The sequence below is a fragment of the Pleurodeles waltl genome, chromosome 2_2 (assembly GCF_031143425.1).
Source record: "Pleurodeles waltl isolate 20211129_DDA chromosome 2_2, aPleWal1.hap1.20221129, whole genome shotgun sequence".
In the NCBI taxonomy this organism is placed as follows: Eukaryota; Metazoa; Chordata; class Amphibia; order Caudata; family Salamandridae; genus Pleurodeles; species Pleurodeles waltl.
Window position 1 is genome coordinate 39,393,438 of NC_090439.1, and position 72,089 is coordinate 39,465,526.

Consider the following 72,089-nt stretch of genomic DNA (forward strand, 5'->3'; position numbering starts at 1 on the left):
CGTAAATACCAGTCGGATCGGGCCTCTGGAGCATGGTAGGCTTCACCACAGGGTGGCCCAACGTTGCCCACTACAGCCACCACCACCACAACCACCCGTTCTCCCCAAGTGGCCCCAGCCACAGCGGGGACAGTTGTCCCTGCCTTTGCAGCACAACCAGGACCCAGCATTATGACAGCTGCAGGACAGTCCAGTGGGCTAGGCTCAACACCCACACAGAGCACCTCTGCCGGGACCCAAACAGCAGCAGCACCTCCAATTGACCCTGCGGCATTCCAGGCTTTGGGACGCAAAATGGACAAATTTATGAGGAAGGTGGACAAGCTGAGCCAGGATGTGGCCTACATCAAGAAGCGGGTCAGGTCTATCAGGCGGACCCTCCGGAGGGCCAACCTCTAGGACTGATATGGTCAATGTACATAATTCCCTCCCCTCCCTCCTCTTTCCTTGTTATCATGATTAGTGGGCTTGGGGGATTAGTGTTAGGTTAGTATAGGCTGTTAGCTTGGTTAGTGTTAGGGAGGAGGGTAGGGGGTCCTGATTCTTTCTACTTTTGATTATTAAGTGTGTGCGTGGGTGGGTGGGGGTCAATGTTGGGGTTCCTGTGTGTTTAAAAAATAAATAAAAATTAAAAAAACAAAATAAAATTCAAAAAAATAACAAAACAATATATGATTGTTTAGGATAGTATAGTATGTGTGTAGGTTAGTATGTGTTGTCCTGCATGTGTCCTGTCTCATAATGGTGGGTGGGGGGTTGATGTTTAGATCGATTCGTTATATGTGTAGAGTAAGTTTAGCTTAGGTTAGTTAGGGACAGTTGTGGGTAATGAGTAGTCAGGTTAGATTAGTGTAGGTATGCCTTTTCCCTTAGTTGCCTCTGGTGTGATTAGTTATCAATAAATATATAGATAACCCTTTGCATTATGAGTTAACTGCTACTTGATCATGGCCTTGCCATCAGTGTAGGTGATTGTTGTTCTATGACATTTGTGTCCTATGCTACAAACCAAAAAAAACTGAGGTTTAAAATGGCAGCTACCCCTGTGCTACCTTGGTAAGTATCCACCATTTGTTAGACCCATCAATTGGAGTTTACATGGATCACAAAGGATTTGTGTCGATGAGTATGTTTTCTACGTCACAAAGTGTGCTTCCAGACTTGGTATTTTGGGAAAATTTTTAGGTCGGACTGCAGTGTGATGTTCAGGGACATCTTTGAAGATGAGGTCTTGTTAACACTCTTGTCTTCTTGTCTTCATAACTGACATTGATTATTTGTGCTAAAATTCAGCATGATTACCTATTTGGATGTTTACTCAGAAAGGTTGATTGATGCTGTGTTTTGTAGTGTTTGCTTAGATTAGACTGCATAATTCATTGTGTTAGTATTGCATGGTGACAACATTTATCAGCCACTATTAGTTGACTTTGATTTCTCTTGATGAAGCATTATTCTGTCCAACACAGCATGATTGTGTGTGGTTTCTCACTTCATCAGTTATTCTCCTCAGGATGGGCAGGCTATGATGCAATCCTGGCCACTGCACAGATGTATCTGACTACATGATGTCAGGACAGTTGTATTGACAAGCTACATGGTTGTCACACAGGCACATTTGTGTTATCTACTGCACAGTTGAAGTGTCAAATTACACAAAGACATATTTGGTGTGCAAGTGCAATTTATTGATAGGTGCTGTAGTGCAATATGTACATTGTCCATGTTTGCTGAGTCCGTTCTAGTTCAATCTTACATGGTGATCCTACATAAGGGGTGTGGATAATGCTCCTGACATGCTGGGGTGATGTTACAGACAGTGCAGAGGGACAGGATTTGCCGATTAGTGGGAGAGAGACATTCACTGGCAATGCTGACAAGTTATACAGTGGTTAGCAGAACAGTCATTGAGTATAGTTGTAGTGAGACTGGCATTTGACAAAACGTAGGACCTTGGTCAAAGTAGGCCATGGTGCAGGGACTAGTGCTTCCGGGTACTCTTCCTTGTGAATGTGATCTGTTCCTTGTCTTCTTCTTCTGATGTGTGTGTTGCCTGCTTTGTCCTTGTTGTTGTTGGTTGTGAAGGGGCAACACACACCTCAGTGTTAGAAGACGTGGAGTCAGACATCCCGGTCGCTGCTCCCTGTGAAGGTCTTAAGGGCAGTACTGCAGCAAGGAGGGTCTGCTGGTTTTTGAGAATAGCAGCCACATCATGATGGTAGGCAGCCAGGTCGGCCCTGAGGGAGTCATGATTGCATTCGTACATGCAGTGGAAAGTTTGGGGTGCGAGGTGTTGTGGCAACTCCCTTACTGCAGAGGTGAATTCCTTGACAGTTTCTTGTAGTCCTTGCAGTATGGATGTTAGGGCTTGCATAGCTGCTGCCTGATCTGCAGATGACATCATGCACGAGCGCACCCCCTCAAGGCTGGCTGCCATATTTTGCATCCCCACCCGCACCTCCTTGGCCAGCTCCCGCTGTACTCCAACTACAGATCTTTCAAAGCTGGTGCCAGTGTCGTCAGAGTCCTCAGCTGTATAGGAGCTGGCAGGTCTTGCAATTGGGGTGGTGGGTGGTTCTTCTGTGATGGCTGCTTGTTCTGTGCTGCTCCTTGTGACTGAAGGTGGGGTCTGGAGGGTTTCTAGGACCTTTTGGATGGTCTCCTGGGGAATGTTTATGGGCTCGTCATCCATGTCATCAGGGAAATCTGGGACAGGCATATCGGCAGGTGATCCATCTTCCCCTGCAATGAAACAGGGTACAATTAGTGTGTCTGTGTTGTGACAATTTTGACGTGACGTGCCTGCCTTTTGATGAATTCACTTTGTGATCTTGTTTGGTATTGGTATCTGCTGTCCTTCAGATGGGCATTGTTATAGGCCTATGGTCCACCTGTGTGTCACATGTATGATATTGAGTTATCAGACTTGTCTGCCTAATCGCCTCTAGGTGTTGCTTTATACCAAATAGAGAATAGCCACCTTTTTGTCCTACTCGATCCTGAGTGTATATCCATTCTCATGGTGAGACCTTTCACTGGCTGTGGGTGTTCTGATGGTCCTGGCAGCACAATTGACTCTCAGGACCTTGCCCAATCCCTGATTGTTCACATTGACTTAAATGAAATTGACATGTAGCATATCCTACGCATGGCAATGTTATGATGTGATATGGATGTTGATATTGTTAATGTGTCCTGCTGATGTTGGGTAATGTGTGTTACATTGGATTGCCCTGATTATCTTATCAGTGTCCTATTTCCCCCTCTGACTGTGCAGGTGTATTTCAGTGACCAGTTCCATGTGTCCTCTCCTCAATGCTGTTGTCTGAGCAGTATGACTTGTGGGATGTTGCCTTGTTTGCCAGACATGGGAAGGACCCTGACATATGCAGCATGGGTGTGTCCTTAGTGCTGTGTCACTCCTATTGTTGTTTACATTGGCTGATGTTTGTGACACCTATGGGCATTGACATTTGCGTGTACTGGGGCCTTTGTCTTGTTTCAGGAGATTGTTGCAGATGTCATCCTCACCCCCTAATTTAGGTATGTATGTTCCATGGGGAGGTTACTGTCATTGGCTACTTGAGCTGCACACATATCAGAGGTGGTAGTGTCAATTGTTGGTTTGGCTAGAGGATTGCTAATAGGGCCCTAGTTAATGTAGGAGATATGTTGGCTGACGAGTGCCAGGATGTAAGTTTGACGTAGTGGCCTTCCCTCCTATCGAGGCTTTCCCTTTGCTCCATTGTTGGCATGACAGCATGCCCCCAAAGGACTGTTGTTGGTGTAGTGTAATGTTGTGCCCCAGCTTCTGTATGTGCAGGCCATGCCCCCCTGCCGTGCCCCTTTACCCATGCCACTCCATGTATATGATGACTTACATGCAATGTGTAGTAGGTATTTCCCCCCCTGCTTACAGCCAACATTATTGTATTATAATTCCCCATGCAACTTACCCTGCATGTGCGTTGTCTCCTGGTAGTCTGCGCTGTCCTGTCCTTGAATCCCTGTGACGATCTCCTCAGGGATGACGGCTGCGACCATCTCCTCCATGTGGTCCAGGGCCTCCTGGTGTGCTGGACTCCCACCTCCAGTCTGCAGTGCTGCCTTCCTGTTCCTGGCCATTTTTTCCTTTGTCCTACGTTTGCAGTCATGTGACTGTCCTGCGTACTTCAGCCACACTGTTGATCTTGTCAACAATTTGTTGCCATATGGCCTCTCTCCTACTGATTGGCAACTTAGAGGTGATAAACAGTTGGTGCTGGTGTTCCGTCACCTCTTTAACCAGGATTTCCTGCTCCTCTGCACTGAAGCGACACTTTCTTTTCTTTCTATAAATGTCCTGGTTCTTGTTTGGATCGTCCTGGCTGGTTCCTGGTCTGCTGTCATCTTCCTGGGGTCTGTAGTGGCATCTGGGATCCATTTTGTCTCTCCTCTGCTGAAATGGCAGTGTTCGTGGGTATTTTTGACGCTATTGCGTCAAAAAACGGCGCATATCCGGGTTGTGGTGTCGTAAATCGACCCACAGTCATTTCCGCCACGTTAACGTCGTTTTCCTTTACGACTTGACGCCGCGATGTGCGGCAAAAATAATGACTCCCACCTGTTGATTGCGCCGCCGTGCGTCAAAGTATAAATTTGATGCCCGCACGGCGCTACGAAATGGCGTTAGCCGGCAGTAAATTTTTTGACGCAAAACTGCGGCGGCGCAGTTTAGCGTCAAAAAGTATAAATATGGCCCAAAGTTTTCATTTGGATACAATATTTGGGTACCATGATATTCTAACATTGATATTGTGGTGAAATACCTATGGGAATCTACTACCAGGCACTTTGGATGTATCTGTCCCTTTGATATCAACTCTATACAAATGTATTGTTCTATACTGGTAGCCTCAGAAATAACTAATAGTTACTATCCTTTCTTTGAGTAGGCTTCATCTAGACTTAATTTAACTCAAGTAGCTGTTTGAGCTATCTTTGGTTTGCAGGAATGCCCATTCAGCATGGAAAAACTGAAGTCCCAGAGTTTTAACAAGTATGATTAGTGAACTGTTGCAACCACTAAGCTGTGAGGAATGCAGTAATTTGCCCTATATATTGAGACTGAGGTGAATTTAAAGATGGTGAATGGAAGATTTAAGAAAATCTAAATTTTAGTGAGGAATGAAAGAAAGAACGCACCAGCCTGGGCACAATTTTCATGACCATTGGCAGGGTATGTGGTAAGAACTGTTTAAAGCAACAGTACTGCTGCAACAACGGTGTATGTTGTTGCATGCAATTTCAAATGTAATTAACCCGTCAATGGTTAAGGGTGATAATGATAGTTTACACAAGGCTTAAAGTCAACAATGCAGAATATGTGTTGAAGCTTTAAAGTCTAATGTAAGATGACACACTGAGAAGTAATTGATTAACTAGCCAGCCATCAAGTAGCCAGGATTTATCAAAAGTATTCCAGTACATATGTTTGTAGATTTTCCCTACTAATTAGTTAATGAAAGCAAGAGGATTATAAGCCATGGTCAGCCAACTCCATACCCATCTTTAATAGTTCACTTCTCTTTCTTTTGTGGGGACTCGAGTGACTGTCAATGATGTTAGACATGGTATCCTTGGCGTGGTTCCCCCCTAACATTTTGCCTTCATATCTCCTGCTTTTGCTGACCGCTTTTACTGGACTTAGGATTTCACACACTTTACTACTGAACTAGTGCTGAAGTGCTTGTGATCTTTTCATAAAACATGGTAACCTTGGCATGTACCCATTTGGCATATTTAATTTACTTATAAATCACTAGTAAAGTGCACTGCCTGTGCCTAGGGCCCATACAATAAATGACACCATCAAGCTTCATGTTCCCTGATTCACAACTTAAACCTCTAAATGATTGTGAAGTCAAATTTCTCATTGCAATTCTGAAATGGCACTTTTAGAAAGTAGATCAGGCTGGAATGTTCCCATGGTGAGCAGGGTCAAGATTGATTTGCACATGGCTGGGTCCCAACTGGGCTGTCATGGTGAGAAAAAGAAAGATGGATTTAGCCCAGATCTGTGATTGAGGGTGAGTGTTTGCATTGTTCAGCATTCCTCCCATCATCTGTTCTTTTTACATTTAGAAAGATGCCATTTTCTTGCCTTAGCCATTTGGTGCCTGCAGCCTGTTTCTGGTCACATGACTGGGTGTAGTTGGCAGTTGGGCTTTGTTTATTCCTCCCTCCTAGATGGCCATAGACAATTGGAGCTTAGATGTGACTTGATGGGACATTATGGGCAGGATGGGGCAGAGGAGCCGGACATGACCTCACCTACACTTGAATAGGCGGTGTTCTATACCCACACAAAAGGCTGGGCAGGACAACAATGCACTTCAAAGGCATATCTATGAAGTCTCCCCCACATCGAATGCACCACTGGGTATAAGAACTGGATTTGAGACACCTCCACTTCAGTTCACTTCTGGATCTGTGGATACTCTGACAAGAATGACTGCTGTATGACTGCCACCCTGCTGGATCCCTGCTTTTCAGTGCTGGTCTCTTGCATTGGAGTGAGTAGGACTGTACTTGCATCTCTGCAGCCCAGAACCCTGAGTGACTTCAAGGGCTAGATGGCTGGCCTCCTGATTTGTTTCAGGAACGCAAAAGACTTCCAACCTCCCTGCTTCTGCACCTGGACTCTGCCATCTGTGAGTCTACCATGCTATGCAGTGTCACACCAGTCTTGGACCCTTGGAAGTGGGCCTAAGGTGCTTCCCAGTGGAACTGATGCATCCTCTCCCCTGAGTGGTGCATCCCAAGCAGAAGTGACAAATCTCCTTGACTGAGGGCTGCATCCTCGAGCAGAACTGATGCATTTCTGCTTTTGCATGAATTGGACCCAGTTTAGAAGACTCCCATTGATGCCCCATCTTGGGTTCAACGCATCGCCTTTAGAAATACAACTGCGCAACACTTCCCCAGGAGGAGGTCCTTGCATCCCTCATTGAAGGTAGCCTTGACAATAACACTAAAGCTCTGTATCGCAGACTCACCACTAATCGAAACTAATTAATTACCTCAGCTGCAAAATGCATCCCTGACACGAGCCTTCATATCCCAGGTCCTGTCAATGGGATTCTTGATATTGATACAACAAGGCCTCGTACCACAGCCTCACCTCATCTCAGTACCCACACATCTCATTGGCTGCTCAGCACATATCTGCTTCAGATCCACGTAACACTCCGCAACTAGAGTTTAAGATACCTTGTTCAGCAGGCCTAACTGGGTCCCTGCAGCCGGCGCATGCTCCATCACGGCCAACCTGAACTTTTGACTTTGTTTTGATCCGGTGCCACCAGATATCCCTAGTTGGCTCTTTTTGCTTCTAAGCACTATTCTACAGTGCATTCTTTAAAAATTCATAACTCAAGTCCTACTGAATTTTGTGATTTTTGTCATTAAACAAAGCACTGATGTGTCTCCAAAACTAGCCTGGATAATTATTGAGCCCATTCACAGACTGCCCAAATCCCTCCACAACACACACTCAACCATGTCACTGATGTAGCCACCCAAAGTCTCAAGAGCACGGTATAGGTCAAATTAACTTCAACCAAGTCTCTGTAGTTTCAACATCACACTACCTTCAAGACACCTTGTAATAAACACAACCCAGCAATGTTGCCACCTGTCAACTGGCATGCACAGTTTCTATCCACTAAAGCAACTTTATTGAGGCAACAGAATATTCTTAGCCAATTCCCAGTGTTCTGCAATAATCCACCCTCAATGGGAGCCAAACTGTTACATGAAATTTAACAGCACCCACTCATCACAGAAGCATGCTCATGATACTGACAACCAAATATCATAACACAGCTTTCACACATCAGGTTTAAAACAAGAGATATTTGTATTCTGTATTTTCCTGTTGAATGTGAAGAACTTCATTGGCAATGGAACTGGGTAAACAATATACAAATATAAATAAATAAACATTATCAAATTTCTATTACATCCTTGACTATCGTCTCCATTCAGGGCACAAAGTCATCTACAGAAGAGGCTTAGAAATCCTGGTTACTAGTGCTAATACATCCCAAAAATGTATCATTCAAACATGTACTTAGACGCTACACTCAACATTCAAGTGCAGTCTTAAATGCTACTTTACCAACCATAGTATCAATTCTATTACCCTTATGATATGCTGCTTCTTATATGTAATAACACATTCCTAAACCAAATTCCTCAAGCTGACCATCCTCAGGCAGACTTCAGGTAATAACGTCTTAGTCATGAGAGCCTATGGGTGACAGATTAGCCCCAAACCTGTAGTATACTTCCTTGAAAACCCGCAGGCTGTGGGACTCAAAGAGTGTGACCCTCAGCATGGCCTTAAAAAACTGTGACAAAGTATTTGCAATCCTGATTACAAGTAGTGGCCTGTAAGAATGGCATTAACAGGTCACAATGCTGTACCCCTTTGGAGAGTGCCTGGCTCAGCCTCTGAATGAAAATGATAAAATGTGGAGCACCTTTAGTATTCTTGCAGATTGTCTTGTTCAAGGAAGAAGAAACCCAGGTCATGTTAGTAAGATGTCATTTTTCTTTGGGTGGTGGGTTTCTAGGCATAAGTATGTGTATATTGTTGTCACCTATGGCTGCAGCTTACTAATTTGTCTCGTGTTTTATCCAGAGTTAATGTTAATTTTGTGAAGTATGTGAATGCCCAAGTGTGTCTTGGCGCAGAGGAGTCATGAAGCTTACAGTGCAGTGTTATGCCAGGAAGAAAAAGGAGGAGTGAACTAGGATTGGCGAGTAAAGAGCCAGGTCTTTAGGTCCTTCCTGGATCTAAGCAGGCTAGTCTGTGATTTTAGGTAAAGAGGGTGGCTGGACCAGGGTTTAGTGGTGCTGCCAATGACACTCCTGCCACCCCATTTTGCCAGTTAGCACCAGGGAACCATGATGTTTTTAGCTGAGATGGAGGGCAGTGGTCTTTCAGGGATGTACCACTGAAGGTTATTTTAAAATTATTCAGGTCCAACGGCATGGTGGGCTTTGTGGGCCATACAGAGGGCCTTGAAAGTAATTTTTTTTGTGGGGAGCCAGTGAAGTTTGTGTAGGGCCTGGGAGCCAAACTGGAACTTTAGAATCCCAAGCAGCATTGAGGCAGCTGTATTCTGCCATGTCTGCAGTTTTCTTAGCAGTCTTTGTTACATGTTGATAGAGGACATTGCAGTAATTGATTTTTGATAACACTAAGGCAATGACTACAGTTTTATGGAGTTTATGGAGAATGAAGGGAAGAATTGTTTTAATTGTTCTTAAGATATTGAAGGTGGAGGAAGTTAGCTCATTCACCTGTGCTCTGAAAGTCAGTTTATCATCTAATAAGACCCTTAGATTTCTGACCTTCTTGACTGGAGTCAGGAGGGTCCCCAGATTCTGTGGCCACCAGATAAGGGACCAAAAGGTTGGATTGTTGCCAAAAAGGAGAACCTTCATCTTACCTGAATGTAGCAATTTTGTTTCATCAATCTTCCAACCTCTGTAATGCATTTGTGAAATCTCTCTGCTGTTTCAAGCCTATCACTGGAGATTGAAACAATGATTTGTGTATCATCGGCATATGACACTAGGGACAAACCAAATGATCGGTTCAAACTTGCAAGAGGTGTGGCACGAATGTTAAAGAGCTGTGGGCTCAAGGATGCCCCTGTGGTACACCGGAAGGTAAAGAGAAAGGGGTGGAGATGAAACTATTTAAGGGTAAGGACTGTTCTTTGTTCTGAGAAGAATGATCTGAGTATGGCCAGAGCCATATCTTTTATGACCATATTGTTTAGCCATTTCGGTAAGACCTTGTGGTTGTAGTCTAGGACATGGGTGTTTTCCAAGAAGGAGATAATTTCCCTATTTATTGCCTCCACCACTTTGCCTGGAAATGGGAGGCAGGATATTGGATGGTAGATGATAGTTTTGAGAGAGTTGACTGTAGGTTTTTTTCTAAAAGGGGTAACATGGATGTTGTTTTCTAGATTTTGGGAAGAATCCCACCTTGTTGAAACTCTTGTCGAACATCTTTGTAAGGTAGGGCACTACAGTCTTTAAAGCCATCTGTAGTGTCACTGGGGGCATGGATCAGAGGGTAATTCAGAATTGCCTGAGTCAAGTAGTCTGCTGAGACAGGGTAGAAATAATTTAGAGTGTTGCTAATAGGAGGTGCCAGGGAGATTTTTTAGAAGTTTTGGCTGGTATCATCTTTAGATGCAGACTTCTTCTACTGTGTTCTGATTTCTTTTTACAGAATGATTGGCTGCCAATTGCCAGGTGGGTATTGCTGAGATTAGCTATGCAGTTAATTGCTTGAAAAAGAGTTCTTGATTACTTTTTTGCAGATCTTATTTTTTCTGAACTTCCTGCACAAAAAGAATACCTGAAGGCATACTCCTCTATCTGGGTGCTGCAGAATGCAGCACACATAGAAAGAGGAAGTAACAAGGAAAAATAAAAATATTTCTCCTTGTTACGAATCCCCTGGGAGTTCCAGGAAATCTGGGAAATCTGTCAAAACTCATGGTAGTTGCGAAGGGACATCCATGCAATGCCCGTGGAATGCTTTCCCAGGGCAGAGCAAGGCAATGCAGTGATCTGCGCTGTGTTGGTTTACTCCAGACTTATGAAGTCACTCAGGACCATGCAAAGTGGCCTTGCGTGACTTCATAAATTGCATTTGGGGTTTGCATCAGGCATGTGCCACTTTACATGGTGCAAACATGACGCAAACCCCTTCATCAATTTGACCCCAAGTATATGGCACATATGCGGTATTAAACATTTGGTGTTTTGCTTTTGATGGAGATTATACATTTAGTTAGTTTTACTTACCTGTAAATTAAAGTTTCATTCTTGCTTGAAGGTACAGCACTTACATGATACTGAGGCCCATATTTAATGGCTTTTGATGCAGGGCAGCGCAGCAAGTCACCTTGCTGCAGTGCCCTGTGTGAAAGGAAAAGGGCAGGAATGTACTGTATCTATAGCATATGGTACATTCCTATCCTTTACTACTGTGCTGGTGAAATTCTGGCAGCCTAATGCCAATGCAGGCACCCTTGCACCATGGTGCAAGGGTGTCAGCATTGTAGCCAGGATTATTTTTGTGAAGGACGGGGCACCTTACTGCAAAAAGGTTATTCAGGGAGGCTCTATTCTCGTTCTATGCAACATATGTAGAAAGAGGAACAAATGAGAAATAAAGATTTCTCCTCGATGAGCTTCCCCTGGGAGGCGTTAGGTTTTAGCACTACCCCAGGTTTACAAAGTCTTGTAAATCTGGGGATGCGCCAAAATCTATGGATGTTACTTGGGAACACCCACGGCAACACCCATGGAATGCCTCCCTTGTGCAGAGTAAGGCAATGCAGTGATTTCTGCTTATTGCTTTACTACATATCTATGAGGCCATTCAAAGCCACGCAAAGTGGCTCTGCATGGACTCATAGATAAGGGTTCAAGGTTTGTGCCACCGTTGGGCCACAAAAGGTGACACAATGGCAGCTCAAGGGGCTAAAATATATGCCCTTAAGTTTATTGATTTTCTTCCATGATGCTTTTGCTGAAATAAACATTTCTCCTTATCATATACCAGAAAAATACTTTGAGAGCGGCTCTCAAAATAAATATGTAGTCGCCAGCAGGGCTGAAGAGGTTTGTTCAGCTGAAACCAGTGAACAATATTTAGCTTTCAAAAAAATGAATTCACTTCAATCAACGGAAACACGTCTTTGTTTAATTCCTTTAAAAAATGGCAGACCTGAAGATCCCAGCTAGCGACTGTCTTGTTGAAGAACCATTTTATCCAATTAAAACCATGGGAAAGGAGGAAATGACAATGTAGACATTAACCATCTCAATCATGGTCACCTATCATGGCTCAGACATCTGACTGGCTGCTGAATTCGTCAACATCACTGTCCGGGATGTACTCGTTCTCTTACTGGACATAGATGAAAAAACAAAATAGTGGTGGGAAGGCTGAAAGAGTGGTCGCCCATGCCACAAGTCACCTTGGCGTGGACAACACGGTCTCTTGCAGTATGACATGGGGTCAGCTATACCTTGCTTACTGGTTAATATCAATACATAGCTCAGCACAAGGGCACTGTGGTATTCTCATTATATCATTATTAGAGCTCAGTAGAATTGTATATAGGTCATAGGGAATGTTATGGTCAAGGCTCTAGAAGTGAGTTGAAAGAAGGGGTTGGAGAGACCTGGCAGGCTGATATTAATAAACCTATTCAAACTTACCTGGATAAGAATCTTTATTGAAGTTCAAATTTGACGAGGAGCAGGAGTTGACATATCCAGACCTTAATAGCTGTTTTTCAGTCCCACGACTTTTCTTCAACATCTCCTGACAGCTGAACTAATATATGAATAATTGCGGGCAAGCACAGGAAAGATAACACAAAACTACTGGCATAAACTTAAGGTCAGTGTTCTGTTTTGGATTTTGTTTAAAAAAAAAATCTTTTGGGACAAGGAATATATGGGAACATAGAGCTATCGAGCTCCTTGTACCGTGACATTTGAAAGGGAACATGAACCTTGCTGTCTACCTTAAGAGAAGTGTGCTGATGTTCTGCCACGTGCTGTAATCTTGAAGGTTTGTTGTGCGCTCCATTGCGCCTTATCTTTGTCGTTGGACGGCTGATAAAAAGCCCAAGCGATTGCTGTACAGCTGAAGTTCATTGTGCGCCTCATTAGTGAGTTCCAGCACTTGCACAACCTTCTGTCAATGTATTGGCTCTATGCACACACCGGAGTGAAGGGGCAGAGGCCATTTTTTGTTGGGATGCCTTGTCAGTTTTGTTTGTGCGGTGATGCGTACACCAGTGGAAAGTTGATTATCGTTTTTCTATGTGCAGTGATACACACACCAGACAATGTTATGCTCATAATTTTTCCTTGACTCATTGAATTTGTGACAAGCACACCATAAGATTAAGGTGTGTTGCAGGGTATTGTACGGTGGAATGCACACCATTAACTTTAAACATCTGTAGAAGACTACGGCGCGGTGACGCACACCAGTAATTTCAGATGCATGTACAGGGCCTTCCCCTGCGTCTTAAAGAAACACTCGCAGACAGTGCTTGCTGCTAACACACGCATGGAACTGCGTCACCCGCAGTTCGCTCTTTATTTATACCTTCGTGCTCCGTGCCCCTCCCGGACACGCAGAGCACGTCAGGCGCACATGGAGAGCCCGCAGGGTTCTCCATTAACTCTTTACATCCCCCCCATGTTTTACTCCACATGGGGACTGGAACTAACAAAACTGACACCAAAATTAACACGTAACGGTATAAAGTCACTTAGGAATAGTTCGTACTAAAACACACGTAAACAGTCCACCTCAACGAAAACACTGTCCTTACGAACCAGCAGACCTTCCGTCTTCATCCTGGTATAACCACCTGGGAACGGAACTCCACCTACGAGCAGCCTACATGACAGACAAAGTCCTTCAACTGACTACTCGGTGCAGGATTAGGACGTAGATCATATCTTCGGCTTCTTGTGCGCAAGCTTTCATTCTCAGGGGCATAAACAGGTAGGGTTTGTTCAGTCAGCACCGGCCTCCTGACACTCTCCACCTCATTGGTCACCACGGGTGACCCGCCTGTAATGTCCTCAAACTCTCCTTCATCATCAATTGGTTCCCTCCGTCCAGCTTTCTTAAAATGTGACACATTCCGTGTCACTCTTTGTCTTCCTCTGGCCGCAGTGATCATGGACCCCTTCACACCAATAACCTCCCATATCTCTGGTTCAAACGGAGTTATAAACTTTCCTCCCCCTCTCCGACATTTCACCACCACTTGGTCTCCTTCTTGGAACCCTCGGTACCTTGCTCGTCGTTGGGCACTCGCCCTCTGATTAGTAGCTCGCCGTCGTTTTTGAGTGGCTTTAACATCCAACACAGGAGGTCTCCATTTAGGACCTGATGGAATACAGTCACGTGGAGATACTTTGAACATCAAAGAGGAGGGAGCACAACCAGTGGTACTATGGGGCGTTTGACGATAAGCACTCAGGAATTGGTGTAGACACTGTTCGCTGTCTTCCCTTTTCTCTACACCAATTCGAAGAGCCCTGTTCAAAGTTCGCATGAACCTTTCCACGTCTCCATTTGCCTGAGGCCAGTAAGGCGTTATCTTCCGATGACGAATTGCCAGACCCTCAAGGTATAACCGGAACTCTTGTCCTTGGAATGGGGGACCATTATCCGTTCGAATTTCATCAGGCAAACCAAACAAAGCAAATGTCTTTTGTAGAACTGGCCGCACATTCTCAAACGCCGTCGACGGCACTACCTCTACCACCGGGAATTTAGTATAAGAGTCAATCAGAACAGCCGTTAACCTCCCATCTGGAAAACTTCCAAAGTCCATGCTTATTTTAGCCCATGGTTTCAGAGTAGCCGGCTCCGTTATCACCGGACAATTCGGAGGTTCCACTGACGTGATGATACAGGAGTGACACTGTCCTACCATCTCGTCAACTTGACTGTCCATACCTGGGAACCATACCTTGGCACGTAATCTCGCTTTGGTTTTAGCAGCCCCTTGATGTCCTTGATGTGCCAGCTCAATCACTCTAGACCAGAGACTTTGTGGAAGTACAATCCTTCTTCCCCGTAGAACCAACCCTTCATTATCAGTAGACAGTTCCTCTCGCACTTTCCAGATGCTTTGCATGGCCACTCTCTGTTCAGGGCGAGACGCATGTGTTTTTTCTAGAAAATATTTCCACCTTTTATGGCTCAACGCATCTTTGACGTGGCTCAATATGATATCTTCCTGCGTGGCACTTACAATCTCTGGTACGAGAAGGGCGTTAGGACACGCCGACTGCACGACCATGCTTACAAAGACTTCCGTACTCTCCTCATCTTGTTCTTGTTGCGCATCCGACACCTGCGAACAAGGGTGACGAGACAGATAATCTGCCGGATTATTTGCCCCTGGCCGGTAAACGACAGTGAACCTATAAGGTTGAAGGAGAACGGTCCATCGCTCAATCCTCGGAGGTGCAAGACGCGGGCAACCAGCGAACAACGGAACTAAAGGTTTGTGGTCAGTCACTACTTGAAATTCGTGCCCATACAAATACAAGTGAAAATGGCGGCACGCCCACCGGATGGCTAGAGCCTCACGCTCAATCTGCGCATACCTGGTTTCAACGGCCGACAGCGCCCGGCTGGCATATGCGACCGGGACCCATTCCTGATACCTCTGTTCTTGCAAGAGGACGGCTCCGAGCCCGACGGGGCTCGCATCTACCACTACTTCGGTCTTTCTGCTGGGGTTGAAATAGGCCATAGTTGCCTTGTCTAGCAACGCCTCCTTAATATCCATGAAGGCCTGTTGTGCCTCTGGAGTCCAGTCCCATCGGTGTTGCCCTTTTGTTAGCTGCCGGAGAGGTTCAGACATGGTGGCTAGATGTGGTATAAACCTCCCGCAGTACGTGGCCATCCCTAGGAAGCTACGAACCTCCGTGGCACTTTGCGGAACCGCGGCCTGACGGATAGCCTCAGCCTTCCGTGGGTCCACTTGCAGGCCTTCTTTCGAAAATACATATCCAAAGAACTCTACCGAATTTTGGTAAAAGGCACACTTCTTTTTATGAAGCGTTAGTCCTGCTTCAGATAGCCGTTTTAACGTCGCACGTAGATGACAATGATGATCCTCTCTCGTCTTGGAGTGTATCAGAATGTCATCACTCAGGTTGATTACTCCTGGTAACCCCGACAGGGTTTCCCTAATCGCATTTTGAAACACCTCCGCCGCGGAGGACACTCCAAAGCTCAGTCTCTTGTACCTTCTCAACCCCACATGCGTCGAGAATGTGGTAATATTCCTGCTTTCCGGGTCTAGCTCTAGCTGATGATACCCCGCATTGAGATCCAACTTGGAGAACCACTGTGCCCCATTCAGATCTGCAATGATGTCGTCCATGGTGGGCGTTATGTGTCTTTCCCTTCGAATAGCCTTATTTGGCAGTCGCATATCAACACAGAGACGAATCGCTCCTGGCTGCTTGGGTTTTGGCGCAATCACCAGCGGCGACACCCACGGCGTAGGCCCATCCACCTTCTCTATGACCCCTTGGTCCTCCAACAACTGCAGCTCTTTCTCAACGACAGGTCTCAAATGAAAGGGTACACGACGATGCCTTAGTGCCACCGGAGCCACGTTGGGATCTATGTGCAATTTGATGCGTTTTCCTCTTAACCGACCCAACCCCTCAAATAGCTGCGGAAACTCGTTGAGAAGGCGTTCCACTTGAGTATCATACACCTGTCGTGCAAAAAACACTAGTCCCAACTCTTCTGCCGTGCGACATCCTAGCAGAGTGCCACGATCTCCTGCCACCACATAGAACTTGGTTTTTGTTGAATTCTCTCCGCTGCTTACAGCCACCTCCACTGTTCCTTTGAGGGGAAGAGGGTCTCGCCCTCCATAATTGTATATCTTAGTAGTTGTCTGGGTCAGTGGCGGGGCAGGTATTAGTTGGTGGAAAAGCGTTTCATCCATGACATTGACCGACGCTCCTGTGTCAATGAGTACGGAGACAAGCATGCCGTTGACATGAACGTCACTCATGGGCGGCGGTGTCCTTTTCCGTGCCTTGCCCCCCGTGAACGATATTACGAATATATCCTCATCTTCATCTTCCTCGAAGACCGGGCCACTCGCCATCGCCTGGTCTCTCACCTCCTCTGTGTCCTTGGATACAGCTCTAACACTCGTATCTCTTCCCTTCTGCTCTCCTGGCTTATTCCTCCTGGACCTACACACTTTGGCAAAATGATTTGGCTTGCCACACCGGTTGCAGGACTGTCCTTTAGCCGGGCATCCCATGTTTGGCCGGTGGTCATACCCACAGCTTCCACAGGCCCTGTCGCCGGGTCTGGCAGCGCTTGTTTTACGCTGCGCTGCTGGGCGTGCTTGAATCGCATCCACTTGTTCCTCCTTCACCTGGACTACACGAGACGACGACGCAGCCGCTAGTGACTGACCTCTTACAGCCGCCATTGCATCCGCTCGTACTGCCGACAGTTCATGTGATCTTGCAAGAATTAGAATGTCATCGAGGGACATGCCCTGCTGTCTCAAAATCAACTTCCTCAAAGCATTCGACCGGCACCCTTGAATGATTTGCGCGCGGATCTCCTCTTGCTGGTTGAGACCTGTGCACGAGCTCGCTAGCTTTCTCAACCTGGCATAAAACATATCCATTGACTCGATTTCAGTCTGCTGGGCCTGTCGTAGTTTAAAACGTTCGTAATCCGAGTTGAGTTGAGGGTCGAAGTGCCTGTTCAGAGCAGTTACCGCTGTATCAAAATCAGCCTTGTCCCCTGTGTCAGGAAGCGAGTCAAAAAGCTCCTGTAGTTCATCTCCACCCATCAACAGCATTACCGACCTCCGCACTTCCCCGTCCGTTTCCCTGGTTGCACGAAAGTAGTTTTCTAACCTGTTTATCCACAAGCGCCACCTGGGTGCAGCGGTAGCCGGGTCAATTAGTTGGCTAAACGGTGGTAACGAAACGATCGAGGAGTGAACCCTATTGGTCAACTGTGCTGGGAGCTGGGGGTTCCCTGGTGGCGGTGGAGGATTGGCATCATCCTGTGGTGGGGCACTCATCTTTGCCCCTTCTCACCCTTGTGCAGTACACAAGGTGAAGCTGTCCTTTCTTTTTTTTTTTTTTTTTTTGACTCCGCCTTCCTTACTTCTTCCTTTTCTCCTTTTATTTTCTTCTTCTGCCCCCCTTTTCTTGCCCTTTATTTTTCTGTGACAGTAATCATGTTCCTCTTTATATTCCTTATTCTGTTATCGAAAACCATGTTTCTTTTCCTTTTTAAAAAAATTTATTTAGCCCCTCCCGGGGGCGGCACACATCTAACTGGCTTTGCCTCTGGTCCACTGTTCTTGTGTGCAAGCACACACGCGCGTGCACCGCGCGTCTCTTCTTTTGTTTCGGGCTTCCCTCCCGGCCTCGCAGGAGACGCGCGGCTGGCCAGGGAAGCACGCGTTTACCTCGGCTGCTCCCGGGCGGCGAGGGACGCCCTGGGCGGGGCTTAGGAGCCTCGCGTGGCGCTGCTCTCGGGCAGCGAGGGACGCCCTGGGCGGGGTGTCGGAGCCCCACGTGGTGTGTTCCGTGCAGGGCAGGGCGCGGGGCGCGGCTCACCGTCTTTGGGTTTCCCCGGTGGGGAGACCGGTTCTTTTCTTCGTCGTCCGCTCCGCCAGTCGCGCTCCTGAGGTTCCCTTTGTGAACCCTGCTTTTTTTTCCTTCTTCGGCGACCGGCCCGGCACCACGATCGCGGCCGCCGACACTGCTCCGCTCTCCTCCCGGTACGTTTTTTTTTTTTTTTTTTTTTTTTTTTTTTTATTAGCGTGGCCTCGATATTTGATTGCACTTTCTTTTACTGCACAGCATTTCGATCCCGCTCGTCGCCAATGTACAGGGCCTTCCCCTGCGTCTTAAAGAAACACTCGCAGACAGTGCTTGCTGCTAACACACGCATGGAACTGCGTCACCCGCAGTTCGCTCTTTATTTATACCTTCGTGCTCCGTGCCCCTCCCGGACACGCAGAGCACGTCAGGCGCACATGGAGAGCCCGCAGGGTTCTCCATTAACTCTTTACATCGCACATCGTAGGAATAAAGCCAGTCACAGGTTACTACTGTAAATTGACACACACCAGTAACTTCAAACATCTGCAGAAAATTACAAAGCGGGTGACATGCACGCCATTAATTTCAAACATTTTGCTTAGGAATGCTCATTACTTACCTTATTGTTACATTTCCTTTTATTTGAAAGTGCAATTGTGATACTCCTAAAAACTCAGGGATATATATTATTCATATGTATTAACTTAATGCTGCAATTGTCAATATGCAAAACGTTTGAGCTCCACCATTTTTTTCTCCTCACCTGGTGAACCCCTTTCACAGGGGGTGAAATGCAAAAATGTTTTTAGTCATTATGAAATAGTTTCTGGTACCTCATTGAGCGCAGAAAGGAAACCTTGTCTCTCAATGCATTGTTTAGGGCCAGAAGGACAAGAGATATTTGAACAATTACCGCAATTGTCTAACATAGATGCCACGGGATTAAAATAATTTGAAAATTCTATTAAAAAGCTTAACATGCATTATCTTCCCAATTGAGTACTGTATCAGAAAGCTATCATTCCCGAAAGAGGTTTTAAAGAGCGGAGAGTCAGTCGAAGTGTAGATAACATCCTTGCGTTAACTGGCATCTACATGTAATTTTGGAGTTTCTATTGAGGAACAGCTTCATGACCAATTTATGCCTGGGTATTCCATTGAAAAGGTGAAAGAATCAATTTGAATCAATGGTAATCCCTCTTTGAGGAAGTCTTAACTATTGCTAAGACAGGTGAGCACACAGTGGCGGGTGTGGAAATGATTAGAAAGGATAAAATAGTTACTGAGAAAGGAGATAGAGACAAAAGTAATGGAGAAAAAATAGTCTGATTAGATCTTGGGGTATGAAGAAACATGATTTTTAAAACTTCAATGAAACAAGATTATAAAACTTCAAAGAAAGTGACCATAAACTGTTTTCATTGTGGTAGCACAGACCATGTGGCACATTTTAATTTTAAGGAATGTCAAGGGTGGAAATTTGAATGTAAAAATATGGGAAGAAAGGTCACTGCACAAATTGTTGTAAATTGATAAGGTCCAAACAAAACTTAAAAGAGATGGATGTAATATCTGAAGATGAAAATGAGAAAGAATTATTACAAATTTATATAACTTCTAGTGAAGGTTTATATGAGGAGGTGTTAGTTCAAGGCAAACCTGTGAAGTTGCTATTTGACACTGGAGCTAAACCCTACAAGTTTTTTGATTTATATCTAAAGTAAAATTACTCAAACCTGATGTTAGACCCAAAGGTTATGTTGGGGAACCTATAAAATAGTATAGTCATTTTAATGGCTATATAGAATTTGCAGGCAGGTTTGCTGCAGGAAAAATGTATGTCTGTTTTAAAGGTAATTAGTCAGTTACGCCAAAGAGATTTAATGGTTTACACCTGCTGTGAGATTGAGAGAAAATGTAAATGTGATTAATGACTCTGTGTGTGAAAAACGTTGTCAGTCATCTACAGGAAAGTATGTGAAAGAGTTCCTGAAGGTGTTTTGCAAAGACTTAGGGTGTTTAAAAAAATGCGTATACTAAATAAAATTAAAACCAAATTCAATACCGAGAGATTGCAAAGTTGGAATGTTCCATTAGCAATAAAAGGTAAAATGGCAAGAGAAATCGAAAAGTTAAAGCAGAATGGCATAATTGAAGAGTTTGAGGAATCTGAGCCAATTTGTAATGTCACGCAAAGCAAATGGTGGGGTCAGATTATGAGCCTCATTATGACTGTGGCGGTCTTTTTAAAAAAACCACCGCAGTGGCGGCCACCAAAGGACCGCCATGTTGTCTGTAATCCGACCACTGTATTAACAGTCACATTGTGAAGACTGCAAAAAAACAGCAACATTTCCGACACCACCAGGACACTGGAGGGTTGGAAAAAGGTGGTCCCACCACCAGCCCGACAAACTTTCACCCACCAGATTACGAGCCACAAATCACCACAGCGGTGCGTTCAAGATGAAAAACCATTGGCAGTATGAACCGCTGCGATCAAAACTCACTACTGTCAGAACACAGCACAACATTGGATAGTTTGAATACCCCACACCTGACATACATCAACACACCTGGCACACCTACTCATTGCATTATATAACACACCTCTATGCAACCTACAATCATTTGCAACAAAACACCATTCACATACACAGAGAGCAGGAAAAATATGACAGCAAGCACCTTTACACAATAGACACACATACACATCTCACTCATCACACAATTGCACAACCAACACACATCACTAGCACACTAAACCAGCAGCAACTGTCTCACCCTCACAACGCAGCATCCACGCCTCACAACCCTGCACCCTAACACTCACAACACCCCACACACTGTCTACACAACCACTACCATGTTCCCACAAAGACACCCATGATTCACTGACGACAAGTTGAGGGTCATGGTGGATGAAATTGCCAGGGTAGAGCCACAACTGTTTGGAGCACAGGTCTAACAAACATCCATTGCCAGGAAAATGGAGCTGTGGCAAAGGATATTCAACAGGGTCAATTAAATGGGAAACCATCCACTCACAAGGGAGGACATCAGGAAGAGGTGGAAAGACCTACGGGTAAAGGTGCGTTCTATGACATCACACCACCAAATCACTGTACAGAAGACTGGCGGTGGGCCCTCACCTAGTCCCCAACAGTTCACAACTTGGGAGGAGAAGGTCTTGGACATAGTGCATCCAGAGGGCCTGAGTGGAATACCTGGGGGACTGGAGTTTGGTAAGTACTTACAACAGTCATGTAACACATTTCTCCTGTCCTGGTATTTCTTCACCACCCAAATACTCCCCATTTAACTAAATCTCCTACTATCCCTCCCACCTATTCACTCAATGCCCCTCCCCTGCATGCCACACCTCCACTCACCCCAGTTGCCCTCATAGGCCCCATAACTGTAGGGTTGTCACTTACCTCTGTCAGTATACAGTGACCTGCAACTTGAACAGCAACGCCAGTACACAAAGACAGTTAGGTCCAACATTCATCACTATGGTACCCCACCCATTGTGAACCCACAGGGCATGTTGCTAACAGAACACATGGGCCCTTTACTACAACTAACACATAATACACCATTGCACATCCTCCTCCACCCCCAATGGTACAAGGAAGGGATGAAGGACCCATAACCCCACTTGTAGAGTGGAGGTACCAACAAGGTACAACGCACTGCACCTACAGGCATATTATCGGCTGCCTGTCTGGTTCTACTCTCATGTCTGTCAGCAATTACCAGTGCCTATTGACAATGAGTACCTCAAGCATAGGATGCAGAGCCAAATAGCACATGGCTACATCAGTGAGTGGAAGGTAAAGAGTATAGGAGAAAGCAAGAAACATACCTCAATACTGATTACACCATTACAGAAGTGTATGTCAGAATCTGATGTAACTAAACACAAAATAGCTGAACATTTTGTACTGTACACTTTACTATCAGTCTGCATCAACAACTCACACATAGGCATTGGAGCACATGACACCATTACTGATGAAGTTAGAAAGGAGGTGTAAAGGCAGCCATCTACTACAGGATGTATTCATTCTACACTTTATATGATCCTCTTCACATACCTGTATGTCACTTGAAGTACTGATTGATAAGATCTGTCCTAGAGTCACTGGCTCCTTCTTCCTCAGCCTCTTCATCACTTGCCATGTCTCCATCTCCAACTACAGCTCCAGATGCCTCCCACCCATCTGCTATCAATGGTATCTGACATCTCCGAGCTAGATTGTGGAGCATGCAGCAGACAACAATTATTTGGCATACCTTTTGTGGCGGGAAGAGAGGGATCCAGCAGATAGGCCCAGGCGCCTGAACCTTGCCTTCAGGAGGCCAAATGTTCTCATGATTATACGGCTTGTCCTTCCACGGGCCTCATTGTAACAAAGTTCCCCTAGTATGGCTGGGTATCTCACTGGTGTCAACAGCCAAGGTCGATTTGGATAGCCCTAGTCAACCTTGTACATAAAGGGAAAACAACTCCAGTGTTGTATGTGGGACTGGATAGATTGTGATGACAGGAGACATATCTCACAGAACAATACTAACTGACCAAGCAGCCAGGCCCTCTCTGTTTGCAGTTGTGCCATCAGATGTGGGACATTGCTGTTTCGCATGATGTAGGAATCATGCGCAGATCCAGGAAACTTGGCTGTGACTTGTGAGATGTACTGGTCTGCCAGACACACCACATGTACCAGCTGTTAAAGCCACTGTATTCTGAAATGACCCTGTGGGCAGGATGTGTAGCACTGACAAGACTTGAACAATGGGAGGTATGCTACAGGGATTGCGGATTGGAAGCATCAGATCCGGCTTCAACTGAATACAAAGTTCTATGATGGTCAACGATTCAGACGATATGTCTATGTGACATGCCTGTCCTCCATGGTTTCGAGGTCTGCTAGTGGACAGTACACTAGTGGGTGTCTCACTACCCTCATGGCAGCATTACTATGTTGAGAGTAGGGAGTATACTATGAGTTATTCTGTATTCACACATCTATCGCACATTGCATATTACCTGACACCTACATTTATAGAGGATGTGTATAACTTCTGACATATACAGTACAGCCCATAGATATTCACAGATTCCTGCCTCATTGCTGCACATTGGATACATACAAATTGTAATGTATTAATGAGGCTAATGTAAGTGTACAAGTGTGTAACACATAGCTGTCCTGCACTATTCACACATAACTATTGTAAACTACCTATATCTACCCATTGGCTATGTACCTCAGAGTTGCTAAACATAGTTATCACCATATATACTTCCTAATATGTCATTAAGTCAATACATGACCAATATGTTGCACATACATGATGGCACTACATACTTGAATACTGCATTTGGTGTGGAATAGTTGTATGACGCAGATGAGTAAACGCATCCATCGAAGAAATATGCACAAAATGGCAGGTGTCTGACCTACTGTACTGAACAGTTGGAGGTGACCTCAGTCCGCAGTAAGAAGCACTTCCTCTCTGAGTTTTCCCTTTTTCCTACTCCTCTCTCCCCCATGATACCCCTAAATGATTAATGTCCCTCTCCAAGATCAGCCCTTTCACCTCCAAGACATCCCCTGCAAGTTCCCATGCCCCACCCCCACCAAGAGGTCAACCCCTCCGAGGAGTTCCCAATCCTCCCCTAAGCCTTGAACAAATCCCCCCTCCCAAGGCCAAACCCAAGGATCCCCCTCCCACACCTAAGCCCAAACACTTCCTCCACCCCCACTCAAATCCCTGAGGTGCCTGCCTGCCCCCTTGATGCCTCAACCAGTGGAGGTTACATGGTAGTCAAGTTGGGGCACAGACATGTGCATTTTGTGCATTTAGAACTTGACTTTTTGGACTGGCATATGGCTTTTGTACACACACACACACACACATATATATATAATAATATTTTAATAATTAGCAAGGCCAACCCGTTGTTGGTTCTAAGGTAACATCTTTGTCCTACATCCTGCATTTCTTTTCTTAAGGCAGTCTGGCTATTGGCTGATATTGTTTGTGTGTCAGCATTTGTATGTGAGTGTTGGTTGTGCTACCAGTTCTGTCTGGCCTGCCTGTGTGATTGTGTGCATGGCATTTGTCCGCCAGTGATGGGTATGATGACGGTATGCTGTATGATTGAATTGTGACATTGAGGTGTGTATTGTGTGTTCTTTAAGTTGCTTTTATGTTGTTGTGGTAGTGGTGTTGTTTCATTTGGTGCTGTTGTGCGTTGTTGTGTGTGAGTGTGCCACTGCTGTGTATCTCTGTGTTGTTGTGTGTTTTTTGCTTGTGTGGTTGTGCATGATGGGCGTAGTGTGTGTAGTTCTATTTGCAGATGTGTGTGTGGCTGTCTGTGAGTTCACCTGTCAGTATTAGGTAATGTGTGTGTGTGTGTCACACTCATCAGCCGTCCTGGGTGTGTATGTTGTGTGTGGGTAGGTACTTTGACATTTCACAACAGTGACAGGTAAGTGTGTGTACTCACAGTTGGTGTCGTCGCTGGTTCTGAAGTCGTTGGGTGAGCAGAAGCAGTGGGAAGACGTGTAGTTCTGGTTCCATGGTGGCTCAAATATGTGTTCCTGGAGGTGTCTCCTTTTATAGAGTTGGTTTTGGCCAGGGTTTCTGTTGTGGTGCGACCACAGCGGAGACCTTGGATGTGTGCAGCCTCGTGATCGGTCAAGCAGAAACATGATCTCGTCTGGTCTGCAGGTGGCTACCGTCGTCCTTGGCAGCTTGACCGCTTTGGCGGTGCCTGTGGTGCTTTGGCTGTTCTCTGTTGAGAAGACCGCCATGGGCATAATATGGTGATCTTCTCTGCCAGCCTATTGGCTGTATGACTGCCAACACCAACATGGCGGTCCTGGGCCCGCCAAACTCTTAATGACCCCATATGTGTAGACCTGAGAGAATTAAACAAAAATGTAATTGTTGGCCGTTATCTGTTACCCATTGTTGATGACATTTTATGCTCATTTGTTCAAGCAAAACATTTTCATCACTAGATCTCACCTCGGCGTAGCACCAGGTTAAACTTCACCACTTGTGCCAGGATTTGACATCATTCAATACACCCTTTGGAACTTTTAAATATGTTAGAATGCCATTTGGATCAATTTCTGCTTCCTCTGTTTTTCAAAGGGCAATGGAAGGAGTGCTGAATGGTTTACCGGGTCCAAAAAACTGACCAAGATAATGTCCTGGTTTATGGAATATCATCTGAAGAACATGATGAAAGGGTATCTGAAGTCCTAAAAAGGATTGAATCCAGTGGTTTGACCCTCAAATTAGCTAAATGTAAATTAGATGTTCCCATTATTGAGTATTTAGGTCACATCATTTTGGCAAAAGGGACACATCCTAAGCATGATCTTGTAAAGACAATCATAGAATTGTGAAATCCTAGCAACAAGGAAGCACTCATGAAATGTCTAGGTGTGGCGGAGTAGTATAGTAAATTTGTTTTGAACTTTGCTGAGAATACTAAAGGAATGAGAGAATTATGTAAATAGGGCAACAATTTTACATAGTATGAAGAATCTCACAATAAATGTATTGCTTAAAGGCAAATAGGAAAGAAGCTCCATGTCTTGGTAGTTTTGAACCAGGTCAAAACTAAAACTATTATAAATAATGATTCCAGTTCCAAGGGTTTAGGAGAAGTACCATTGAAGAAAACTAATGGTAAAGAAGACACTATATTGTTTCTTTCTAGAACTCAAAATGTAGCAGAGTTTAAATATTTAGTTATCGGGAAAGAGTCTCTAGCTTTAAATTGGACTATAAAAATGTTAAGAAATATTTTTTTTCAGACTAAAACTGACCCCAAACCTCTAAAAGAAAGGTTTATCTCTAAAGGAGTTGGTTGTGTCTCCAGAAGTATTTGCATATCGGTAGTAGCTCTTCAAGAATTTTATTTGATTATACATTATGTCCCAGGTATTCAAATGTCTATTGCCAATTGATTTTCGAGGCTGTGTGGTGATTAAGGAACAAATGAAGAGGAAAATATCTCTGTCGTTGAAAGTGCTGAGGATGGTTGGAAAGTGTGTGAGGTTGTTGATTCCATTATTGAAGAAGAGGATTAGTTGAACGAACTGCAGCCTGATCAAACTTTGCAAAAAGTGATACTTATGGTGCAAAATGGATGATGCTTCGAAGGCAGTTGTGATTCTGAAGTTAAGTCATTTTGGGAAATAAAAAATGAACTTTGTTTTAAGGATGGTCTATTGTTAAGAGGATGTAGGGTAATTCCTCCTGGAACTTTGAGGGAATCAATTGTTGAAAAAGCACACAAAGGTCACATGGGCATTTCAAAAACTAAAAGGCACGTTTGTGTTGATTATTGGTGGCCTGGGATGAACAGTGTTATTGAGAAAAAAGTGACAAATTGCAGTGAATCCATGTGCAGTGACAAAATATTAAAATTTCGCTTTCAACTCATGTGTTTATGTAAATAATCTTCTGGTCCATTGGGTGTGATAGCATTGGACATAGTTGGCCCTAAGTAGATTTCTAGTGTAGACCATTACATTATATCATGTATTGATATGTACTCAAGATTGCCTGAGGCAAATATTGACAATTCCATTGATATATGTTTATTTGATGAATGGAAGAGTTTCTGTTAGACAGAGAGATAATTCATAAGAACGCAGCACTTCATCATCCTGAGGTTAACAGGATGCTTGAGAGATTTAACACATTTTTAAAGGAAACTATTCAGCATGTAGTGGTATGTAGGATAAATTGGATAAAAGAACTGACACAAAGGCCTTCATTACGAGTGTGGCGGTCTCAAGATTGCTACACCGCCTATACCGCCAGGTTGCCGCCTGTCGACAGCCTGCGGGCTGCACTGCCCTGGGGATTACGAGTCCCCTTTCCGCCAGCCTTTACCTGGCGGTCTCACTGTCATGCAAAGGATGGTGGAAAGGGGGCATTGGGGCCCCATGGTGGCCCCTGCACTGCCCATGCACTTGCCCTGGGCAGTGCAGGGGTCCCCAGGGACAGCCCCATCACGCTTTTCACTGACCGAGTTACAGGCAGTGAAATGCATCACGATTATGAGCTGGACTCAATGTTGTGGTGAGTTTTCCGCTGGGTCAGCGGGCCGGAAACTCTGTGTTCGCCCATTGGCCCAGTAGAAAACTCCTAATAGTGTTGCCAGTATACCGCCAGCACTGGGTACTGAGTAAATGGTCAATTGAGCAATTTTGTGAATTAAATAGTTTTAGTTAGAATACCAGTGATTCATTGATGTATTCACTATGACAGTAATGTGGTTAAGATCCTTCCCTACAATATAACACTTTCTTGTTTAACCTCCTTAGGGCTAACCAGGGCCTAGCTTAAGGGTGACTTATATGTAATAACAAGGAAGGATTGGGTCGAAATGGCAGTTTAAACCTTTGTAAAATTCCAGGCCTGAGACATGTTTAGAGGGCCACTGTAGTGGGTGGCACAATCAGTAGTGCGGAATCACTAGTAGCATTATTTTACAGGCCCTGGGCACATACCGTGCACTTTACTAGGGACTTACAAGTAAATCAAATATGCCAGTTGTGGATAAGGCAATGTTACCATGTTTAAAGTATAGAGTGCCTACACTTTAGCATTGGTCAGCAGTGGTAAAGTGCACAAAATCCTAAAGCCAGCAAAAATGTAGTCTGAGAAACAGGAGGTTGAACAGCAAAATGTCAGGGAAAACCACGCCAAGGATGCCACGTCTAACAATATAGTCCACCAGGTGCATTAATTCTGGGAGAAGACAATCAATCAATATTTCTTAAAATTAAAGCAGGATGGTATCTTCCCCTGCTGCCTTTCCAGATAGCAGAGCCCTAATTGTAGCCTTGACCTCAGACACAGAAATATCTTCCTGCAAAGTTGATGCCTGATAATCATCTATATGGAGTAATCAGCCCCTCTGTAAATATTCTGAGAGGCGCAATTGACCAAATGGTTGAGGCTGGCTTATAAAAAGTAAACTGCTCTGTGATATCCTTAGGGCTCGTATGAATATCTCCGGCATTGTCTTTAATGCTTTAAATACACACCTAAATCTTCTCTCTGAGATCTTATGGGCTAATATTCAGCCAACATTCTCCCCATACTCATATTGGAGTGTTTTACTTCAGTGGTAGTTGGCAGAAACCCTTTTCCTAACCCCCTGGTCTTAGAGACACCAGTTTGCTACTAACCAAAGGTAGATAGCTGGCTCCCCTGGGTTTCTAACTATGATTGCTTAGGTATACAGGAGCTCTAACTCCCTTATTTGTTGATGCAGCTTGATTACCACCTCCTGCTCTGACCTATAATTGTGAAGGATACACTGCAGGGTGACCCCCCCCGGTATAAATGCCTTCATGGTGTCCCACACAACATGCAGAAATGCTGTTCCAGAATTTGATATTAAAAATCCCCTAAGTAACCCAGATAGATAGTTTTGATAGGCAGGATTGGAGAGGCTATACAGAGAGAAACATAAACTGGTGCCTTTCCCTTCAGGTAGTATTTAATGGGAATGTTAGCAACACGGGTTATGGTCCAAAGTGATCTTGGGGTAGACTACCATTTCTGCACCTTGAATTAGGTATGAACCAGCAAAAATCATATATATTCTGGAGCAGTGCTTGTGAGGAGAGGAGTAAAACGTATACCCTGGCGTAGGAAGATAGAGAACCTCCAATATATCAGTCAAACCATGCAGTAGGGCAATTTCTAGAATAGGTGCCCTATGTTTTGACTATGTGGGGGTGAGCAGAGTGATTGGTCGTATTTATCCCATAGTTCATTATACAGTTCAATCAATCAATCAATCAATCAGTTATTTGTAGAGCGTGATACTCACCTGCTAGGGTCTCAAGGCGCTGAGGGGGAGGGCAGGGGGAGGTGCTACTGCTCGAATAGCCAGGTCTTGAGGTGTTTCCTGAAGGCCAGCAGGTCCTGGGTCTGTCGCAGGTGGATGGGGAGGGAGTTCCAGGTCTTGGTGGCGAGGTGAGAGAACGATCTGCTGCCGGCTTTAGTTTGGCGAATGCGAGGAACGGTGGCGAGGTTGGCGGAGCAGAGCTGACGGTTGGGAGTGTAGAAGGTGAGTCGCTCATGTAGGTAAGCAGGGCCGGCGTTGAGGAGCGCTTTGTGAGCTTGGTTGAGGAGCTTGATGGTGATCCTCTTATTGATGGGGAGCCAGTGTAGATCTCTCAGGTGGGCTGAGATGTGGTTAAGGTGTGGGATGTCGAGGATGAGGCATGCAGAGGCATTCTGTACACGTTGCAGCTTTTTCTGGAGCTTGGCCATGGTTCCAGAGTAGAGAGCGTTTTCGTAGCCCAGTCTGCTGCCGACGAGGGCCTGGGTGACCGTCCTTCTGGTTTCGGTGGGGATCCACCTGAAGATCTTGCGGAGCATGCAGAGGGTATTGACGCAGGCAGATGAGACAGCGTTGACTTGCTGGGTCATGGTGAGCGATGAGTCCAGGATGAAACCTAGGTTGCGTGCATTGTCGGTGGGTGTCGATGCGGTTCCTAAGGTGGCCGGCCACCAGGAGCCGTCCCGGGTGGATGGTTTGGAGCCGTGGATGAGGATCTCCGTCTTGTCTGAGTTCATTTTCAGGCGGCTGTTCTCCATCCAGTTGGCGATGGCCTTTATTCTGTCTCAGAGGTTGACTTTGGCGGTGGCGGGGTCTTTGGTGAGTGAGAGGATCAGCTGGGTATCGTCTGAGATTGTGTGACCGGACGATGTTGGTGAGCGGTGCCATGTAGATGTTGAAAAGGGTCAGGCTGAGTGAGGATCCTTGGGGAACGCTGCAGATGCTCTCAGTGGCTTCAGAGAGGAAGGGAGGGAGGCGGACTCTTTGGGTTCTGCCAGAGAGGAATGAGGTGATCCAGTCCAGGGCTTTGTGGTGGATCCCTGGGTCATGGAGGCGTGTGTGAAGGGTGTGGTGGCAGACGGTGTTAAAGGCAGCCGAGAGGTCTAGGAGGAAGAGGGCCGCAGTTTCGCCTTTGTCGAGCATGGTCCTGATGTCGTCGGTCGCGGCGATGAGGGTGGTCTCGGTGCTGTGGTTGCTACGGAAGCCGGATTGAGAAGTGTCAAGCGTGTTGTTGTCTTCAAGGAAGCAGGCCAGTTGGCCATTGACGATCTTCTCGATGACCTTCACCAGGAAGGGGAGGAGGGAGCTGAGCCGGTAGTTCTTGAGATCTCTTGGGTCTGCTTTGGGTTTCTTTAGCAGGGCGTTGACTTTGGCGTGCTTCCTGCTTTCCGGGAAGGTGGCGGTCTCAAAGGAGCTGGTGATGATCATTCGGAGTTGGGGGTGATGATGGAGCTTGCTCTGTTGAAGACATGGTGGGGGCTGGGGTCAAAAGGTGAGCCGGAGTGGATGGTGCTCATGGTTTTGATGGTATCCTCGTCGTTGATGTGGGTCCAGGAGAGCAGTAGGTTGGTGTGGCTGGGGTCCAGTGAGTTGGGGTTTGTGGTGACAGCGGTTGTTGTGAGGGTCGAGGTGTTGCAGCTGTTGTGGATGTCTGTGATCTTGTGGTGAAAGAAGGAGGAGAGGGAGTCGCCGAGGTCTTTCAAAGTTGGGGTATCGTTGGAGCAGGACCTGGGGTTGGCGAGTTCCTTAACGATGCGTTCCTTGTAGAAGGATCTCTTGGTGGTCCGGATGAGCTTGTGGTGCTTGCAGATGGAAATCTTCAGGCGATGTGGTTGCTTTCTGTTTGTTCATGGTGCCACTTCTTCTCGAGCTTTCAGCACTCCCGCTTGGAGACCTGGAGGTCGGTGGCAAACTAGATGGCCTTGGTTCTGGTGTGGTTGTTGGAGGGTTTCTTGATCGGGACGAGGATGTTGGCCCAGTCGTCTGTCCATTGTCTGAGGTTGAGGGAGGCTGTGTTGGGGTCAGTGGTGATGGGTGGTGGTGCTCGGGCGAGGGTGGAGATCAGTTGGTTTTTAGTGACCTTGTTCCAACTGCGGCAGGGGACCTGTTGAGGGTGGTTGTGCATGGTAGGTTTCTTGAAGGTGAAGTGGACGCAACGGTGGTTGGTCCAGTGGAATTCGGTGGTGTGGCTGAAGGTAACATGGCTGCTGACGGAGAAGACGGGGTTGAGAGTGTGACCGGCGATGTGGGTGGGTGTTGTGACGAATTGTTTGAGACCGAGGTTGGCGAGGATGTCGAGCAGGGCGGTGGAGTTGCTGTCATTGGCGTTCTCAAGGTGAAAGTTCAGGTCGCCGAGGAGGATGTAGTCTGTAGAAGCAAGTACGTGAGTGCTGATTACGTTGGCGATGGAGTCACTGAACTGCGGCCAGGTGGTCTGTAGAGGAGAGTTCCTCTGAGGGTGGTGTTGGCGTTGATGTGAATCTGGAAATGTAAGTGTTCGGTGGTGTCGAGTGCGTCTTCGGTGCTGGTCGAGATTCTGATGGTGTTCTTGTGGACTATGGCTATCCCTCCTACCGGTCGGTTGGTGCGATCTCTGCAGGTGATCTTATAACCGTCCGGGATGGGTATGGCAATGTCGGGTTCCGAGATGAGTAGGTCCCAAAGTTTGACGGCATGTTTGTGGAAGGAGCGGGTGTTGAGGAGGATGCAACTGAGGTGGTTGTGTTCGGTTCTGGGGGGAGGTTTGGCAGCTCAGGGGCTGGTAAAGCTACAGTTCCTGCAGGAGAAGGGTCTGTGGGTGAGCTTCGGGGTGGCTTGGAAGCAGGTGGCTGAACGGCCGGTGTTGAGGGCGTGGAGGGAGTTGGCACTTTAGCTGCATTGGGTGGCGTGGGGATCGCAGGGCTTGCCTCTGGAGTGCCGGACTGGCACAGCGGCCGCCATTAAGAAGGGGAGGTGGGAGGGAGGAGCAACTGGGAGGCAGGAGTGGTGGGCGAATGGGGGCACGAGGGGGGCGGGGCCCCAGGGGACGCAGCACTGGGTTTTAGGGAAGGGGGAGAGGGCAACAGAGCGGGAAAGCTGGGGAATACAAGGAACGGCTAAAAGAGGAAAAAAACTGCTAAAAGGCTTTAAGAAAAGGAGAGAAAGGCACAAAAATGAGACAAAAAGCGGTGAAAAAATACACGATACACAAAAAGTCACAAGGCAGACACACAGTACTTACGGCACCACTAGACACCAGGGAAGAGGCGTAGGCGGGAGCCACATATTAGTATTAGGTCCCCCACCCAAGCTAATATTTCTAACCACAACCAATCAACTATATTTGGCCCATATACTTTACTGAGAACATATTTCCAGCCATAGATGAGATGCTGGTCGATTGCCCACCTCCCCCTGGGATCAGCAGCAGTTTTAAGAACCTCACACTCTGCATGCCTAGCAGACAATGTAGTTATCACATGAATTATTACAGGGTGGGAAGTGTCTATAATAGTATTATAGCCAAGATGTTTCCACAATGAACAGTCCTTACACACCAGATGAGTCTTGGTTAAACACAGCAGCTGTGGGTTATATAGTGCTATCTCCTCCCTCACTAGTTGTCGCTTAAGAGGACGATTGAGGCCAGCAACATTCCAGCACATTGCCTCAAACTTGGACATTGCAGCACACAGTTAGCGTCAACTGTACCCATCCTATGTCCACGTGTCAGATACTCCCCCAGGGAACAGCAGCAGTTTTAAGAACTTCACACTCAGCATGCCTAGCAGACACCATAGCAATCCTATTTAGCCAAAATGTTTCTACAATGAACAGTCCTTATTTGCCCGATGAGTCTCAGTTAATCACAGTAGCATTGGTTTATATTGCGCAAACTCCTCCCTTCCTAACTGTTGCTTAAGAGGACGATAGAGGCCAGCAAAAATTCCAACACATTGCCTTAAGCTTGGACATTGTAGCAAAAGGTTAGTGCCAATTGTATCCATCCTATGTCGAGGTCTAACATACTGACAAGTATCATAACTAGATACCCACTCAAATAGAACTTTGTGAACACTCTGACTCATTTTCCTCACTCATCCCCTAAGCTTACCAACCACCACCCAAAATTAAGTGCCTAACCAAAAGTCCGAATTAGAAGAAAACTCCCACCCCTACCATTTGAGCACCTTGAATTAGCATTGAGCCAGCAAAAATTATATACATTCTACAGTACTGCTTGTGAGGAGAGGAGTAAAAAGTATTCTGTGGCCTCAGAAGATAGAGAACCTTCCATAGATTAGTCAAACTATGCAATAGGGCTATGTATAGAATAGATGCCCTTGTTTTGACCATATGGGGGTGAGCAGAGCAATTAGTGTTATCTATCCTATAATCCATTATACAGTTGAAATCACACATTTGTATTAGGTTCCCCGCCCAATCTAACATTTTTAAGCACAACTAATCTAACATCCCAAGTTCAACAATATTTGTCTACATACTGTATAGTGAACATATTCCAGCCATAGATGAGAAGCTGGGTGATTGCCCACCTACCCCTGGGATCAGCAGCAGTGAACCTCCCACTCAGCATGCATAGCAGACAGTATAGTAGCCACACAAATCGATACAGGCTGAGAATTGGCTATAATAGTATTACAGCCAAGATGTTTCTACAATGTAAGGTCCTTCTATGCCTGATGAGTCTCGGTTAAACACAGCAGCTGAGGGTTATATAGTGCTATCTCCTGCCTCACTAATTGTTGCTTTTTAGAAATGGGGTTTATAGTTGGCAGTCAGTTTACACCCTGTCCAAGTAGGGATCCTTATTCTAGTCAGGGTAAGGAAGTCATACATGTTAAGGTAACCCCTGTTCACCCCCTTGGTAGTTTGGCACAAGCAGTCCGGCCTATCCCAGAAGCAATCTGTAAAGTTTTTGTACCAATACCCACAGCAACCCAATGAAAACACCACAAAAAGACTCCACATCAGCTTAGTAAAATAGTCAATATTTATCTAAATCAAGTAAGACCAAAACAACTAAAATCCAAAATACACAAGTAAAGATATCAAAATTTCACCTAGTATGCATCTAAAATAAAGCCAGAGGCACAGGCGTGCATCACAAAAGCAAGTGATGCGTTGATTCCTACTTGCAAGTGAGGCTGTGCTCTGATTCTTTCCCCACCAGTAAAGTGATGCCTCAATCCTTTCCTCACAGGGGATGCATCGATTTCTGGGCAGACAGCCTCATATCTGTGTGGTGATGTTGAAGAATTCAGCGATGAATCCATGCTGAGCTGGTAATGCTTTGATTTTCAACCATGGTGCAGGCGCTGCATCAATTTGTCTGCTGCTCAGTTCTCGTGCGTGGATTTTCACCTTGGGCTCACCAGATTCTCCTTTCATGGGCTCAGGGACTGGATGTGGCACTACTTTGCAGTGTCTCAGCAAGAGAGCCCAGGTGCTGGCAGATGAAGTCTTTGATGTCCCTGAGACGTCAGAATAGTGGGTAAGCTCAGTCCAAGCCCTTGGAGAAACTTCACTAGCAGGATTTCAGAAAACAAAGTCCAGTCAGGACATGTAAAATGCACTGGTACATGTTCTACCTTTTTAAAACACTTCAATCTGCCTATGGGGCTACCATGGGCCTACCTTAGGGGTGACTTACATGTAGTAAAAAGGAAAGTTTGAGCCTGGCAAGTTGGTACACTTGCCAGGTCAAACTGCCAGTTTAAAACTGCACACTCAGACACTGCAAGGTCAGAGGCAGGTTTACCGGACTGCTCATGTAAGTGTCACAATTAGTGCTGCAGGCCCACTAGTAGCATTTGATTTTACAGGTCCTTGGCACATTTACTAGGGACTTACCAGTAAATAAAATATGACAGTCATGGATAAACCAATCACAAATCCAGTTTAGCGAGAGAGCACTTGAACTGGTCAGTGGTGGTAGAGTGCCCAGAGTCCCAAAGCCAGCAAAAACAAAGTTCAGTATAGGATCATAGCAGGAGGTCAGGAGCCACAAAGAGAGGGAAACCACACCAAGAGCTCCCAGGTCTAACATCGCTTAAGAGGACGATTGAGGCCAGCAAAATTTCAACACATTGCCTTAAGCTTAAACTTGGACATTGTAGCAAACACTTAGGCGGTCATTCTGACGCGGCGGGCGGCAGTCGCCGCCCGCCATGCGGTCACCGCCAAATGGCCGCTCCGCAGTCAGGAGACCGCGGATGCCATTCTGGCTTTCCCGCTGGGCTTGCGAGCGACCGCCAAAAGGGCGCCCGCCGGCCCAGCGGGAAAGGCCCTGCAACGAGGAAGCCGGCTCCGAATGGAGCCGGCGGAGTTGCAGGGGTGCGACGGGTGAAGTTGCACCCGTCGCGATTTTCACTGTCTGCAAAGCAGACAGTGAAAATCTTCATGGGGCCCTGTTAGGGGGCCCCTGCACTGCCCATGCCAGTGGCATGGGCAGTGCAGGGGCCCCCAGGGGCCCCACGACACCCGTTCCCGCCATCCTGTTCCTGGCGGTAAGAACCGCCAGAAACAGGGTGGCGGGAAGGGGGTCGGAATCCCCATGGCGGCGCTGCAAGCAGCACCGCCATGGAGGATTCCCTGGGCCAGGGGAAAACCGGCGCAAAAACCGCAGGTTCCCCTTTTCTGACCGCGGCTTTACCGCCGCGGTCAGAATGGCCCTGGAAGCACCGCCAGCCTGTTGGCGGTGCTTCCGTGGTCCCCGGCGGTCATGGACCGCCAGGGTCGGAATGACCCCCTTAGTGCCAATTGTGCCCATCCTATGTCTAGGTATCAGATACTGACAAGTGTCATAACTAGATACCCACTAAAATAGGACTTTGTGAACATTCTGACTAATTTTCCTCACTCATCCCCCAAGCCCAGCAAACCCTACCCAACATTAAGTGCCAGAGCAAACATCAGAATGAGAAGAAGACTCCCGCCCCACCACAAAAGTTCTCCTCACCTATATCCTGGGGGAAAAAATCATCCCACCCCAGGCTGTCAGCTGGAAGGACATCACTGTGATGTCTCTGTCCCGGTGCCCCACCTTTACACCCCTCCACCTGCAGAGCGAACATAAGGTACAGGCCTAAGGAAAGTAGATAAAGAAAACAAAGGCATTAAACAAGAGTTAGGAGCAATAACAGGCAAACCGTAGCAAATTTGAATCAGGTAGGAGGAGATGACTGATGCCATTGACTGAGAATCAGAGCTGTGTCTGAGTCAGTATAGCAGATCTGTGTCTGACCTCCTCTCATTAACTAACTTTGTCAAAGGTTAGCCAATGAGGGAAGTACCTATCCTAACTTATCATCGAGTAGGGTAGGGTCAGTGAGACTTGCTGATCCCACACACTCTGTGACATTTAAGAGAAGGATGATGTGAGGGGCAATGATATTGAGCGGTGGGCACTTCAAGGCTTCAACTTGAAGTGCCCATGGCTGACTCTGACAGTTACAGTCCCCCTTCCAATGAGGAGGAAGATCCCCACAAAATTTTTCCAGGCTGAGGATGTCACTTTCCTCATGGCTGTGAGATCTTTAGACCACAAAATGGGACTCGGGATGCTAGGTGCCTGTGTTTTAGTGCATGTGAGTTGTCTGCCTGCCTGACTCTAACATGCTGGGTGTCTGTCAGGCTGACCTTTTCCTCAGCTTGCCAGACATATATCATTTTGAAAAAGGTGGTGAAGAGTTTGGCACACAGCTCTAGCGCTAGTAGTGATGGGCCACCTTTGCCTAAGGTACAGAGCTCTGATTGCGGGAGACCATAGGGAGTGTCATGATGGGCTGCGCTGGCTCTGTGCAGAGTCAAGCCTTTGTTTTTTTGCAGCTTCAGTGGGTAAGTTGAATTCATATAACCCTGTATTTCACTAAGGTAGTGCATTATTTTAGAACCCATTGTTAGAAACAGAAAGAGGCAAGTCCTGTTCAGTGTCTGAAAATCAAAACCTCATTCAGAGAAATTTTAGGTTAGATGAGTTCAATTTACACAGTGTAGGTGTATTAAAAGACACATTAATCTCTGCATTGAGCCAGTGATGGTCATCATAAGTTCAGATGAATCTATTCATTTTCATAACTGGCAATGTGAAAAGAGCTTATGATTTAATGCTTGACCATATGTGTTTAGCCAACAATGTATCACTCATTGGCTATGAGTTAGGTTGAAGACAATTGTAAACATGAATGACTCAATAAGTAAAGAGATAAATCAGTAAATGACTGAATTATTTTATGCATGTTTGCTCCAGGCCTTTGAAGCAGCTTATAAACAGCATGAAACCAAAGAGTTCAGAACATGGTATACTAATAACATAAAGTAAATTCTGGGCACAGCGTAGAAATAAAATATAAAGCATTTCCTCATGCATCACAACTCCTGTGTAGTACGCCTTTGTGGTGTGCACCTTGAATATTGACCAGAGAATATATTGATGGAACACAATAATGAGGACAACATATCAACAGCAAGTAAGTCCAGATTTTCTATACATAACTTCACATATATGTACCTACATGGACATATATCTTCAAGGTATGTAGATGTAGAGTTAGGAATAGTAAATCTATACCTCTGTGTATACACTGTCCTTTCAATATGTTGTCCCTTGCTATTCTTGTACCACAATATTTTGGGGGGTTAATATTGAGTAGTGCCATCCTTCTTTAGCGATTAGGATAATTTGCTTATATATGGCTGACTTAATGTCAATCTGTGACCCCCAAAGATGATTCACTGTTTTCCAGATAAACTGAGCATTCAATTCAAGGGGGTAGGTTTGGTTGGAGATGGAGTGCCAATGAAAAGAGACATTTAAAGATCTTTAAAGTGCTGGGAAGTGATAAAACCAATTTGTTGCCAAGGCCTTCTGCAAAAGCCCTAGGACCTGAAAGAGTATCAAAAGATTTGTATAAATCAAATATAGATCATTGGGCTTCTTTAGCAGCAATGCACTCAATAGTACCTGAAAGACAATACTTCCTATTCCTGGGCAACATCAACGAAAGTGCCAGTCTTTAAAAGCAAAATCGATCAAATCCTCAATTTTAACACTCCATCTCCTTTTCAAACTCTATTTTTAAAGTGGTAGGTAGGTTTTTACATAAAAGAATTGTAGACTAGACTGATACTAATGAAATCATGTGTGACTGTCAATACAGTGTCAGGAAAGGCTTAGGTACAATGGAGCAATGCCTGAACCTGCAGCTTATCATTTGCAAGTATACACTTGCTAAATACTGCCCATTAGTACCTGAACCTTCTTGGATCTTTCCAGTTCCTTTAATTGCATCAATAGACTAAAGTTCTGGAAGAATTGTGTCCTAATAGGTCTTAATATCCTGATAGATTTTTTTTATACATTTTACATTTCACCCTAAGAGCCAAGGTCAGATTTGGTAGCAGTGGTGAGCATACAATTATTTTAGTTTTGAATTAAGGGTGCTTCAAGGGTGTGTTCTTACTCTGCTATTATTAATTCCATGAAACAATCCTAATACTTTCTTGGTGAACTGTAGGCAAGATGTGCCAATAATAAATTGCAAACAAATTCTGGCTCTTTTGTGTGCTGACTACCCTCCTTTATTGGTCGGAACTCCTAGCTTAAAGCTGTAGTGGATGTTTTGTTTCCTTTACGAAGGATTTACACCATAAAACAAACATAATTAAGTAATTCATTATGGTGGTCATTACAACCCTGGCGGACGGTGTTAAAGCTGCGGTAATCCCGCAAACAGGCCGGCGGACAAAAAAAAGGGAATTATGACCCTGGCGGAAACCGCCAACAAAGACAGCCACTTTAACACACCGCCTGCCACGGCGGTACAGACAAGCAGCGCGGCGGTCACCGCCAACAGACAGGCGGGAGACAATGTACCTCCCACACTATTACAACCCGCCAATCCGCCACCTTTTCCGGGGCGGAATCACAGTGGATAAAAACACGGCGGAAACAGCTTTTTCAATAGGAAAACGCTCACCTTAGCACATCCCACGAGGAAGGAGGACACCATGGAGCCGGAATTACAAATCCTACCTGCCCTTGTTTTTCTGCTCCTTTACGACCAACAGCTACGTAGGCGCAGAAGATACCGGTGAGTACTGCACCTACGACACGGGGAGGGGGGAGGCAAAAGTTAGGGGGACACCCACCAAACACCCCCACCCCCACCCTCGCATATCACAAAACACCCACCAATGCAGTCACAAAAATCACAGTAACAACCCACAATCCCCCCGGAAGAATGTAAAGACAATGCAAAATTCGGGCAAACATTGTAATGTGCCAATATACATGTCATACAAAAATATACAGATATATATCTCAAAATCACTCTTATTTACACATACAATCCGAGAAGTAGTGCAGATATGTACAAAACAATGTCCGTGCACCAACAGTCCAAAAATGCATGGGCGAGGCCCACAATAGATACCTGACCAAAATCGGAGAGAACACTAGCGGGGCATCAGATAGAAACACTACAGGCACCTCAGGGGGAAGGGAAGGGGGGGCACCTCAGCCAGATGAATGCAAAGCCAGATCCACGACGGGGCTCCATGCCCATTGATGTATCCTGGGGAGTGCAAAGCCACAGTCCCTCAAGTCTCTACAGTGGGTGGGTTGCCCACTGGTCAATCCTGGGGAGTGCAAAGCCACAGTCTCTCAAGTCTATACAGTGGGTGATTTGCCCACTGTGCCATCCTGGGGAGTGCAAAGCCACAGTCTCTCAAGTAGATGCAGGTCTCCACTGGTTCTGGAGGGGGACTGTTGCAGAGACTGGATGAGTCTCCCCGTGAAAGTACCTGTCCTGTCACTGTCCCAGCTGCACATGGGATAAGGATGCCTGATGTGGCGGTCCATTCATTCCTACACGGTGCATGCCCTGTTCAGCGGTGCTTTGCCATGGCGGTTCAGGACTGTTCAGCGGTGCTTTGCCATGGCGGTCTTTGCCCTGTTCAGCGGTGCTTTGACATGGCGGTCTTTGCCCTGTTCAGCGGTGCTTTGACATGGCGGTTCAGGACTGTTCAGCGGTGCTTTGCCATGGCGGTCTATCGACTGTTCAGCGGTGCTTTGCCATGGCGGTCTTTGCCCTGTTCAGCGGTGCTTTGCCATGGCGGTTCAGGACTGTTCAGCGGTGCTTTGCCATGGTGGTCTATGGACTGTTCAGCGGTGCTTTGCCATGGCGGTCTTTGCCCTGTTCAGCGGTGCTTTGCCATGGCGATTCAGGACTGTTCAGTGGTGCTTTGCCATGGCGGTCTTTGCCCTGTTCAGCGGTGCTTTGCCATGGCGGTTCAGGACTGTTCAGCGGTGCTTTCCCATGGCGGTCTTTGCCCTGTTCAGCGGTGCTTTGACATGGCGGTCTTTGCCCTGTTCAGCGGTGCTTTGACATGGCGGTTCAGGACTGTTCAGCGGTGCTTTGACATGGCGGTCTTTGCCCTGTTCAGCAGTGCTTTGACATGGCAGTCGTTGCCCTGTTCAGCAGTGCTTTGACATGGCGGTTCAGGACTGTTCAGCGGTGCTTTGACATGGCGGTTCTGATACGGACATTGGTGTGTGGCATGACGATCTCTACACTGGGCATTGGTGTGTGGCATGACGATCTCTACACTGGGCATTGGTGTGTGGCATGACGATCTCTACACTGGGCATTGGTGTGTGGCATGACGCTCCATCATTGCCCAGCGGGGCTGTGGCATCCTGGCCCCTCATGGGCTGTGACTCCGGCGGTAGTCTCTGGACCAGTGACGATACTTGTGCCCTCCTGGGCTGTGACTCTGGCGGTGGTTTCTGGACCAGTGACGATACTTGGGCCCTCCTGAGCTGTGACTCTGGCGGTGGTTTCTGGACCAGTGACGATACTTGGGCCCTCCTGGGCTGTGACTCTGGCAGTGGTTTCTGGACCAGTGACGACGGTGCTGGCGGTTGTGTCTGGACCGCCAGAAATGATGGAGCACTTCTCCGCCGTGACACTCACAACAGGCTGGGCAGACTTCCTCTGGACCTTCCCCACCTTTTTTGGAGTTACAGCTGACTCACCAATCGCCTTCGATCCCATGTCACTTGTTGTCCCACCAGGAGTCTTACGACGGTCCCGTCATCCACTCTCCAATTTCTGAGCCTTTACAGGGGGTTGACTGCCAGTGCCTTGGCTCCGGGTCCTACTGCCTGCCCTGGTGGCCGGTGCACTCCAAAAACCTGGAACACCCACCACTGGTACTGGAGGCTTTTTGGCTGAGGCGCTACGACGGGACTGATGAATTGGAGGGGGGTGGGGGCAAAAAGGTCAATTTGACATAGGGACAGTTTCTGACGGACACTGGGATGGGTAGCTGGAGGAGGTCTGGGAGTGGAGGAAGAGGAGGTGGTTGTAGGAGGTGTCACTTTAGGTGTTTTGGGTGCAGGTGCAGGTACTGGAGGCTGTCGTGAGGTGGATGGATGTTGGGTGAGTGATTGCCGGCGTTTGTGTACTTTGGAAGGGGGCGTCACAGACACACTGGGAGAGGACACAGGGGAGTGGAGGTGGTGAGTGCAGGTGAGCGGCTTGTGGTGCTGGGTGTTCTGGTGCGAGTCCTAGTGCCTGTAGATGTGGTGCATGCAGGTGTGTGTGTAGACGAGACTGGGAGGGAGGAGGGAGAAGAGGAGGAGGGGGACACAGTGGAGACAGTGGATGTTGCTGTGTCTGTATTTGGGTGAGGCTTGCGTGAGTGCCTGTGGTGTGTGTGGTGCCTATGTTTGCCTGCACCTGTAGAAGTGGGGGGCACAGATGGTGCCCCCACCACAAGGGAGCTCCCATTGCCGGACGAGTCCATGTCGCTGGTTGGTGATCCGGTGGCCGATGTGAAGCTCCCCTCGCCCTCCGTCCTACTGGTGCATTCAGAGTCTGTGATGTGGCCCTCCATGGCCATGTGTGATGCAGCTCCCTCGTGCTCCGGTGCCACTGTACCTCCGCCTGATGATGCTGATGTACAAAAGGACAGGGAGAGCAGGAAAAGGGGGGCAGACAGAACAAAGAGAGGTTTAGTGCATGGCATGCCGCTACCGTTGGCGGACAAGACAGACGCAGCAGCCCCCTGCATAACGCCGTGCTCCTGACCTCAGCACATGCAATTTCTGGAACATGGCGTACATGGCAATGGTGGAAATCCGTGCACATGGATGCCACAGGGGCAACTATACCTCAACTTGGCACTCTGCTGAGGTGGGGTTGAGTGCCACATGGCCTACGTTACGGAGGGGCCTTGCCTACCTAACTCGCCCTGGCCTAGGGACACCCACAGCCCACCTCCCCCACCCAGACACCTCCACTGCACGCAAAGTCAGCAGAATGAGGTTGTACTCACCCCCTTGTGTCTGCTGTGATGTCCTCAAGCGCCCATCCAACTCTGGGTAGGCCACCGCCAGGATCCGGAACATCAGGGGGGTCATGGTGCGACAGGCACCCCTCCCACGTTGGAAGGCCATCCCCAGCTGAGCCTCCGCCGTCTTCTTGCTGCAGCGGCGAATGTCCTCCCATCTCTTACGGCAGTGGGTGCCCCGTCTCTGGTGGGCCCCCAGGGTCCGGACCTCCTTAGCAATGGCACGCCATATGTCCCTCTTCTGGTGGGCGCTGACCTACATGACATGCACAAGGAAAGAGGAACAGTCATTACCAACTGCACCGTCAATGTGAGTGGCCCCCTCCCTACTCTGGCCATGTGGCCCATTCATTACCATGCATAACTGTTCTATGTACTCTGCCCCTTTCCCTCTTCCACCCAGGCCTACCCCATACAACGTGCTCCCTGTGTACTAACCTGTTGGTCTGGAGGACCGTAGAGTAGCGTGTACTGGGGGAGGACCCCATCCACAAGTTTCTCCAACTCCTGTGCAGTGAAGGCAGGGGCCCTTTCCCCAGACGCAGCAGCCATCTTCGCTTCCAGACCGAGTTCACAGCAGCACTTGCAGTGTAGGTCCTCTCCTGTCGAAGGTCAGGTATCTAGTGAGTGAACAGATAGAAAATGGCGGTGATGTCCACGGCGGTGCGCATCATCACCGCCGGCGCACCTGTTCATTGGCTCCTGGGACCCATAGGGTCCAATGTTAACCAATGCAGCATTGCGCCGCGGTCTACGACCGCCCACCGCGACGGTGTGCAACGCCAGCGCAGTTACCCCACAATCCCATTGTCCCAGTTTAGAGGTCAGGCAGCCGCCATTTCAGGGGCCCACATGGCTTAATTTACTACTGCGTCACGCATAGCTAGGCCTATACTCAACACACATACAGGAAGGGTATTTTGTCTGGTGTAGTCTTGTGTGTAACTGTGGGTACATACCTGGAGGAATAGTGACTGATTCTTCGCTGTTTTTCTTCTTAGGCACCGTCAGCTGGGACATATGAGAAGATGGCGGAATCCTCCGGTGTACCGACCGCTGGTGGACCTGTTGACAATGGAAGAAAGACATATCATCGTCACCTACAGGTTTGACTGTGCCACAATCCAGGAACTATGTACCCAGTTGGAGTCAGACCTGATGTCACCAATCCGCCATCCGACTGGAATCCCCCCTACGTGCAGGTGCTGTCAGTGCTCCATTTCCTTGCAAGTGGGTCTTTTCAGATAACTGTGGCCATGGCATCAGGGATGTCCCAGCCTATGTTTTCCAACGTCTTGTCCAGAGTGTTGTCTGCTCTGCTGAAACATGTAAGGAGATACATCATTTTCCCTGAGGTGGGGGATGTGCCTACAGTGAAAGGTGACTTCTATGCCCTTGGACATATCCCGAACGTCATAGGTGCCATTGATGGGACCCATGTAGCTCTGGTCCCCCCCGCAGGAGTGAACAGGTATACAGGAACAGGAAGAATTATCATTCGATGAATGTCCAGATGGTCTGTTTGGCAGACCAGTACATCTCGCAGGTAAATGCAATGTTCCCTGGCTCTGTGCATGACGCCTACATCCTGCGGAATAGCAGCATCCCTGATATGATGGCTCAACTCCAGAGGCACTGTGTATGGCTATTGGGGGACTCTGGTTACCCCAACTTTTCCTGGCTATTGACCCCAGTGAGGAATCCCAGGACCAGGGCAGAGGAACGGTACAATGATGTCCATGGGCGGACTAGGAGGGTGATCGAACGCACTTTGGCCTTCTCAAGGCCAGGTTCAGGTGCCTCCATATGACAAGTGGATCCCTATTCTACTCACCGAAGAAGGTGTGCAACATCATCATCGCCTGCTCCATGCTCCATAATTTGGCATTGCGACGCCCGGTGCCTTTTCTGCAGGAGGATGATCCAGATGACGGTGTTGTGGCAGCTGTGGAGCCTGTGGAGCCAGTGGACAGTGATGAGGATGAAGCTGAGGATGAAGAAAACGACAACAGGGAGTCGGTCATACAGCAATATTTCCAGTGAGACACAGGTGAGAACATTTTCTGGTTTAACATTACATTAACTTTCACACGTGTACCTCTATCCTGTACCTACATTTCACTCACTATTTGTTAATTGAGTTGTACCCTTCCATTTCAGTTTCACAAGTGTGGTAACCTACGTGTCAACTGCTTGCATCCTTCAAGGGCTTGTGATGTGTGACATTGGTATGTTAGCCTTACAATGGGTAACCCATTATGACACTGTAATTGATAATACAAAGTTCCAAATCATAGACTGACTCCAGATTTTTTAGGCTTTCAAGGGTGTTTATTTAAGTGCTAAAAAAATCAAGGAAGGTTGTAAAATGGTGATGGGTGATGGTGGAGGAATGTCCATGGCAGAGTCCAGTCTATTAGTCTCATAGGTGCACTGCCCATCTGGGCATTGGAGGTGGAGCTGGGGCAGTTCCAATCTGGACAGGGTGACAATGTGGGACAGTGGGGGGACAATCAGGGGGGTATTATTTCCTGGCGGGGTCTTGCCATCTTGCTGTGTCCTGTTCCTGGATCTCAGGGCCCGCTTCTGTAGTGGTTGTCCGTCTGTAGGGGGTGGGGTGCTGGTGTGGTGGTCCTGTGGCGGGGCGTCCTGTCCACTAGCGCCGGCGGAGGTGGTGGGCAGTTCGTCGTCCTGGCTAGTGTCAGGGGCCCCTTGGAGTGCCACAGTGTCCCTCAAGGTCTTTTGAATGTCCGTCAGCACCCCTACGATGGTGCCCAGGGCGGAGCTGATGGTCCTGAGCTCCTCCCTGAACCCCAAATACAGTTCGCCCTGCAGACGCAGGGTCTCCTGCAACTTGTCCAGGACCGTCGCCATCGTCTCCTGGGAGTGGTGGTATGCTCCCATGATGGAGGATAGGGCCTCATGGAGAGTTGGTTCCCTTGGCCTGTCCTCTCTCTGTCGCACAGCAGCCCTCCCAGTTCCCTGGTGTTCCTGTGGCTCCGTCCCCTGGACCGTGTGCCCACTACCACTGCCCCCAGGTCCCTGTTGTTGTTGGGGTGGTGGGTTACCCTGGGTGCCCTGTATTGGTGGACACACCGCTGATTGTCCTGTCCTGGGTAGGGAGGTTTGGGCCCGCTGGGTGGGTGCTGTGCCGGTGTTACCAGAGGGTGGCAGCTCGGTGTTGGGCTGTGGCTGGGCAAGGGGAACCGACTGTCCTGAGGCCCATGATGGTCTGGGCTGGTCATCAGGATCCAGTGCGGCAGAGCTGCTGTTGTCACTGTGGGCCTCTTCTGGGGGTGGAGTGGTGTTGTCTGGGCCCTCTGGTGTGGTGGCGTTCCTTCGGGTTCCTGCAGGGGTATAAGAACATGATTATTGCATGTGTGTGTTTCATGGTGTGAAATGGTTGGATGTGCGTGATCCCCAGTGCAGGCATTCCTGTGTGGGGCTTGTGTGGTGATGGTTGGGGGGGATTTCTGGGTATGTGCAGGGGCATGCTTTAGTGAGGGGTGTCCATGCTTAGTTGTGTCATTCAGGGCTTGGTTTTGGGATGGGTGGTTGGTGTCATGGATAGATTAGTGAGGATTTGGGGTGATATGGGAGGGTGTGAGGATGGGGGTGTGTGATAGCATGCAGGTAGGGTGGGGGATATGATAGATAAGATTTGACTTACCAGTGTCCCATCCTCCACCGACTCCTCCGAGGCCCTCAGGATGCAAGATGGTCAGGACTTGCTCTTCCCATGTTGTTAGTTGTGGGGGAGGAGGTGGGGGTCCGCCGCCAGTCCGCTGCACCGCAATGTTGTGCCTGGATACCGTTGAACGCACCTTCCCCTGTAGGTCGTTCCACCTCTTACTGATGTCCTCCCTATTTCTTGGGTGCTGTCCCACGGCGTTGACCCTGTCGACTATTCTGCGCCATAGCTCCATCTTCCTGGCTATTGATGTGTGCTGTACCTGTGAGCCAAATAGCTGTGGCTCTACCCGTAGGATTTCCTCCACCATGACCCTGAGCTCCTCCTCGGAGAAGCGGGCGTGACATGGGGTGTTGTGTGTGATGTGTGGGGTGGTGTATGTGTTGATGAGTGTGGTGAGTGTAGTGGTATGTGGTGTTTTGTGCGTGGATGAAGTGTGGGTGATGGTGTTGTGTGCCTCTGTGTGATGGGGTTGTCAATAGCTGTGCTGTCTCTGGAATTCTCTCAGAAATTCTGGTTGTAGGGGTTTGTGGGTGATGTGGGTTTGTGTTTTATATTGTATTGGGTGTGTGGGAGTGGTGTGTGTATGTGTATCAGGTGTGTGTATTTGTAATTGTCCAATGTGGCGGTGTTTTGGAGCTGTGTGTGTATTTTGAGCGCGGCGGTGTGTTCCGCCAATGGAATACCGCGGTTGAAAGACCGCCACGTGGATTCGTGGGTCGTAATAGCATGGGCGTGTTTCCGTTGACGTGGAGGATTTGTTTACAACAGTTTATCGCTGACCTTTGGTGTGGCGGTGTTGTGTGGGTGTCTGAATTTCGGCGGATTCCGTGATGTGTGTCATAATAACTGTGGCGGTCTACCGCGGCCGCGGCGGTGTATTGGCGGTCTTCTGCACGGCGGTAAGCGCCTCATACCGCCAATGTTGTAAAGACCCCCTATGTTTTGTGACCCTAATAGTGCCACGATATGTACTCTGCCAGCCAAGAATAAAAATCTTGAGAAAATCCCATCATTTTCATATCTTGGAATGGTGTTTGATTGTCACAACTCTTGGTTATGCGTTATCACAATACTGTCCAAGGTTGTGTCAGTCTAATGCTGCAAATTTTTATGTTGCCTCATTACATGTACATTAAATAGTACCAATGACATAACAGAAATGTTATTTCTGCTTTTAATGTCACAGTAATCATCTATATGTGACAATCACCGTATTTTGTTAATTGAAATACTAATAGATCGATTGTAAGGTAGTGCACTGAAAGCCTATCTCAATGTGCATACACTATAGGGTAGCAATTCTGAGTAATGTGGTATAGCCCTAAAACTTCAAGTATATCCTACTATTTAAATTCCATATGATTCTTTCTTATTCTAATTAAAGTTTGCAGTAAAACAAAAATATATCTCTGAAAAGTAATGTTTTGCATGTTACATGCAAAAGCTGAAAATGTAGTTCTGCACTATAAGTTAATTCAATGTATTAACAGAGTTATTAAATTTTAAATCTACTGTAACATGAACACTGTCAAATCTTATTGATGTTGAATTCATATTTTGAATCTTATATGTGCCTTGTTTGAATATAAATGAATGTGCCATTTTAAATTTTGATTCACTTTAGTTAGCCTAAGTGAGGCCTGCAAGGTCCTGTTTCCTGACTGTGTAGAAAAATGTTTAGTCATTTTTGGTACCTTCACTTTTCTTTCAAATGTCATTCCCATGAAAAGCTAGCTTGATGATAGATGTCCTATTGTTCCTCACATAGTGAGCCTGAGAAACTAACCTTGAGCCCAATACATTGAGGGACTTTGCGAATGAATGCTATTCATTTGTTTCAACCCATAAGGATGAGCTAAGATGGATGCCTTTCTAGTGATGGGCTTGGGAATCCTGAAGTTGCAGTTCCATGTTGTATGATAAACTTTCAGTGGACAATCATACCTTCCGGTGTCATGTGGAGTGATGGATGGACAAATCATTTTGCACTTTGGACTTTAATATCCCATTGCCAAGTTGGATTTGAATCAGTCTCTCCCTTTTTCTTTTTCTGGATGCCCTTTGACTCTGAGAGGTACAGACATCTCTACCCTCACCTTTTATTCCATTGGTTTGCTGTGACTCATACATTTTTCCCCTGACTCCAGAAAGAAGACTCTTGACCAAGCTTCTGACATTCTAACGCCTTTCCTTTTTTACCTACTTTTGCCAGCCTTGGTTAGTCACCTTTTGCCCCAGATGCCATTTTTCTAAATTATTTTTGTCCTTTTTCTTTTTACTATTTGTACACATGTGTTTTAGCCTATCACATGTCAACTTTTGACTTGCTAATCTGTAGTGTTTCCCTTGCCCTCATTAGCTAAGTTTAAATGACTTGAATTTCTTTCATACTTAAAAGAATTGAAAAGTGATGCTACCCATCATATCATCCTTGGGATGTTTTGTACTTTCATTGTCGAATGATTAATTCTGTTGTTGGTTTGTTTGAATCTTTTTCGTTGCTTGGTCAACACTTGGGGATTCTGTATCTTTATAATTCTGTTTAGAGAATTCCCTACATGACTTTGAGTAAGTTTGTAGTAAAATTCCTGAACTTCATTTCTAACTGGAGTTTTCCTAGTGTGGCCACTTGGGCATACTGCCATTTTAAATTGTATTGTTTGAAGGGAACTTGATTGAGTGCTTAATTGAACACGTTTAAAGCCTAACATTAGGGAAAAAATGCTTTAACATCACTGTCATAGCAGATCCCTTCAAAGCACAAAAACTTTGGTGGTCAACCATTTTTTATGTCTATCCGCAAAACTTTTAACATACTTTTGATTTTCCAAAAACAAGTTTCCACTTGGGAGATTTTTTCATAAAAACAAAACCCTAATCATCCATCAATTCCTAGGAGTAGAAACTCGTTATTTATTTTTGTCTCTCACCCTCAGGTAATTCCTGGCAGGAAAAAAACAGGACACTGCACTGTCCACCCTAAATAGGCTGGGACATTTAATGTCCTTGTTTCAGCGCCCCTGATTGGGGTCATTTGAGGAAGCTTTCCAATGATGGTGGCAACAGAGGTTCCATCAGTGAAAAGCATATGTCCCATCCATCCTTAAATGAGGCAATGGGACAAAGAATTTGCCAGACAAGGTACTCCATCTTAATTACGAGGGAGTACTCTGCACACCAAACTCAAAATCAGCCCTTAAGCTTCCAGAAGGTGCGTCGGTACAATACACACTTACTCATTTTTACAAATGTCTGCTGGTTGACTGATATTGCAACCTGGTTCGTAAAACATGGCATTGTAGAAATGTAGAATTCGACTAGCATCAAATGAAAAATTGGCTTAAAGCACTGAGACTTCTATTCGAGACTCCCAAGTACACAATTCATAACACAATAGTTCTTTCTACTGCTTACAATCGCATTCTCTCCCAGCAGAGTCGATTGCTTCTCTCAAACCAACAATTGTACTCCCACAATGCAGCGCGCCTTCATATTGCGCCTATTTGTGAAGCTTTAAATAAACACTCAAAGGATATAGTGAAAATGCAGATTATTTTACCGAGGTCTATAATTAAACCCCTTTTTTATTACTGGTGGTCCTAAAAAGGTGGCAGAGGCAAAACCGATCTATTCTTGAATTGGCTTTTCATTTAATAATATTTGTACGCAAACACAAACACAAAGAAAGGGGATGCCCCCCAGCCTCATATAGGCAAAGGTCAGAGGGAGGAAGAAGTGCAATTCGAAAACTGATTTAGCAATAAAAGAGCTGAAAATAAAATGAATATTGGAATTTTAGGAAGGCCTGTGTGGTGAAATACAAGTTCTATGGTCTATATATTAATCTAACTAGTTTTTTTTAACAATATTAAGATAAAAATGCACATTTAGATAGAAATTACTGGTAGTGAGGACAATATTGGTTTGCGAGGTCTAGCCCTTCCCAAATCGGTCTCTTAGCCATTGGATGAAGGTGAATAAAAATGAAAAAATCCAACTAACATATTTTAATACTGCCCTGGTTTATGATGTATGTGACAGTGTTAAAATGTGCTCACCTGTCGGAAACGGGTGCAATCCACGTAGTGTATTTATCAAACTGACACTGAAAAAATACTTTGTGGCCATAGCGTATGTGGTTGTGGTTTACTTGTTCTGTTCAGATGGCCTGTGTTCTAACCATAAAATGACGATACATACCACATTCTGTTCCACACGGAAGCGCGCTAATTATTGGTTATTTACTTCCTAGAGCCACATAATGCAGAATGTGGCTATGTGGCATCTTGCTGCAGTCTGAGTTTGCTAGAAATCTGCTATAGCACTATAGGTAGAGAGAACGATCTTCCAGAACTTTTACTCTTGTACCTAAGGCCATATGTTTATAGTCAGCATTATTTTTAGCCATCTGTGTTCAGTGGATTGTTTGTCTTACTTCATACACTCTGCCACCCACCTGCACCTTTTGGAATTTGTATGCCTCTTACTATAACCATAAAAGATATTCTTTAATTGTTTTTGGTTTCATGAGGTTAACTGGTGCTTTGTTTTTTCATTATTGATAGTAATTGATTGATCTTACTTTATAAAGCGTTTTCCTTATTAAATAATTAAGTCATTTCCCGCTACTCATGATCTATATTTGTGGTCTTTAAGTGTTTTTTATTAGTAATGAATCTCTATGAACCACTGTTTTTTTAAATTAATTTTCTTCCAAGTTTCAATGGATTTAAAGTAGCGTCATGGATTACTACCAACACATGGAAATCTTAAACAGCATTTGTGTCTAAGAGCACTATTGGAAATGGTCCTTTCTGCAGGGTCACCCGCGTTTTCTCTCTTTTTTGTCTGTTTTTTTACTCATTTTGCTGGCTTTTAGGATTCTGGGCACTTTACCAATGCTGAGCAGTGCTTAAGTGCAGGTGCTCTGTACTCTAAACATGGTAACATTGGCTTCGCCACAATTTTAATTTACTTGGAAGTCCCTAGTAAAGTGCACTATATGTGTCCATGGCCTGTATGTAAATTAAGTGATACTAGTGAGCCTGCAGCACTGATTATGCCACCCACTACAGTAGCCCTGCAAACATGTCTCAGGCCTACCACTGCAGAGCCTTTGTATGCAGTTTTAAACTGCCATTTCGACCTGGCAAGTGTATCCACTTGCCAGGCCTAAACCCTCCTTTTTATTACATGAAAGTCACCCTTAAATTAGTCCCAAGCTAGGCCCCAGGGCAGGATGCAGTTTATTTAAAACATGTACTTTTCACGGTGAAGGTCAGGGTCACATTTATTGTTTCAGTTATTTTAACCAAAACAATTTAGACAATCAACATCATTTCTTGAATAAAAGCCTGTGTAGCGATATAAAAAAATAATATTCCTTCCTGTCAATACATCAATATAAGAACCAACAGCCATGTTCTCAGAGGCACTGTTAAAATAAAGTGCCTGTGGTCCTAACCTCTTGAGAACATTCATTGAGAAGTAAAAAATTAATTATCTAGGAAGTTTTAGACTAATATATATGTCAACAAAACATAGGTCACAAATTTGAGAGTAAAATCAGCTAGAAAACTACAAGTCAAGTGACAGTGTCCATTCAATTCTTTGTAACAACCGAGAAGTGCATTGTAAAGTGTGGATAATGAAAATCTAATAAATATCTAAAATCCAATAATAAGGAAAAAAAGAGCCAAATTATACCATTGAAATATGAACAGGCCAATTGATTTATGATTTTAAACATTTAGGGGGTCATTCTGACCCCAGCGGGCGGCGGGAGCCGCCCGCCTGGAGGGAACCGCCAGAAGACCGTACCGCGGGTCTAAAGACCGCGGCGGTCATTCTGGGTTTCCCACTGGGCTGGCGGGCGACCGCCAAAAGGCCGCCCGCCAGCCCAGTGGGAAACAGCCCTCCATGTGGAGGCCGGCTCCGAATGGAGCCGCCGGAGTGGAGGGTGTGCGACTGGTGCAGTGGCACCCGTCGCGTATTTCAGTGTCTGCAATGCAGACACTGAAATACAAAGTGGGGCCCTCTTACGGGGGCCCCTGCAGTGCCCATGCCATTGGCATGGGCACTGCAGGGGCCCCCAGGGGCGCCACAACACCCCTCACCGCCATCCTGTTCCTGGCGGGCGGAACCGCCAGGAACAGGATGGCGGTGAGGGGGTCGGAATCCCCCATGGCGGCGCAGCAAGCTGCGCCGCCATGGGGGATTCCCAGGGCAGCGGAAAACCGGCGGGAGACCGCCGGTTTTCCTCTTCTGACCGCGGCCGAACCGCCGCGGTCAGAATGCCCAAGGGAGCACCGCCAGCCTGTTGGCGGTGCTCCCGCGGTCCCCGGCCCTGGCGGTATTTACCGCCAGGGTCGGAATGACCCCCTTAGTTTCCCAAGTAGGTTTAATACTCTAAATACACGTACTGCCTACAGTGTTGTAAACCTGTGCTTAAGGATGTAGTTAACATATTTTCCTTCTTTATCAAACTACATTCAGATGTTTTACAATGAAGCTAAGGTCTTGAATCTCAGAAATTTGCAGGTTAGCTGTGGGTCCTGTGGGTTTAGAGATGCTATGATAGCAGCTCTGCAAATCCGAATAGCACGTCCTTTGAAACTCGCTTTCAAAAATGTTCTCCGAAGTTCATGCAGACCGTGGCAGATACAAACAATATGAGTCAAGTCTTCCTTATGCCAGCCGCAGTGTCTGCAGGTCTGTGAGATGGGATTTCCCCATGATGGAGTGTTACCCCTCGTTGGAATATTACCTAACTGCAAATGCATTAAGGTGCGTTTCATTCGTGCAGGAAACGGGACTGAGAGATAAGATGTCGGAGACAGGTTAGTATATTGAATTATTAGCATCCATGCATGTGAACCAGCATTAAGTTTAACTTTATCATCTAGAAGCGATGAACATTTTACAACTTTGGTCACACCTTTTTCGAAGGAACAGTACTCGGGGCCAACATCCCAAAATTCTTGCAGACCCAGCTGAATAATGACTAACTGCAAGTATTTGCTAAAGTGAGACTTTTGGTCATTCTAAAACGCTTTCCAAAGGGCCTTATTTAGTTGTTTGCCAGCTCGACTGATTTTATACCATGTTTTGACCTCAACAGTTTTTATTACAAAGTCTTGCTATGTTATCCCAAATTCTAATCAAAGTTGTTCTGGCAATTTAAAACACGCCTAAAAACCCTCTGCTGGATTTTGTCTATTAAAGCAGCATACATCGCAATAACGGAGTGAGTGAGTGTTGGCAGTCATTTTGAGGAGATTACTGTTAGCAACAGTTGAAAGGAAGGAGCATCTAGCTGCCTGGCCAAAATTGAAAAAGTGTGAGTCAGTGATGCTGCCCTATTCTTTATATAATGTTTCTGCTGTGCAAATGAACCCCGGACATCCAAGTATACACCCAGGGATATATATTGTGATGCAATATCTAGTGGTGAGTTAGTCTGGGTTGGATTATTTTAATTGAGAATGACCCGCGAGGGACAACTAGCATAACTTTAGATTTAGCCTCATTGATCTCCTGCTGGTTTTAGGTTACGTAGGTGGATAATTAATTTAGAGACCGTTGCAAGCCTACATTACTGTGGCTAAACAGCACTAGATCGTTCGCATAAAATAAGAGAGGGATCCCAGACATACCGGAGAAAGATCCACCATAAAAAGATTAAATAGGTGTGGTGCCAGCACACACCCTTTTTCAAGCCCGAGTACATGGGAATTTTCCTTAAGAGTTTTGTGCCCTCACTAATTTTTACCTGAACCCATGCATCTCAATATAACACTATTAATGCCTTTATCAGGGAATCTGGGAGGCCCCATAGCTGTAACTTACTCCAAAGCAATTGCCTATTAACCCAATCTAATGCAGCCTTAAACTCAATACATTCTAGATTATGATTCTTCTTCAGCTGTCAACATTGCTCTCTAGAAAAGATGTAACAAGTATGTTAGCTGCTGTCCCCACTCCTTTCCTGAATCCTGTTTGATTGAACGGGACAATGTTATTAAATTTGGACCAATCTGCCAGATCTGGAAGGACCAGTGAGGCAAAATACTTTTCCTCCAGGTCAAGTAGGGCTGTGGGCATATAGTTAGCTCGGTGGCCCTGTCTCCTCCCTTATAGATCGGATGAATTATAGAACCACGCCGGGACTCTGAAATAGCACCAATTCATCTAATTTCTTGATATAAAGATCTTAAACCTCCTGAACTGAAAACAGCATTCTCTTTGAAAATGGCTTGTTTTAAGCCATTTGGACCTGGGGCCCTATCTTGATGAGCCTTCATCAGGACACAACCAATTTTCTGTATTTGTGAAATTCTCCTCGACTACAAGTGGACCTTGAGAACATTGTGTTCGAGATATTACCATTCCCCTTGCTGGTTCAAAAATATTACTTTTTTCTAGCTTTATCGAAAATATGTGCAAGATTTTTCACCCAGTCAGTCTCCATTACATTCGAGTTGTTGACTAGATTTCCTCTGAGATAAAAGGCAGTTAACCATTTCCCAGAATTGTCTAGTGTTCATCTGTTGTGCAGCATATATTAATTTTGACCAGAAGAGATTTTTATTTTCCTTTTTCTCCTTCTGAACTACATTTTTATAATTCTTGTTGGCCTCTTTTAAGAGTTCCTAGAGAGAACGATTGCCTAGGGCAGTTTTCAAACACCTCGCCAGACTCTTTTGCTCTGTCTTCAGCAACCTACATTGTTTCAAAAGGCGTACTTGGCCAGTGGGGTCCAGATTAGCGATGCAGCAGGTGTGATTAGTTTGGGTTAGCTTGTTAACAGATTCTTTCCAAAACACTCCCATGCCTAAAATACTTCTGGGTGAGTGATTGTAGCGACTTCCCCAATTGTTTCTGCAGCCCATTGCAGTCGCTTTTAATTTGTTGATCCGATGGTTCCCAATTGAGGTGGAGCTTGAATATGAATTGGCGGGGTAGATCCCAGTGGTAATGTTTGAGAAGCATGAACACTAAATGAACTATATTTATTATAAATTATTGTATTAAGGGGATTAAAGGTAAATAAAATCACTACTGAGAAATCGATTATTGATAATGACTTGGGACCATAATATTTATAATTTGGGAGGGATTCTCCTGGGTATCTTCCATTTAATAGAAGCATTTTTAAGTATTCAAATGACTTTAGTAGGTACACACCTAATTGATCACGATGAGTGCCATTTAGTATCATCTGAATTGAGACATTCCAGCACAAAATATAAACTTTAACTGATTCATCATCCTCTATAACCTGTAGGAGGTTTGTACTGAAGTCGCCTATAAGTATCATGTACCAGTCTGGGAGAGTGAACAGTACTCAGTAATGATGGTCAATAATTTTCCTATTGTGGCCCTCTTTTGAGACGTAGCAGGATGGATGTAGTGATTAACCAGCAAAAGAGGGGGTCTGGCTTGCAAGGCCCGGTTAGTACATTTCATTATCTTGATAGCTGGGTCTACTTGTGGAAGCTCTTCAATGTCAATTTTTAGGTTTGAAGAAAAATATACAGCCAAGCCCACGCTTGGCCTACCAAGTCACTTATGCTTCACTGCCTCTGAATAGTAGGACACAAACCCAGTTAATGACAGATCATGTTGGGACCATGTTTCTTGAAAAGCAATGACATCCATGTGATTCCGGCTTTCTGGATGAGCACCACTTTGCAGCAGCGATTTAGTGGTAGCAATATTCCATGATGGTAAAGATAGGGACTTTTGCTTATGGCTAGAGTCTGTTAAGATCTCTAGTCATGCATTTTAGGGGGCTTTTCAGACCCGTGGGAACCAAACCCATTGAGAGGCTGTTGGCGTTGGAATAGCTGGACTAAATTAATATCAAACAGTTTGGGTGATAGACTTCTGGTACCCCTTAAAACTGATTGAGGTTGCTTAAATGGAGCCGGCGGAAATTTTTTTTGTGTTGAAAGCAGAAGGGGATATCTTAAAGGCTTGAATCCTACTAATACTATCCCCCAGCTTTCAAAACTTGAAGAAAAGGACAGAATCAAATCCAATATTCCAACAGATTTACATGTGATGGGTGTACGTTCTGATAGATTATTAGTGGTAAGGGGCAAAACTGCAGCTGCTAGTAGGTCTACAGATATTGACTTTTTAAGTGCCGGAATCTCTTATAGTAGAATTATGTAACCTCTATTAAGCACATCATGGTGACCTTGAGAGGAATATTCTGGCTGAAACAGAAGTTTAGACTCACATTCATTGTCACTCACATGGTTTATCTGCTGATCGTTAACCTTGGAGCCATTCATTTTATGCAGCGTATTCTGGTTGCCAGGGGACAGTGAATGAATCAGGTCTGGTTGAAAGTTTACATAGCTTGCATCTGCCGACAGCTTTGTAGCTGTTAATCCCAAGTGTAATGCTCTAAATTCAGTCCTGGCCCTCTAGAAGCGGTTGCAGTAACAATTTGTTCGGCACGGTGCACTTGCATTAACTATGACCAGTGTGTCATAAGCATTATCAGAATCTGGTTTACTAGCTTTGAAATGTGGTATAATATTGCCACAAACTGAAGGAAGTTGTAATTTGGCTATGAAGGAACTAGAGGGACTTTGTTCTCTACCAAACTCCTTTGTGGTGCCCGCTTCACATTGCCTCTCAGTATTTTCACCAGAGTTAAACAAGATGCAGAGCTAGCAACTGCAGTTGAAGATTCAGTGGCATCCAGGTTGCCATCTGGTACTTGCACATCAGCTATACTGTTCACTATTGCATTGTCCGAAAGATTAAATGAGAGAGCCATAATAGCTGTTGCGATTAAAGGTGAAGAAGGGTCCAGAGAATTGCTGGATGCTTGCACGTCTAGTCTACTCCTTGAAGCTAGCTTGGTAAATGTTGGGTAAATATTTTTCCATGATTTTCTATTAATTTGTATCTACATTGTTTCTCCCTTTTCAGGTGTGTTTGCATTTTATAAATAAGTTAAAGGAGTGGTTTTGGCTTCATCATCAATGGGTTCAGGTTTCAGTTCAGCCAGTTGATAACCGAACGAGTCCCCCGATTGAGGAAACATGAAAGTTTACCTTGTTCATCTTGCAGTGGGCTGTCGCGTCACGGAGTGTAGTAAGATGTATCAGTTTGAATATTCCATTGTATTATGAGTTTTACTTTCGGGCTGTGTGTGTTTTAGTATGCTTGTCAGGAGATCCAAAAGAGAAGGTTACTTGTCTATGACTGGGAACCATGTACATTGCTCAGGAATTGGAGTTTAAACTGCTTGTACTCTTGTTAATAATTATATTAATCAATCCATTTTTTCACTCATACCAGTAATGTGTGCAGCCATTAAATTCATAATCTCTAACTGAGCTTCCAGCTTGTCTGACTGGATGTTCAAAACCTCAATGGATATTTAATAGTTGTTATTAGGCGATCCCACCAGTGTGGGGTGCAATGCATATGGTCAGGCAGATGGTTAGACTTGATTTTGTTATTCGAAAGCATGTGCTTAGAATACACTGCTGTTTTAGTGCAACTCATGCTGGACTGCTCCTTAATAGCCAAACTTGTGGATTGGTGTAATGGTGAAGACACTGCTAGAGCCTTTTACGGAGATGGTACTTCCTCGATGCCTGGTGGATTATGGCTTGGAGATTTCACTTTGTCTGCCAATTTCAAAATTGAAGCATCCAGTAGGCCCGGTTTCTGGGGAGATGCTATAGAGTGTTGAATTAGTTCTGTGGCCTCCAAGCATCCCAGGTCTGTAGGAGGATTAAATACATGTTAAACTTCTACATTAATAGTTTGGGTCTTCAGAGCCTGCATGATGTCTGTTTTGCTAGAGATGGAAAGCAAACAGGTCCGCTTGGGAATCATGTGTTACAGTGGGCAGAGAACTGCTTGTATGAAGAATGCCAGTGCTTGATGAGGCTAAAAAGGATCCAACTCTTGAGTTGGCCTAAGGGTACCTACCCTTGGCGACAGAGGCCACCACTTCCAGTACAGCTTTGGTCAGGTTGGTCAGATTTCTGCTATTATTACTATTATTGCTGCTGTTAGCCAAGGCATCAATTGAAGCAAATCCACTTGATGTTAGATGCAATCTTGTTGAGTATTTGCTAGTAGCTGAGCTTGTTGCGCATCGGGCCCTGCAGAGACCACATTGCCGGCTTATTAATGCATAATGGGGCAGGGGAGGCCTGATATATTGACTTGCCATATGGTCTTTCAGATAAGACAAGATCGATTCTCTCAGAGTGGAGCGCTGATTGGCTGGAGATGAAATTTCCACCAAGCTGCTATCAGAGGCCTTTAGTCGTTTGCTTGACATACTTCTGTCATTGGGAGGTGGCCTCTTACGTGCCTTGGAAACTAATCGGTGACAAGCTCTTCCTGACCTCATTTTTGCAGAATTCTCTGGTCACTGTGACACTCTGATACTGCAGTGGACTGGGCAACAGGAACTTCAGTCGGTTTTCGGTCAGTATTAGGTTATCAAGTACAAAGTTCCAGGTCAAGCTTTGGCATATGATGATGCAGAAATTAAGCCAGGTGTTGAGCAAATCCTATGCAGCGACTGCAATGTAGCCAGGTTGTGGCACTGCCAACCTCCAACAGTGCCCAGGAAACCTCACAGGAAAGCTGCAACCAAGAAAGGTAGACGCTGGTGGTAAGCAGGAGGCAGATGAAGAGCCGGTGAGAGGTACAATGTGGAAGATGACGTCTTGAGCTTCAATGCCTGCAAGTGGGTCTCACTGGGCAGCCCACAGGTCACATCAGGTCCTAGCTGGGCTGGTTCCATCACTCTGAAGGGGTGCGCTTTCAGCAGCACCTGACTACAGCTCATGGCAACTGCAATGAGTGTGGCCATAAAGACCTTGGGAACTTCGGGACAGCTTACCAGTGACAAAAGCTAGCACCTCAAACCGCCACACCACCACACTGCCACACCGCCAAGCTATGATACTGTGATGCAGTGCTGGTTGCAATGTCCACACTGATGGCCCAATCTTCAACCAGTCTTTCCCTACGCTGGTCTGCTCAAGACAGTTGGAAAGTACAAAGGGGCCAGATGGTTTAAACAATTAGCAGTAAACAGCAGATAGCAGTCTGCAGTTAGAAGTTAATTGTTTGGCAGCAAGGCAGGGAAGAACAATTTCAGACAATGTAGATCAGGTAATTCAGGCTGCAGGGTTGAATAAATTATGCATGACAGTGTGGTACGGCACAGGGTTAATTAAACAATTGGGTAGAATAGGGTGGATTGAGTTGGAATAATTTGATGAGCCTCCTGGTAAGCTTGGCGTGGGTCAGGCATGGCCTGCAGCTGCACCCAATAGCCAACAAGGGAGTGGGGGATTAAAAAATAGGCAGCCGCTATAATGAATGTAATGCTATGATGCACAAACCTCCCTCTTGGCTCTGCTCCTGTTCCAGTTGAGAGTTTTGTAACAGCCCTTGTGACAGCTCCCATAATGCTCCCGTGGTGCTGAAGTGTCGAAGTGCAGAGGTACTGATCATTTGCCCCTGCTGCTCTGCTCCATTCGGCGATGCACTGCTCAGCCCTCTGCCGCTCACGCTAGACATGCTACCGTGCTTCAACCTGTCCTAACACCACTCACTGGACATGCACTTTTAAGTTTAAAATGTCCTGATAGTGAAAATCTCTTAAAGTAGTTTTTCACTATTGCAAGGCCTATCTCGCCTATAGAATAACATTGGGATTACAATTTATAGTGAAATTGGATTTAAAAAATGTAAGTCAGAAACCACCACTTTTAGAAAGTTGGCATAGTATTCTGTGTCTCCTCCAGTCCCTGAATACACGTCTTAGGTAGCTCCCATATGGGCTTTGTGCATTCACTCTAGACAGTCACACAATGGGACCTTAGGTGTGACCTAATGGTCCTCCATGGCCCATTAACTGGCTTGAGGGGGGAGCTTAGCACTGCCTCACTTACACCTAAGTAGGGATGTGTCTCTCCCCACACAAAGGGCTGCATTACCCCTTGTAGTGTGTCAGGAGCCAGGAAGGGCAAGACGGGGACTTTGTGGACTTCAGAGGAATGCCTGCAAGTTTCTCCCACCTTCCTGAACCGGGGCACCAAAGTATTAATACTGCACCCTCTGTCCCACCTAATCAGAACCCTACTGGAATCAAGGAAATTGCCAGGAAAAAGGAGTGCTGTGCTGCCAGGAGGGACTGCTACTCTGCAACTGCATTGCTGTGCTGGCCTACTGCTTGCTGTGTGCTGTGCTGTAGGAGAGACTGCCACTTTGCTATTTGCTTTGCTGTGTTGGCCTACTGCTTCTTGCCTGCAGTGAGAAGGACAAGACCTGTTTTGTTCATCCTTCAACCCAAGATTCTTCAAGGGTTTGTTGGCTTGACCCCTATTCTTCTGCAGTCTCAGGGACATCAAAGACTGCTCCCAACTCACCAGTTACAGTACCTGTACTCAGCCATCTGTACGTTTACCCTGCCAAGTGATGCCACCCGAGTCCTAAACCCCTGGAAGTGGGCCTAAGATGCTCTGCCTTCTGTAGTTTTCATCAGAACTGCCACAAAGCAACACAAAATCTTGCAAAGCAGCAGCCCCACACAAACTCCTACCAGAATTTAAGGTTCTGTGTACAGTAGGCCCAAGTGGGCCCCAGTAGCTGGCCTGTGCTCCATCGCGGTTTGCCTGAACTTGTGACTTTGTCCCGGCCCAGTGCAACCATATAACCACCATTGGCGCTTTGCAGTTCTATGTGCTATTTTCACCTAAATCTTTAAAATTCCATATCACAGATTCTACCTATGGGAATTGTGTTGTTTTGGTCTTGTTTTAATAAGATAAATATAATTTATGTTTCTAAACTGGTGTGTCACCTTTTAAACTGTTGTGACGTTGATAACGCGTCCCTTTATGATATTCTATTATACATCAGGACTCGTTTTAGTCCAATGAATCTTTTGACCCAGATGAGAGACACCGTAGGACAAGATAGCTAATCAATATATCAATCAATACATCAATAATGTCATCAATATTTATCACGACAATGCATTTCACTTTAGTCAAAGTCATCAATCAGTTCAATGACGCTACCATCACCTTTCAGCAATGAATAACCACACGTTGTTTAGTATAATTTTATGAGTTTTATTCCCTATTAATTACAATCTAATAGCAAATGCATTAACCTCAACACCAAGAAACATAATAGCATAATTACTATATGGCAACTTTGGTAAGCTTTCATTAAAGCAAGAATCACAAACATCAGAATATAACATGGCGTGAACATAGATCAATTAGCAGAGTGTCAATAACGCGTCAGTTCAGCAAAACATAATCTTGGTCGTTTGTCTATTTGCGTCAGTTTGATGAACACCTGTCCTAACCACTGATTAGCATTCGCATGTTGGGCTTCATGCAAAACAATTTAGAACACTAATTTGGAAAACATCTAGCTAAGGTCTCTGTGAGCCAAGGGTAGGTTGCTCCCCCTGCCGCTGCAGCTCCTCCAGCTCCTCCAGGCTCCTGAGTTCCTGAGACCCACCTCACAGTAAGTACCCCCCACCTCCCAGCCCCTCGCTCTGCCCCGCGCTACTCACCCTCTCTCCTGCTCCTGCTTCTTTTCTTCTTTTCTTCTTCTCTGTTCTTCTGTTCTTCCTCCTCGCTCCTCGTCTGTAATCTTCTTCTGTACTCTTCTTTCCCCCGTCTTCACTCTACTTCTCTTCTTCCTCATCTTCTTCTGTGGTCTTCTGCCCTCTGTTCTTCGTTTTCTGTATCTTCTTCTGTGTTCTTCTGTGTTCTTCTGTGTTCTTCGGGTCTTCCTTTCTTCTCTCCTTCCGGTCTTCTGATCTTCCTTTCTTCTCTCCTTCCGGTCTTCTGTTCTTCTGTTCTTCTGTTCTTCTCGTCTTCTTGTCTTCTCTTCTTCTTGTCTTCTGACTTCGGCTCTTCTGCCTCCTCCATCCTCTTCTCTCCGTGCCTGCCCTCCTGCTCCTGCCTCATCCCCCTCCCCCACTCGCATCCCCCTCTCTATCTCCCCTATCTAACCCGTTCACTATCTACCTCCCCCACTCCTCCTATCTACCTATCTCTCTATCTCTCTATCCCACTATCTAATTCCCTCACTCTCCACCTCCTCCTATCTTTCTATCTCTCTATCTATTTCCCTATCTATCGATTTCCCTATCTATCTATTTTCTCTATCTATTTCTCTATCTCTCCCCCCCTCACCCCCTCTATTACCTATCTTCCTATCCTCTCACTCTACCTCTCACCCTCACCCACCTCTACAACCCCCCCTCCCCTATCTTCTCAACCCTACTCCTATCTTTCTCCCTTATCTCCTAAACCTCCTAACGCTCACCCCCCTCCACCCTTAAACCCCCCTCACCCAGCTCTTCTCACTCTACCTGTCCCCCCCCTCCCTCGCGCTTTCCCGGCGCGACCTCCTGCACGCCCCCGCCCCCAGCTCCCATTCGCCCCCACCTGACCCCTCCCCCCCCTCCTACCTCATATGGCGGCCAGAGGCGCACCAGAGGCAAGCCCGTCTGCGCCCGTCCGCGCCTGTCCCGCGCCCAGCGCCACGACCCCTGGTCCCCAGCTCTCCCAAGTCCCACTGACCCGCTACGACCCCACCACACTCCACGCCCTCAACGCTGGATGCTCCAACTCTTGCTTCCAAGCTCACCCCAAACGCACCCATGGACCCTTCGCCTGCAACTCCTGCAAACGCACCTTCCACCACGCAACAACCATGACCACAAGCCCACGCGCCATCAACCACCTCAAGTGCATCCTAGTCAACGCTCGCTCCGTCCACAAACACGCCGTTGAACTCTGGGACCTCCTGGACTCCATAGCACCGGACGTCGCCTTCATCACGGAGACCTGGATGAACGCCTCCTCGGCCCCTGACATTGCCACTGCCATCCCCGAAGGCTACAAGATCTCCAGAAAAGACCGCACCAACCAGGTAGGAGGAGGTATCGCCATCGTCTTCAAAGACTCCACCACCGAAGACACCCCTCTCGCCGCTGAACACCTGCATTTTCCGATTCGCACCGATCCGAGGACCACCCTCAGAGGATCCCTCATCTACCGTCCTCCCGGGCCACGCGCCCCTTTCAGCGACGCCATCGCCATCGCCGACTTCATCTCCCTGCACGCCCTCGCCTCGCCGGACTACATCCTCCTAGGTGACCTCAACTTCCTTCTGGAACAAAACAACGACCCCAACACCACCACCCTGCTCGACAATCTCGCCAACCTCGGCCTCAAACAACTGGTGAACACCACGCGAGACCCGCCACCTCCGCACCCAACCCATCCCTCGTCGACAGTGGAACAAGATCCCCGAAGAGCAACTCTTCTCCGCACTCGCCGCCGACCAACCCACCCTCACCACCGACCCCAACGACGCAGCCCTCAACCTCACAAACTGGATCTCCAACTGTGCAGACATCCTTGCTCCCCTCAAACGCACGCATCGACAGTCCAACACCAAAAAACCTCTCTGGTTCTCTGACACCCTCAAAGAATCAAAGAAAACTTGTTGCGCCCTTGAGAAAGCCTGGCGCAAGGACCGCACCGCTGACAACATGACTGCCCTCAAGAACGCTACCCGCGAACACCACCACCTGATCCGCGCCGCCAAAAGGAACTTTTTCACCGACAGACTGGACAAAAACAGACACAACAGCAGAGAACTCTTCAACATCGTCAAGGAGTTCTCCAACCCCAGTGCCAACGCCAGCGCCGTCACGCCCTCACAGGATCTGTGCGAATCCCTCGCCACTTTCTTCCATTGCAAGATTAGTGACCTCCACGACAGCTTCGGACACCAGACCCAACCAAACACCACCGAACCGGCATCCACGGCCATCACCCTCAACAACTGGTCCCACATCAACACGGAAGAAACCAAATCCATCATGAACTCTATCCACTCCGGCGCCCCTTCGGACCCCTGCCCGCACTTCATCTTTAACAAAGCCGACGACATCATCGCCCCGCACCTCCAGACCGTCATCAACTCTTCTTTTTCTTCTGCTACCTTCCCCGAATGCTGGAAACACGCCGAAGTCAACGCCCTACTAAAGAAACCTACGGCTGACCCGAGCGACCTGAAAAACTTCCGCCCCATCTCTCTTCTGCCTTTCCCAGCCAAAGTAATAGAGAAGACCGTCAACAAACAGCTGACCACCTTCCTGGAAGACAACAACCTGCTCGACCCCTCACAAACCGGATTCCGAACCAACCACAGCACTGAAACCGCCCTCATCTCAGCCACTGACGACTTCAGAACCCTGATGGACAACGGTGAAACAGTCGCCCTCATTCTGCTCGACCTCTCGGCTGCCTTTGACACCGTCTGTCACCGCACCCTAATCACCCGCCTCCGCTCCACCGGAATCCAAGGCCAGGCCCTGGACTGGATCGCCTCCTTCCTCTCAAACCGTTCCCAAAGAGTTTACCTCCCTCTGTTTCGCTCAGAACCCACCGAGATCATCTGCGGCGTACCCCAAGGCTCATCACTCAGCCCGACACTCTTCAATGTCTACATGAGCCCCCTCGCCAACATCGTACGCAAGCACGACATCATCATCACCTCCTATGCCGACGACACCCAACTTATACTCTCCCTCACCAAGGACGTCGCCAGCGCCAAGACCAACCTACAAGAGGGTATGAAGGACGTCGCAGATTGGATGAGGCTCAGCCGCCTAAAGCTGAACTCTGAAAAAACGGAAGTCCTCATCCTCGGCAACACCCCGTCCGCCTGGGACGACTCCTGGTGGCCCACGCCCCTCGGCACCATACCGACCCCCAAAGACCACGCCCGCAACCTCGGCTTCATCTTGGACCCTCTTCTCACCATGACCAAGCAAGTCAACGCCGTGTCCTCCGCCTGCTTCCTCACCCTCCGCATGCTCCGCAAGATCTTCCGCTGGATCCCCGCCGACACCAGAAAAACCGTGACCCACGCCCTCGTCACGAGCCGCCTGGACTACGGCAACACCCTCTACGCCGGGACCACAGCCAAACTCCAAAATCGCCTGCAACGCATTCAAAACGCCTCGGCCCGCCTCATCCTCGACATACCCCGCAGCAGCCACATCTCCGCACACCTGAGACACCTGCACTGGCTCCCAGTCAGCAAAAGGATCACCTTCCGACTTCTCACCCACGCACACAAAGCCCTCCACGACAAGGGACCGGAATACCTCAACAGACGCCTCAGCTTCTACGTCCCCACCCGCCTCCTCCGCTCCTCTGGCCTCGCACTCGCTGCTGTCCCTCGCATCCGCCGCTCTACGGCGGGTGGGAGATCTTTCTCCTTCCTGGCGGCCAAGACCTGGAACTCCCTCCCCACCAGCCTCAGGACCACCCAGGACCACTCCGCTTTCCGGAGACTCCTAAAGACCTGGCTGTTCGAGCAGCGATAACCCCCCCTTTTTCCCCTAGCGCCTTGAGACCCGCACGGGTGAGTAGCACGCTTTATAAATGTTAATGATTTGATTTGATCTGTCAAAAGCAAAGCAGTTGGTACCTAGAAAGGAAAAGCAAACAGACAAATTACAAATGCATTGTCATAATTACCCTCCAAGGACTAGTTCAGCATACAGGTTCAGTCTTCGTCTTCAGGGCATTAGTCAAATCGCCATTCAGTCAGGACTCAGCTCTGGGGCAAAAGGGCACTTTCCTCATAAGGAGGTAAAGTGGAAATGGGCAATCTAAGGGCGAGGATGGTTTTAAGTAAACCAAAAAGTCACCAAACAGAGTGACAGAGTTTCAGGATAAAATCAATAGCATTCCCTACCTAATTCTAAATGACTTCCCGTGACATGGGTTTTTATCCCTTTTCCATTGTACATTCCCCCAAAACTCTATTGGACATTCGCTATACCCCACTATCTTTAACATATCAAATAAGCATTAGGTAATCCTAATCTTCACCCCATATTATTTTACAAGTCTTTGATTGGTCTTCGTAACTGACATTTTCAGAAGTGGCACGTCCGGTGTGACTTCATCCCTTTGTAATTCTTTGCACATCTTTTGGTCAGCCGTTCCATTGTCTTCACCGGTTTGAATGACCTTGTACATTACATTAATCTACACTGTTTCAATTCATTTTAACATTTATTTTGCAAGACGATGAGAAGCGGTGGGAAACGGATTTACATGGTTACATTCATCTTCCAAAAAGAACTTGCAGGGTCATGTACCCTGTAAGTCAGCACACTGAAAAATAAAAAAATGCATTTAATATGAGAGCCAGGCAGCTAAGCTCCGGCTCATGCTAACTTAAGGCCTATAAGGTTTTCAGTACAGTTCTAACAACGCAAATGTTAGTATAAACTTATTTAAACGTAATAAAACACTTTGATTATTATTATTAGTTCGCACATATATTGGTGGCCACTCATCGTGGTCATAATTCAAGCGCACGTTTAAGCAAAATTACTATTATTATAGTTTCTATGCGGCATCATCACACCTTAATTCATAAATATTTCATGCTAATATAGATTATATAAGTTACGCTCTCTCAGCGTCTTCCGCTGTTACTGTAATTAAGTGTTGCACAAATACTTTACACATTGCCTCCTAAGTTAAGCTTGACTGCTCTGTGTCAAGCTACTAGAGGGTGAGCGCAAGTTGATTTAGGGTGTGTAATTGACTTACTCTGAGTAGGATTGTAGTCCTACTTGAATAGGGTGCATACCACTCCCAACTAGAGACCCAATGTATAAGAAGCACTAATATGTAGAGTGGGTCCATGGTGCAAGACAACACATTTCAACTTATCGAGATTAAAGTTGAGACAATGGAAAGAGAAATGCAGAGAAATTGCTGTGGGCCCAAGCGAAGTCCTTGGGCCTATGCCATAGCCCTATGGGGAGGAGGCATATCAGGTAAGTGGAAACCCACCCATCATCTTCAACTTTTGTGCGCCAGACTTCAACAAGCATATTGGGAGAATGGGAACACAGTTGTTGTCTGCTCCACTGCATGGCACTGAAGAGCAGTGTTAGCATGGAAGAGCCAGAACAGATTGTGTGGCTTTGTGAGATACTGCTAGGTCTCCATGTCCCCTTGGTCTAACAACCAAAGAGAGGGGAGGGATCCCACAAGAGTGTGTGGGCACCTGTGAGAGCAGAGAACCCATGTGAAAAGAAAAATACAATATTTCCAAGCACAGTCAGCTGATCCCTGCCCTGCTGAGGACAAGGACTGGACCCATCCTGGTGAACCCAGAGTGACTCCAAGGGCATGCTCGCTTGCCCCCTGTTCTTCTGCAGTCCCAGGGACCTCAAAGACTTCCTGCAACTCTGCTGGTGCTCCTAGACTCTGCCGTCTGTGAATCCTACCCTTACCTGAGGTGCCCCTTTCAGTCCTGGGCCTCAGAAGTGTGTTCTGCATTGATTTCTGCAGAACCTGATTCAGCGCCTCGAGTGTGCAAGAAATTCTGCTACATCGCTCCTTTAACAGTGATGCAGAGGCAGTTTAACAATGCAGATTTGAGGCCTGCATGGACAGACATTGTCGCTCTGTGTGGCTCGATATGACCCATCGCATTCACTTCAACAGAGCTTGATGCTGACATGGGACTCAACTGCGAGTATCAGAGCTGACGCATTGTGCCCATGTCGTCAACACTTTACTCCATCAAAGGTACTGTGCCAGCAGACCCTGTGAGGGTTCTGTAGTCAGCCTGCCCTCCATCGCAGTCGGCCTGAACTTTGGATTTGCACCGGTCCCTTGTGACCTCAAACAAGCTTTTCACCTCTAAAGACTTTTAAGCACTAGTTTTGATTTAATCTTTAAAAATTGACATTTTGACTTCCACTGATTGGATGTTTGTTGTTGAGGTGTTGTTTTACTTTAATAAATATTCTCTATTTTGCTAAACCTGTGTGGAGTCTTTTTGTGGTGCTTTGTCTGTGCTCCTTTATGAGTGTGTTGCACAAAGACTTTACACATTGCCTCTTAAGTTAAGCCTCACTGCTCTGAGCCACGCTACCAGAGGGTGAGCACAGATTTATTTGTAAGTGTGCAACTGACTTACCCTGGCTAGGATTGTGGTTCGTACTTAGACACAGTGTACACCTCTGGCAACTAAAGACCCAATTTCTAACATTGGTGATCAGTGGTGAGGATAGGACTTGTGTTTGTGCAGGGTCTTACAGTAATTTACACTGATATTCGCTCTTAGACCAATTTGAATCTATGGTTTCTGATACCTATTGACAATTTGTTTCTCTATGGTCCTTTCAACTGGAATTTTTGGAATTGTCAATTCTCCCTGATTGGCATTTTTTATTTTAACCCTCAACCATGTTTCTGGCTGGCGTTTTTGCATCTGCTCCTGCAGGGATGGAGTTTGAGCTGGACAAGCTTGAGGAGTACACTGCAGCACAGCTCAAGGATTTTTGTAGGCGTTTAGGGCTGCCTGCATGGAGCAAAAAGGCAGAATTGCAAAAGTCACTGAGAGTCTATTCTGTAGCCCATGCTTAACCAAATGAGACTGCAGAGTAGACTGAGGTGGATGTGTATGTGGAGTATGACTTGGACCAGGGTCTTGCTGGAGGCCTTGGGCTGCTGTCTGTAGGGGAGGCAAGCACCTTATTCACAGGATTAAGGTCCCCTTCCAGGACAGGGAGCAGTAGTTGAGCTGGAGGACCAGAGGGGGGAGAGCAGGTACAGATCAGAGTTGGCCAAATTGGCGAAAGAGAAAGCATTATAGGAGAAAAGGAGGCAAACCAAAAGAAAGTAGTCACTGAAATGCAGGAGAACCAGAGGAGATTGAATTTGATGAGAAAAAGATGATGTTGGGTCAGGAGTTGAGCCAGAGAGAGCTGGACACCAAGGCCAGACAGAAAGAGCCCAGCAGAAATAGTGGCAGCAATTCTACTGTGTCTTCTAAAGTCCACATTCCCCAGAATTTGTTGTCTGATTTTGTGGTGGGTGTGACATTAACAGATGGCTGGAGCCATATGAAGTTACCCTAGAAATGCACAGGGTCCCTGAAGCAAATTGGGAGTTTGGTTTGTGGGGAGTCATTCCTAGAAAAGGAAGGAATGTTCTCTTGTCCCTGCAAAAAGTTGACCAGATGAGGTATGCCTCAATGAAGGAGGCTCTAATTAGGAAGTTTGGTCTGACCCCAGGGTAATACAGACAGAAATACAGAAATAATCAAGCTTTCCCACCAGACCCGGGTGCATTAAGTGGATTTTATTGCAAGGCACTGGATGGTTAGGTGAGGGGTAGTGAGGTGAAAGGTTATCAGGGGTTGTACAGTTTGTTTACAATGAAGCACCTGTTCAGTTTTTGATTTCCAGATCTGTGCCAGCACCTTGTTGGCAACAAGCTCACTGACTCCAGGCAGCTTGGCAAGGACACAGACCACTGAGTTAGCACCAGGGTCCACACGAAGGTACCTGGGAGTGACCCCAAGAAGGGTAGTTCAGGTTCCCCCCAGCAGAGTGAGGGGGAGGTCAAGGGAGACACAGGCAAGTCACAGGGCAAGGGGAAGAAATGGTTCTCATGTCCCTTCTGAGAAGAAGGAGGGAGGTTCTGGTGGGTGGTGGTCCATGGTGTCCAATTTCCAAATCTGCTGCTTTGATTGTTCTCAGCTAGGTCATAAGCGAGGGGGTGCTGTCTGTCCAAATAACCCACCCACTGGTGGGAACTCTCCAGGAGTGGCCATTGTGACCTTAGGGGTAAGTAGTCCCCAGGAGCAGGTCATAGTAAATGCCATGATCTCCCTTAGATGAAAGGTGAACTCAGAGGGTGAACTGGTGATCCCTGAGGAGGGGAGTTGACACTTCCACCAAGTGGTGGTGAATGAGGTCCTTGTCATACCATGATAGTGTAAAGGCCAGTGTCTCCCAGAACAATACACTGGCCAGATGAATAGGGTGACACCAGCCCATGGACAGGACTTCTTCCACATTATGGCCCTGGAATTCCTTGAGTGGGGTGGGGAGATAATCCAGAAGAGGGTCATAGCTAGTCCCAAAATGCCCATTGATTTAATCCCGGGGAATGAGTTATCCAAAGTGTCATGGGAACTGGATGGGGCAGCTGTCACAAGCACCCTTGCAGTTCACTTTTCTGGGGGTACCATTCCAAAGTAGAGGGTTCAAGACAGCAGAGGGAGAAGCAAATGCAAGAGATCCCACTCTTGTCTCCTGCTCTTCATCGGGATACAGGCCCCAGGTTGGTTGACCAGTTTCAGGAACCCATCCCTGAACTTGTGGGAGGTAGAGTAGAAGAAGGGTGCAAGAACCCTGGGGCCACTGCCCCCGCTCTTAGAAACTACAGAAGTTAAGATGGCATGGGGCCTGGTTGTTGACACTGGCAGCCATCAGTGGCCTCTGTTGGTTGTTTTCCTTGTGGACACAGTTTTCCCTGCAATGGGGGCAGAAGTGAGACACAAGGGTTGGCCACATCACCTTGTTGGCCATGGTGGTACTGTCTGCCTACTGGGATGCATCTGTGAGCAAATTAAGGTTAGGTGCTGCACAGATGGGGTACACAGATGAGGAGAAGGCGTCCCCAAGGATAAATTCAGTGGGCCCAGGAAGTATAGACAGAGCGATCCAACTGAGTTCAGAGAGGTATAGTGCTGGCACGTGCCCCTGAATTTTGCAGGCCATTCTCTACATTCTAGCGCCCTAAGCAGTGAAGCCCATCAATGTACTGATTGGTCTACTCTGGCTTTAGGCTGAAGGGGGGTTGTGTTGGAAATGGCCCTTTCTGTAGAGTCACACCCAAACCTTTTCCCTTCTTCAGCCTGTTTTTCTGAATCATTTCTGCTGCCTTTTAGGAGTCTGGGCTCTTGACTACTGCTGACTAGTGCTAAAGAGCAGGTGGTCTGTACTCTAAACATGGTGACATTAGCTTCTCCACAATTGGCAGGTTTAATTTACGTGCAGGGGTCTTGTAAAGTGCACTGTATGTGCCAAGGGCCTGTAAATTAAATCAGAACAAATTAGAACTCTTCTGGAACCAATGACTCTCAGCCAGGAAGAAAGACTGCTGGCTGTGCTGCCAGGAGAGCAGAATTCATAACACTTAGAAGAGGAAACAACAAAGAGAAATTAAGATATTTTTCCATGGTGTGCTTCATCAGGAAAGGCGCACAATTCAGATACATTCCCAGGTCTAACATTTTTGGTAAGTCTGGGACTTTGTCAGAATACATGGGTGGATGTGTTGGAACACCTCACTACACCAATGTAAGGCCCTTGCCACTCAGTGTTATGCAAGTCAGCAATTTGCTCTGGCTTTCATCACGCTAGATTGACAAAGCCAAGCAGGTCCACACAGGATGGCCTTGCGTGGCTTGATAAGTCTTGTTTTAAGTTTTGTGCTGCCCTGCATCACCTTGCGTGGCACTGGGCAACGGGAAACCTATAGTTAATATGCCGGTGAAGATTTTACTGTTTTTAGATCAAAGGTCTCTGTGAAAGTAAATAGGTTGGTTTTAATGATTGTGAATGACATTTTTTTAATAATTTGCTGATGCCAATACACTTATGCTGATTGACATGATATGTATTGTAAATAGCTGTAAGCTTGATATTGCGATTGTGAATACGTAAAAAAAGCTAGCAAGCCTGTCATTTTTCCATACTTTTGTTGTGCGTCGATATAGGAGTATTGCGTTTTTGGGCGGTTAGGCCTGCCAATAGTCCAGTTGTCACAAGGTATCTCATAAATAACATGAATGGACTGGATGTTGGGTGGGGTATATACACCCACTATTGTTTTTCTTTTTATGTGGATTGCACCCTCATTATTTTGCAAGGCCCCTTCTCGAAGGGCTTCAAATCTTATTTACAGATGCCAAATTACATGTATTTGTAGTCTTGTGTGTTTTATTTAGCTGGTG